At 42.0% G+C, this 50,664-nt stretch overlaps 1 protein-coding gene across 1 annotated transcript; it reads right to left on the reverse strand.

The window, feature by feature from the left end:
- Positions 1–10,892: 10,892 nt before the first annotated feature.
- On the reverse strand, positions 10,893–42,312 carry LOC130073548 (NHL repeat-containing protein 3-like). Its single transcript, XM_056239024.1, has 7 exons — positions 42,139–42,312; positions 31,972–32,122; positions 25,943–26,143; positions 13,062–13,153; positions 12,511–12,623; positions 11,616–11,895; positions 10,893–10,933 (listed from the first exon to the last, which is right to left on the reverse strand). The coding sequence occupies exons 1-6, from the start codon at positions 42,292–42,294 to the stop codon at positions 11,664–11,666; spliced, it is 945 nt and encodes a 314-aa protein (XP_056094999.1). The 5' UTR covers positions 42,295–42,312; the 3' UTR covers positions 10,893–10,933; positions 11,616–11,663.
- Positions 42,313–50,664: the final 8,352 nt, after the last annotated feature.

The raw sequence follows: 50,664 nt of genomic DNA on the forward strand, positions 1-50,664 counted from the left end.
TCTTCATTTATATAGCGCTTTTAACAATGAATTGTTTCAAAGCAGCTTTACAGAGATAAACATATAATTTAAGGTAACAGATTGTTTTGGCGTTATAGCGGTTCTTGAATAATGTTACTTCCAGCTAAAGTTAACTTTGATTGATTCACCTCCGTCGAAATGATCAGACTTTAAACGCGAACCTGTGATTAACGCTGACGGCGTTCACATGCTCATTCAGAATTCTATAGTTATGTGCTTTTTAAAATATGTGCGCAGGTTTGTAATTCATACAACCCAGCCTAAACAAACTACTTTTCTTGGCTATAATTTTGATACAGAATTATGTTTTATTTTATCACTTCGGGGTACGCGAGCCGGAATTCACAGCGCTTTATCTGTAGAGTGGGAAAGGGATCCTCCATAGGGAGAGGATAGTGGATACTTCAGCACTGCATTGTCATCGGGTCCAGGCGAATCTCCTTCGTCAGATCTGGATACGGCCTGGATCCGGCAGGCTGCGGGAAAACCTCGGGATAAACAAAGACACTAATATTAGCGTAGATGCCATTCTTCTTATGATGTAACGAGTACATCTGGATTTAAGGGAAGTGTTCCCAGTTCCGGCTGACCTAATCTATGCAGCCTAACATTGAATTTATAGAAGTCTATAATGTATTATGTGAAGCTAGGTCAAAGAGATGTGTTTTTAGTCTAGCTTTGAACTGACAGAGTGTGTCTGCTTCCCGGACAATGGTAGGAAGACTGTTCCAGAGTTTTGGTGCTAAATAGGAAAAGGATCTCCCACCTGCAGTCGATTTAGATATTCTAGGTATTATCAACTGGCCGGAATTTTGAGATCGCAATAGACGTGAAGGACTATAATGCGTTAAGAGCTCGCTCAAGTACTGCGGAGCTAAACCATTTAGTGCTTTGTAAGTAATCAACAATATTTTAAAATTTATACGATGTATAATAGGGAGCCAATGCAGTGTTGACAGAACCGGGCTAATATGGTCATATTTCCTGGTTCTGGTAAGAACTCGAGCTGCGGCGTTTTGAACTAGCTGTAGTTTGTTTATTAAGCGTGCAGGGCAACCACCCAGTAGAGCATTACAATAATCTAGCCTTGAGGTCATGAACGCATGGACTAATTGTTCCGGGCTGAGAACCAGCACGGCCCACCCTGAGATACCAATCCTCCAACCGAGCCTGAGCAGGACAAGGTGGAGGGTTCCACTCGAGCCCAACAGTTCCAAAATATTTTGTTCCGATGCTTTCATGGACTCTCTATGGGCTTCTCCCTTGACTGTATGCCTCCACTGTGTTGCTCTTCTATGCAACAGAAAGTTGCGTGCTCATGTCGTTGGAGGTCAAGACCACAACAATCGTTTGCCTATTTTTTTACAAAAACATCTGCTGCGGAGTCATAACGTGAGATACAAGGTAATGGAGCTTTTTATGCATTGTCATGTTTCTTTAGAAATAAACAATGGACAAATGGAGTCTTTAAACGCTTCAGATGTAAAGTTATTCGGTGTCAAAGTGACGCCAAAATGAATGGAATGCTAACGGAAGGTGATGCTAACGGAAGGTGATGGCTTGTTAGCCTTAAGGCTCGGTTATACTCCAGTTTGGATGCGTACACGAACAGCTGCAGACAGTGCAAGACTACTTGTATTTATACTGTCTGCTGAGGTCCGCTCAGTGAACGCGTTCCACACATGCGCAGTAGATCGGCTTGGACAGTAGCAAACAAGTGTTTTTTTCCAGCGCATGCGCTGTTAGCCTAGTGACTGCACGTACTTGTTCGCGCATTCATAAAAAATGGGAGGCAAGGAGCCTCAGCGCACACCCTCCCTTTAGAATTTTGCACACAAAATATTATGTTGCCATGGAGAAGATCAGTTAGCCATGGGTTACACCTGAGCTGGGGTTCTGTTTTCCCTTTTGTTAAAGGGATAGTTCACTTTGAAATAAATTTTTGATATGTTTTAGCTTACCTCAAGGGCATCCAAGATGTAGGTGCCTTTGTTTCCGCAGTAGTTTCAATTTTGATATTTTTAGGTCAAACCGTTCTTGTCTGTCAGTCATATAATGCAGGTCTATGGTCACCACCTCAAAGAGCATGCACAGAGAAGTCCAAATTAAACATGATTTAATGACTCGTAAATGTAAGTACACATTGATGGCCTAAGACACGAAACGAGCGGTTTGTGTGAGAAAACGAACAGTATTTATATCGTTTTTACCTCTTGTAAACACAGCCACGTCCAAGTGATCTGAGGGCGCCGGCGCTTCGGTCTGTGCGTTACAAACCGTTCTGGAAATCTCTTCAACTCTCGTCTCAGGCCCACAAGTAATGGAATAGTCGAATAAAGTCGTTATTTATGGGTTTTTTCGCACAAAAAGTAGTCTCGTCGCTTGATAAACTTATAGTTGAGCCACTGTAGTCACATGGAATATTTAAACATTTTCTTTAATGACTTTCTGGGCCGTCAAGTTTCATTCCCGTAGGCAGCCTATGTAGCAGTGATCCAGCTCTCAGATTTAATAAAAAATATCTTCATTTGTGTTCCGAAGATGAACGAAGGTCTTACGGGGTTGGTACAGAATGGGGGTGAGTAATTAATGACTTAATTTTCATTTTTGGGTGAACTAACCCTTTAAGGACACAGACCGCATTAGGTTTATTACGCACTGTCACTTTAAGACGTCGGATCATGTCTAATGACATGCGGATACAATCACACTGATGCACATCCGATACACTGGGTGCTTCTCATTTCTTATTTGTGCATCCTCGTTTCCTTTCCTCGCTTCCTTTCCTCGCGTCTCAGCTCCACCCCCTGTAGGACGCGAGGGAAGGCTGCAAGGAAAAAAAACGAGGACGGAGGAATTGAATGAAAGCTTTTTTATACATTGGAATACTTGATCACTCGAACGTCACTTCACTGCGTCATCAGCAGTGCTCAAAGGATCTGCCCTTATGTTGTTAAAGTTTGTTTATTTAAGAAATTAATAATAAATAATAATAAAGCAAGATACCTTGTTGAAATATGTGAGTTGTGTGGTTTATGTAAACTACAAAAGTAAAGTATAAATTCAAATGATTGTGACAGATGTGAAGGGGGAGGAGAATTGATACGTGCGTCATGTTTAGTCGATAAGACTCTTCCGCAAAGGGTACACCTGTGCATCCTCGCTCATGACTCCTCTGGAAGCTCCTCACTCCTCGATCCTCGCCTCCTCGCGGTGCAATTAGAGAATTGAGATGTCCTTCAAGATGGCTGAGCTCGATCGGTTTCCGGGTCATAGGATGGAGGACGGAGGAGCGAGGAGACGAGGAGGGATATTGAGAAGCACCCACTCACAACTGTTTAAGACATAGGTCAGTGGCGGTCTTAACATAGAGGCATAGGTAGGCGGCTGCTTGGGGCCCCCTACCAGCGGTCGTAGTAGGGGGGCCCCCAACCAACCTCAAAAAAATATATATAAAAGAAAAGAAAAAGCCCCTTATCATCATGAACGCTTCAAACGCATAGTAAATGTTATTAATATTCTTAAGAAATACGTTGAAATGTTGAAGTAGTAGTTAAAATGTCCAGTTCATGGTTATCTGTCCCTACACATAACACCCCCTACTTTCGCAATAAAATGAACTAGTCAGATCGGCGCGCGGCGCGAAACCGCGAAAGATAAACATGACAGGAGGACTGGGAAGTACACAACGAAGCAAGACGAGTCTAAACGCGAAAATGAAACGAAGTTACCCAAGCGGCTCAAATAAAAGAAAAAAAAAGAAAAAAGACGCCGATATGTATTTGGCAACACTGCCAAAAATGACTAACTTTTTTACGCCTGCTGTTGGGGACACATGCCGCTACAGCAGCAGCTGTCTGTGAAGTGACGCTAGTTGAGGATAACGTGTAAGTTATACTGTTATACTGAAAGGGCAAAAGTAAATATGACATTTATTATGGGTTTATCTGATGATTGTTTTAAGTTCACGTAAATTAAAAGTTGTTAAATATTTTTTGAAGCCTAATAAATGTAAATTTTTTGGCTTTCAATTACACTGTAATGTTGGATGGCTGGCTATAATTAATGTTTAAAATTAGGGGATAAAATTTATCCAGACATCATTAGCTGTATTAGTATCAGTGATACTGACCTTCATTCATAAAAAGATGCCATTAAACAAGTATTTAAAATATACTGTCTTTATGTTATCTCTACATTCATTTGTAGATTAACTGTGAAATTATTACATTATAAAATATATAAACTAATACAAACCTATAAAAACGTTTGTTTTGAAATGTTAATCTCTTGTGCAATGCCAATTGCAACCTCACTCATACAAAGTCAATTATTCATCTTGGCAATATTTGCTAAGTATATGGCTGTTTGTGGGGGTTTACCCTAACTACTTGTCTTGCTGGTTATATTGATATTGATTTGATCTTAAAAAAAGAATAAACAGTGCTGGGTTTCCTGGCATTTTGGCAAAGACAGGTGTTATCTGAAACCTTTATTCTCTGTTGGGAAGGTTTTTTTTTCTCCTCTCCAACTTTTACTTCCCCGTAGATTAGCTTTTCCTACCATTCAGTCAGTAATTTTTTTTTTTTCGTTCTCATAAAGATGGGATGCGGGGGCCCCCATACGTACCTTCGTTTTGGGCCCCCAATTTGCTAAATCCGCCACTGGACATAGTTTAAATGAATACTCTCCAAAACGGACATTTAGACATAATGTTGTGTTTATTTTTTCCATTCAGACACGAAAGAGAGCTCAGTTCAGTACTCGCGCGCTGTAGGCTATATGTGTCTATGTGGCTGCACGCTTCGGGTTAGGTGTGTGCGCACAGAAAACCGCACCGAATAGAGCTCTTTTTTGCGTCGTCACTCTTATTCAGATCTATATGTCTGCTCTACTCATTCTCCCAGACGTTTACATTTTTTAACGTTTTATGAGACCGCGGGTATCACGTTACAGTACAAATGTGCGCATCTACCACACACTCGCAGGACATCAGTTCTGACTGGATCGCTAATGTTGACCAGTTGCCAGATCTTGTATTAAATGCTTTATATTCACACAATCGACACACCATATACAATTTCAACCCGTTTGTCATCTCAACCTGGCAACCTAGTTGCGCAGTCGCGGAAAGCTTAACCCGAAATAGAGTGCGGCGCGGGACCAGATTTGATGGGCGGGCGGTAATGCACTCACTGTGTGTGTGTGTGAGAGAATAAAACGATTCGCGGGACTCCCGCAAACTAGAAATATTTATGAATAAAACACAAAAAACTAATACATTTTTATTCATCTGTTGCAGAAAAGCAACAATAACAACAAAAACGATTTACAGGCCAGAGTTTATATTTATAACATGTTTGCAGCGTTGAGCGATGTACATGCAGCAAAGGGTCAAAGGTCGGGGTCAAACCCAGGCCCGGTGCATTGAAGAGTACACCTCTACACATGAGCGCACACTCCAGCATCAGCGATCCCTTATCAACACCACATATCTACACTAGCCTTCAGCTGACGGCACAGTGAATGAACCACGCTCATGGATTCGAGAGTTGAGATTGTTCTTGATATTTGAAAAATAACTCTTTAAACCTTTGATCGGTTCATACTTTGAGCAAACGAGCTCCATAAAAGCCGCCATAACTTCTTTTCCATAATCACACGGGGAAAGATAATTTGAATACACATCAATACTACATCCTTCAATTTCATCATTATACATTTTACATGGCGTATAGTCTATAGGCGCGTCATGACCAGCAAGAAAATTCAGCCACAAAGAATCCTTTATAAACACATTTGAATTGATCTTGTAGGTCTTGTATTTCTCCAGCAAATTATCTAGGTACCGTGAATACACTTCGATTGCAGATTTGACTTTATGAACACAGTCTGATGCAGGTTTTCCAGCCTGAATATCCAGGCGAGCGCCATGGATCAGCATCTGCACATGGAAGGCGGCTCCGTTGACCCAGATCTTGAACCCGCGGCTGCTCATCTGTCCGTCCTTCAAGGAGTTCCTGAGGATGGTGAGATGGTGGCTCAGCTCCTGTTCCAGTCTCCTTATTTCCTCCCGTAATTCTTGGGTATTGTTCATGCAGATTTCATGGCGTTTCACATACTCTGCCATTGTGTCGCGGACACCCGAAGCTTTCTCTTCCGCAAACACTCGTCGTAACAGGCTGTATGTGTCATCATCACTTGTCTCAGTGTTGCTCTTGATGATGATCTCTATGATCATGGAAATCACCAGAGCTCCAAGACCGACAGCATTCGGGACTGAAGTCAGTGCACCAAAGGCAGACCCGAAACTGCTGACGTAACCCGGCACCGTGTCGAGCATCTCCTCAGAGTAAGCCTGTAGCGCAGCGTTAGAGTCGGAGCCAGAATATTTCAGCAGAGACTCATCTATGCCTATATCTGGTAAGTGGCATGGTTGATATTGTAAAACGTTTTTATACACCAAAAGAGCAGACCTCTCATAGTCCGCTTGTGAGTATGAGGAGCCCATGATTATTCCTCCCGATCTTTGATCGCTCACACAGAGTTCAGATGTCCAGCAGACTGACCACTATAAGCAGAATACTGAGATTAAATCCTGCCAGCTCCCTGGGGGTTGTTCAAACAAGCCGTTTTATTGGTTGCGGCGCCTAGCCAATGAAAATGGGACTTCTATTGTACATGATGTACATAACGTTCTGAAACGCTATCATGGCTTAATGCAAGACTGATATTAAAATGAATAAATGATATGAACTCAGTGATCGAAAACTCTGTAAACACCATAATAATAATAATGCATACTACACAGAATAACAGATGAGCACAGCACATGAACGCAACGAGTTTAAAGACTCGAGTTTTAAAAGATCAAACTCAGGAAACATAACAATAAAGCGTACAGAAACGCAAATGAGCACAGCATATGAACGCAACGCGTTTAATTGTACGTTATGCATTTTCCTCCCATAGAAAACCAAGAAAACACTTATTTTACATTTATTCATTTAGCAGCCGCTTTTATCCAAAGCGATTACACATGAGAACAGAAGCAGTGAAAATACAGTAGGACAACAACATGCAAGTGCTATGACCCTCGTTTGAATATCTCCCTCACACATAACCAGGATGACAACAGCCAATCAGAGCTCTGGAAAATGGTTAGGCGTATTTGTTGACTTGTCTCTAAAGTCCAATGTGTTCAAGGTCCAGAAAAACACATTGTGTCGCATGAATCTACATTTATAGTTTGCTATTCAAACACAACCCTAATGCAGTGATTAGAGATCGTTCCTTCATGAGCATAAGTGTTTTATGAGCTACTTAAATAAAGAAAACCTTCACAGAATCCTCCTCAGAAACAAGACAAATCCCAAAACAATATTTAGTGATAAACCAACGGGATTCTTTGACTTTTATTCAGGTCTTATAAAGGCATGTGTTTTAACTGGATCTGTGCAACCGAGGATTTTTTTCACGTGAATAGTTATTTTTGTTTTAAACAAGTTTATTAAACAACAATATATATAAAAACAAACACACACAAAACACGCACACACACGCACACACAGACACACAGAGCTGTAATCAACCAAAGAAAATCTTGCTCGACTGAAGTCCTGAAATTTTCGACTAAAAGTCATCAAAAATGACGTTAGGAAAAAGAACGTTAAATTAATTAGCTGTGCACTGTGCACACAGTACTTGGTAGCCTTGTTGTCCGCCTAAATGAATTATAAATAAACATAAAAAACTAGTAGGCTATTTGCAGAATATTAAATCGTTTTTGACGTAATTATTTTGCACTGAAATGAGTCTGACACACGAGTCTGTCGGCTCTGATAGCCTATGATTTCCGAAAATAGTACTATGTTGTCAACTAGTGATATCATCACAAGAACTTTTGAGGAATATGCAACATAATTTAGACAATTGTTTTTGTCATATGTGTAAGGGTTAATGCCCGACGAGGTGTCCATTGTCAGGTATTAATGGACGACGGCGAGGTGTGCGCGGAGGACGGTTGCCTTCATTAATATGGACACCAATGGACACCTCGTCGGGCATTAACCTGCTTATACCATGGTCACTTGCCAAATAACACATTTTTAAAACATTAGTTTATATTTTAATTGGTTTTACAATCGAAATCTAAAGTTTTTACAAACAATAACTCCATTTCCCTGGTTACGCCTGACGGTTTGACTAATACTTGGAACAATCATTCCCATCCATCAGGTTCTTATGCAATGCAAATGTTGTTCAATCCTCCAGGAAATAGGAAGGACCTTAGATACGACTTGCTACCCTTAGCAACCGGAGATATATAGTCCGCTCAGCTCGTAGAACCCTTCAGATTAGCTATGAGCCAGAAAGCTAACGCTACTGTCGGTCGAAGGCTAATTAGCAAGCTAGTTACTAACGTAACCTCGGTTCCCTGAGAAGAGGGAACGACTTTGCGTAAGTAGCTTACGCTATGGGAAAACTCCTTTTCTCGAGAAATATTGAAGTCTTTATGTAAAACGCATCGCAGCTGCACAGCATACAGCAATGAGCGAGGCAGCTCGGTCATTGGCTGTGCTGGGGCAACTGCACGAACCTATGACGGGGCGACTCTGAACCCGCTTCCAATGAGCGTGCTTCGAGCCCGCCAAGATGGGCGTGGCCAAGGGCTATATATTGGGCGCCCCGTCATCTGAGTTCTTTAGATTTAATCTCCTTCAGCAAAGACCTTCTCTTCGCTGGATACTCCGGATTTTTGGAGTCTTTTTCGCCGGGGACGCCGGCGCCTTCAGCCGCCTTCGATCGCCTTCTGCTAAGCCATCCGGCGCGCATCACCTATATCCTTTCAAAGCTACCAGTGTTCGCCCCCGCGACACTTTTCTAAAAGAGCAAATTAACTGGGCGTTGTTTCAAATGCCTTCCTGCGCCTCGTGTCGAGGCCCTCTTCAGGACGGGGATCGTCACATCAGTTGCACCCGCTGCCTGGGACCGGACCACGCAGAGGCTGCTCTTACTCGAGGCGGATGCCCCGAGTGTGACGCCCTGGGCCTCACCGAGCTGCGAGCCCACCTCCACCGTGCTACCATCCCCTCTGGTCGAGCCGCGCAAGAAGAAGCGCCGCTCACAGAGGCCGCCAGAGCACGCGGTCTGCAGTGACGTCACGCCGGGCCAATCCCCACGTGCTTCACCACCACCCGAAGACTCCAGTTCACACAGGCGGACCAGCACCCCTCCAGCAGAGCGATGGGTCTCGTCTCGTTTGGCACGTCAGGGGATGACGACGAAAAGGATGACAGCCTTTCCTTTGATGCTGCATCCGACGACTGGCCGGGCTCGTCCTTCGACCCAGATATCCTCGATGGGTATTCCACTCAACCAAGCCCAAGACGAGGCCATGCCTCTTGTGGAATGAGCTCTGATGCCTATGGGGCAGTGAAGGCCCTTAGACTCATAAGCCAGCAACTATCCAGCGCGATACTCTCTGCTTTAAGACGGCAAGACCTTGGTGTGGCCGCCAAAGCACACAAAAAGCTGTTCTGACTGTCTGAATGAGGCAGAAAGCTCCAGATACACTCTGAGAGCCCTGACGGGACAGAGTAAATTCACGTCTCTTTCGTCCTCTGGTGAGGAGAGCTGTCAGGGAAATAACCTGTGCTCTGACGGGGGTAGAGAGCACTTTAGGAATATACCCATGTCTAGACTTAAGGACAGCTCTGCAGTCGTTAGGTCCAAACTCAAGACAGGACGCGCTCGAAGACAGCCCATGCAGATCGCCCACTCTTTTAATGGAGGCGAGCGCCAGTAAAAGAGCGGTTTTGAGCGAGAGGTGCTTCAGGTCGGCAGACTGAAGTGGGTCAAACGGGGCACCCTTTAGTGCTTCCAGGACCGTGGAGAGGTCCCAGATAGGCACAGAGGGGTGACGCGGACGGTTTAGCCTCTTTGCCCCTTTAAGGAAGCGGAGGACCAGGTCGTTTCTTCCTAGTGATTGTCTGGCCACGGGAGCGTGAAATGTTGCTATGGCCGCCACATATACTTTAAGCGTGGAGGGGGTGCGACCCGCGTCCAGAAGCTCTTGTAAAAGGGCGAGTACACTCGGTATCTCGCACGAGTGTGGGTTCAGGTTTCTAGCGGCGCACCAGCTTAGAGAACACTCTCCATTTCTGAATTTTATTAAATGTCAATCACCACAAAATATACATCTGCAGGCGAACAGGCACTATTTTGGGCATCAATCAGAAGATGCGCGCCGCCATTGTTGACATTCTTTTGTGCGCTGGAGAGACGCGCGTTCATGTGCGCGTTATTGTTTTGTTGCATTTTGTCATATAATATTTATTGGAAAATATGTATAAATATGTAGTATCGTTTAGTTTTGGGTGACGTGAGTGCCAATAAAACACATTAAAACTGCAAAATTCCCAGTTACAAAAAACTTTATTTACACTAAATACACATACGGTTTGATGCAAATATTATTACACATCAGCACAAATTATACTCCAGCCCAATGTATTGAATTTAAACAGAACCTTTTCATTTGTTTCAGATTTCAATAACACGACAATCACATCTCAAACACAGATGATCACCTGAGAACTAAATCACAACCTTCACCACAACGAGTTCAAGAAGTATCAAAATATCATCATCTGAGGACATGAATATGAATACTATTCTTAGATCGCTTTAAAATGTCAAAAACTGTCAAGATATTTAAACACAGGAGAGTGGCTGAGATGACAAAAACACACACGAAGCTTAAATTATCATATACGATCACATGAAGATTATAACAGGATTAAACATGTACCATAAGCACAATAACACATACGAAACAAGTGGATTTCCACAGATGTGCATAATTCTTCCCAGATCACCAACACTCCCTTTATTCCTCTATGAGAATCACCTGAAATCATATTATATTTCTGATTTGATTTAAGACCTCAGAGTTTTATTTGATTATAAACTTGTTTCTGCCACAGAGTAAAAAAACAAAAAAGGAAACCGTGACTTTTTCCTCGCAATTCTGAGAAAAGAGCCTGAATTGTGAACTCAACTTTACAAAAAATTAAGTCAGAATTTAGATATAAACTCAAAATTGGGAGAAATAAAGTTTTGAAAAACTCGTAATTATGAAAAATCAGAAGTTTGTGAAATAAACTCAAAACTGCGAGAAATAAAGTCAGAATTGCGAGAAAATCTCGTAATTAAAAAAAAAAATGAATTGTGAACTAAACTTTACGAAAAATTAAGTCAGAGTTTAGATATAAACTCGTAACTACGAAAAAAGTCGGAATTGCGAGAAAAAGTCAGAATTGTGAGATATAAACTCGCAATTGCGAAAAAGTGTGAATTTTGAGATAGAAACTCAAAACTGTGAGAAATAAAGTCAAAATTGTGAGAAAATCTCGTAATTTCGAAAAGTTAGAATTGCGAGATATAATGTCTGAATTGTGAGAAAATCTCGTAATTACGAAAAATATCAATTGCGAGAAACTCAAAATTCCCTTTTTCTTATTTTGTTATTCCGTGTTGGAAACAAGCTTCTGTAGATTGTAACTGAAAGATTAGTCAGGTGAGTCGCTCACGGTTTGATTGACAGGCGTCAGCTATAATCGCTATAATCAGCGACACCTCTAAACACTCAGCGGGACGAACCGCTGGGCCTGACCGGCTCCGATCTCGGCCACGTACAGGTCAGAACTCTTCAGGTCCAGGTCCACCAGGTGTGGCTTCACATCTTCAGCCAGCTCAATGGTGCTGATCACCTGACACTGGCCGATGATGCCGATGGGCGGAGCCTCCAGCAGAGCGATCTGATTGGTGTTTAACTGGGCCACCACTATGTACTTCTGGTCAGGAGTGAATCTGCGGGTCATAAACACAGAACATCTACATCTTCAACCCTTTAAATACACAGAAACACAAATACCGTCGTCCGACAATTCAAAAGGCAATTATATATTGTCATCAATAAAGACCGGATTTAATTTTATACTGCTCTGTAAAGTATTATTTGAAAAATATTTTAAGTTATTACACACTAAATGTATTAAATGTATTATTTATGTAAATACATTTTTATTGTTTATTTATTTTTATGTAATTTTATTATTTTTAAAAGATTTTAACTTTTTATTGTTTTTGTTTATTTTAATATATTTCAACATTTAGTTGTTTACTTATTATTTTAAAATTATTTTATATATATATTTTTTTTTTTATTGTTTACAATTTTATTTTCATGTAATTTGTTTAATAATTATTTATTTAAACACATTTTTCATTATACTTCTTTATTTTAATGTAACTTTCATAGTTATTATTTATTTCAAACACATTTGTATCGTTTAATTACTGATCTAATCTATATTAATCTAATTTTTATTTTTAATTTTAATATTTTTTTATTTTAATTAACTGTAAATGTATTTATGTAAGTATTAGCATTAATGTTTTTATTGATTGTATGATGTGTGTCACCTGACGGAGTACGGCGCGTCGTCTTTAAAGCAGCTTCCCCACGACCCGAGCCAGTCGCCCGTCACCGAGTTAAACACCTGAATACGCTTGTTCCCCCGGTCTGCGACCCACACCTGAACACACACACACACACACACACACACACACACACACACACACACACACACACACACACACTGACCCTTAGATCTGAAGACTGAAGGAGAGACCGGAAATCTTTTGATTGCAAGACAAACATTTGCAGAAGGTTTTCAGTAAGAGCAGAACATGAACTAAAGCTCCCGGTGAAACAGGAACACACACATGAACACACACACACACACACACACATGAACACACCCTCTGATGAACACACCCTCTGAAGAACACACACAGGAACACACACATGAACACACCCTCTGATGAACACACCCTCTAAAGAACACACACAGGAACACACACATGAACACACACATGAACACACCCTTTGATGAACACACCCTCTGAAGAACACACACAGGAACACACACACACATAAACACACACATATGAACACACACATGAACACACACCCTCTGATAGCTGTCGACCGCCACACTGTGAGGGATGTAGAACTGAGCCAGTCCTGGACCTCTCTCTCCGTGCATCCAGAGAACCTGCAGATCTGACACACACACACACACACACACACACACACACACACACACACACACACGTCTATATTACTGACACAGGGGACTATCGCTCTACACTGCCCAAGAGGGGACTAGTGTTTCTGGTCATTTTGAAGAAACAAAAATGACATTCAAAATTTAATTTTAATTTAATTTTTATTTTTATTTCTTTTTAAAATATAACTTAAAATATGGATTTTTAATAATAAAAAAAAAATAATAAAAAACATGCCAAGAGGGATCTGCAACTCTGAGCGATGTCTACCTATCCAACAGGGGACTCCTATAGCCTGCAATGGAACTCTCTGTGTGTGTGTGTGTGTGTGTGCGTGCGTGCGTGCGTGCGTGTGTGTGTGTGTGTGTGTGCGTGCGTGCGTGTGTGTGAACAGTGAAGTGAACGTCCTGGTTGTGTATGAAACGAAATTTTAACATTTAGTGGCCATTTCGCTGATGGTCGAAAAAGTAAATTTCAAACCCTGAAAGAAAGTCATTAAAAATATTTTAAAAATGAAAACAGAATAAAATATATAAAATAAAAATAGACAGAAATATAGAGTGCAGTTGCCCCAAATTCAATAAAAGGAATTAAAATTCCACAAAGAAATTAATTTAATGGCACAGCAGAAGCTGTATAGTATATTGGCAACACTTTAAGTTAAAATACACAGACACGTGGAACAATAACACACATGATCCTTTATTGTTAAAGAGAACATCACAAAAGCAAACGTTAAGAACAAACTTTACAGTGAAGTAGGAGACATCTCGTGTTCAGCACTTACACTTTTATGAACAACATTTACTTACTCAAAGATTCAGAAGTCTTCAACGAGGAAGGAGGAGCAGATGTAACTTTAAGGATTTTTAAACCGGAAACAGGACTAAAATATTTCAGATGCTAGACATTCAAAGCAGCAGATTATATAATGTCTCAAACGTGTAACATGCAGGAGAGCATCATGACATCATCACTGTGCAGCAAAACACAGATCAGATACACATGTAGATCACAAGATGAGAGTAAATACGTCAAAATATTACAATGGAAGTTTTATCAACACTTTTTTTACTTGAAGTTACTATATGTTAAATTAAAAGATTATAATTATTATTATTTTTAAAGATTATTTTTGGCCATTTTTAGGCCTTTATTGACAGGACAGCTGAAGATATGAGAGGGAGAGAGAAGGATGACATGCAAAGGGTCAAAGCTTGGGGTCAAACCCAGTCCCGGTAGATCCAAGAGTACACCTCTACATCTGATCTACATCTGATCTACACATTACCTCTACATCTGATCTACATCTGATCTACATATCAACTCTACATCTGATCTACACATCACCTCTACATCTGATCTACATCTGATCTACACATCACCTCTACATCTGATCTACATCTGATCTACAAATCACCTCTACATCTGATCTACATCTGATCTACATCTGATCTATATCTGATCTACAAATCACCTCTACATCTGATCTACATCTGATCTACACATCACCTCTACATCTGATCTACACATCACCTCTACATCTGATCTACATCTGATCTACAAATCACCTCTACATCTGATCTACATCTGTTCTACATCTGATCTACAAATCACCTCTACATCTGATCTACATCTGATCTACATCTGATCTACATATCAACTCTACATCTGATCTACGCATCACCTCTACATCTGATCTACATCTGATCTACACATCACCTCTACATCTGATCTACATCTGATCTACACATCACCTCTACATCTGATCTAGATCTGATCTACACATCACCTCTACATCTGATCTACACATCACCTCTACATCTGATCTACATCTGATCTACAAATCACCTCTACATCTGATCTACATCTGATCTACATCTGATCTACAAATCACCTCTACATCTGATCTACATCTGATCTACATCTGATCTACATATCAACTCTTCATCTGATCTACGCATCACCTCTACATCTGATCTACATCTGATCTACACATCACCTCTACATCTGATCTACATCTGATCTACATCTGATCTACATCTGATCTACATATCAACTCTACATCTGATCTACACATCACCTCTACATCTGATCTACATCTGATCTACACATCACCTCTACATCTGATCTACATCTGATCTACATCTGATCTACACATCACCTCTACATCTGATCTACATCTGATCTACACATCACCTCTACATCTGATCTACATCTGATCTACATCTGATCTACACATCAACTCTACATCTGATCTACACATCAACTCTACATCTGATCTACACATCACCTCTACATCTGATCTACATCTGATCTACAAATCACCTCTACATCTTATCTATATCTGATCTACATATCACCTCTACATCTGATCTACATCTGATCTACACATCAACTCTACATCTGATCTACATATCACCTCTACATCTGATCTACATCTGATCTACAAATCACCTCTACATCTGATCTATATCTGATCTACACATCAACTCTACATCTGATCTACACATCACCTCTACATCTGATCTACATCTGATCTACACATCACCTCTACATCTGATCTACATCTGATCTACAAATCACCTCTACATCTGATCTACATCTGATCTACACATCAACTCTACATCTGATCTACATATCACCTCTACATCTGATCTACATCTGATCTACACATCAACTCTACATCTGATCTACATCTGATCTACACATCACCTCTACATCTGATCTACATCTGATCTACAAATCACCTCTACATCTGATCTACATCTGATCTACACATCACCTCTACATCTGATCTACATCTGATCTACATATCACCTCTACATCTGATCTACACATCACCTCTACATCTGATCTACATCTGATCTACATATCACCTCTACATCTGATCTACATCTGATCTACACATCAACTCTACATCTGATCTACATCTGATCTACACATCACCTCTACATCTGATCTACAAATCACCTCTACATCTGATCTACATCTGATCTATATCTGATCTACACATCACCTCTACATCTGATCTACATCTGATCTACATATCACCTCTACATCTGATCTACATCTGATCTACATATCACCTCTACATCTGAACTACACATCACCTCTACATCTGATCTACACATCACCTCTACATCTGATCTACATCTAAACTCCATATCACCTCTACATCTGATCTACATCTGATCTACATCTGATCTACACATCACCTCTACATCTGATCTACATCTGATCTACACATCACCTCTACATCTGATCTACATCTGATCTACACATCACCTCTACATCTGATCTACATCTGATCTACATATCACCTCTACATCTGATCTACACATCACCTCTACATCTGATCTACATCTGATCTACACATCACCTCTACATCTGATCTACATCTGATCTACATATCACCTCTACATCTGATCTACATCTGATCTACAAATCACATCTACATCTGATCTACATCTGATCTACACATCAACTCTACATCTGATCTACATCTGATCTACACATCACCTCTACATCTGATCTACAAATCACCTCTACATCTGATCTACATCTGATCTACACATCACCTCTACATCTGATCTACATCTGGTCTACATCTGATCTACACATCACCTCTACATCTGATCTACAAATCACCTCTACATCTGATCTACATCTGATCTACACATCACCTCTACATCTGATCTACATCTGATCTACATATCACCTCTACATCTGATCTACACATCACCTCTACATCTGATCTACACATCACCTCTACATCTGATCTACATCTGATCTACAAATCACCTCTACATCTGATCTACATCTGATCTACACATCACCTCTACATCTGATCTAAATCTGATCTACAAATCACCTCTACATCTGATCTAAATCTGATCTACAAATCACCTCTACATCTGATCTACATCTGATCTACACATCACCTCTACATCTGATCTACATCTGATCTACACATCTGATCTAAATCTGATCTACAAATCACCTCTACATCTGATCTAAATCTGATCTACAAATCACCTCTACATCTGATCTACATCTGATCTACACATCACCTCTACATCTGATCTACATCTGATCTACACATCACCTCTACATCTGATCTACATCTGATCTACATATCACCTCTACATCTGATCTACATCTGATCTACATCTGATCTACACATCACCTCTACATCTGATCTACATCTGATCTACATATGATCTCTCCAGGCGCCCTTATCAACACCACATATCTACACTAGCCTGCGGCTGACGGCACAGTGAATGAACCACGCTCACGGATTAGAGAGTAGAGATTGTTCTTGATATTTAAAAAATAACTCTTTAAACCTTTGATCGGTTCATACTTTGAGAAAACAATATCCATAAAAGGCACCATATATTCTTTTCCATAACTACAGGGCCAAGGCCATCCATGCAGACTAATCCAACACCCTTCAATATCATTATTAACCATTTTACAATAGCTGGTGTCTGGGGCTTCATTAAAGACGGACCACCAATAATAACTTATAAACACATCTGAATTGATCTTGTAAGTCTTGTATTTCTCCAGCAAAGGATCCAGGTACCGTAAATACACATTGATTGCAGCTTCGATCTCACGAACACAGTCTGATGCGGGTTTATCAGCCTGAATATCCAGGCGAGCCTCGTGGATCAGCATCTGGACGTGGAAGGCGGCTCCGTTGACCCAGATCTTGAACCCATTTCTTTAACCAATTCATTCGATTGTACTATCCTGTTCAATTTCACTATTTCTCAAATAACAGTAGGCTACATCACTTGAAAGTCGATGCCGATCGTGACATATTTAGTTGTAAACATATTTGAATTGATCATGTAGGTCTTGTATTCCTTCAGCAAATGATCCAGGAACAGTAAATACTCATCGATTGCAGCTTGGATTACATGAACACAGTCTGATGCGGGTTTTCCAGCCTGGATCTCCAGCCGGGCCTCGTGGATCAGCATCTGCACGTGGAAGGCGGCTCCGTTGACCCAGATCTTGAACCCGCGGCTGCTCATCTGTCCGTCATGCAGAAGGGAGTTTCTAAGGATGGTGAGATGGTCGCTCAGCTCCTGTTCCAGTCTCCTTATTTCCTCCCGTAATCGTTGGTTATTGTTCATGTACATTTGATGACGTTTCAGATACTTTGACATTGTGTCTCGGACACTCGAAGCTTTCTCTTCCCCAAACACTCGTCGTAACAGACTGTATGTGTCATCATCTCTTGTCTGAGTGCCGCTCTTGATGGCGATCTCTATGATCATGGAAATCACCAGAGCTCCAAGACCGACAGCATTCGGGACTGAAATCAGTGCACCAAAGGCAGATCCTAAGTCGTGGACGTAACCCGGCACCTTGGTGAGCATCTCATCAGAGTAAGCCTGTAGCGCAGCGTTAGAGTCGGAGCCAGAATATTTCAGCAGAGACTCATCTATGCCTACATCTGGTAATTGGCATGGTACATTCTCTAAAACGTCTTCATAAAGTGAAAGAGCACCCCTCTCAAAGTCCTCTTGTGACCATGTGTGGCCCATGATTATTCCTCTCGATCTGTGATCGCTCACACACAGTTCAGATGTCCAGCAGACTGACCACTATAAGCAGAATACTGAGATCAGATCCAGCATCTCCCTCACATATGACCAGTGTGACAACAGCCAATCAGAGCTCTGGAAGATGGTTAGGCGTATTTGTTGACTTCTCTCTAAAGTCCAACGTGTTCAAGGACCAGAAAAACTAATTGTGACACATGAATCTACATTTACAGTTTGCTATTCAAACACAACCCTAATGCAGTGATTAGAGATCGTTCCTTCATGAGCATTATAAGTGTTTTATGAGCTACTTAAATAAAGAAAACCTTCACAGAATCCTCCTCAGAAACAGAAACATAATCAGGATATTGACTTAACCTCGTCAATATTGTGTGATAAACGTGATTCTTTGACTTTTATTCAGGTCTTATAACAGCATCATGTTTTTAAACGGGATCTGTGCAACTGAGGATTTTTTTCACGTGAATAGTTATTTTTGTTTTAAACAAGTTTATTAAACAACAATATATAACAAACATATACACAAACACACAAAACACACACACATACACACACAAACAAACACAAAAAACACACACAGACACACACTTTAAGCTGTACATTATCGCTAATCCGTGTTTTCCGAAACGCTCTTAGTTAAGTATATCTTCTGTAAGTCATACGTTCGGAAGGATGGTCTGGACCACTCTTAGCTTTACCTTATCACTGTTAAAGGTTTATATGAATATAATTCTGAAGTTTTAATACACCCAGACAGTGTTCAATTAGGCTAATTCAAGTGTTTTCATGCAAAGAATAAAATTGTCACTACACTGATTGTTGTTAGAATTTTAATTATATTATTATATATAATAAAATTTTATAAATGTATTCTAATTAAAGAGTGCTTTTAAAGGCCAGTGAAAGCATAGGCTACAGTCAGTTAAGTCCTATTCGGACGCTAATATTGTTTATCATGGGCTCGTACGGTATTTTAAACATTTACAGGGGTAAGTCGGTTATTTTAGTGCCGTCCGAATCCATAATATCAGTGTTTTTTCTCACCCAACCCGCGTAAAAATCTCTGTCCAAATTAGTACCTACTGATTTTTGACAAACAGGTCGTGTGGTAATTTAATTGCCGTCTGAATCCACATCTCTGAGTTTACAAGAAGAGATTCAAAATTCACTGTTTAAATCCTTTTTGATCACTGCCGAGCACCGTAGCTACGTGACGTACACTTTTATTACTGAAATGCTTGAAAGTATTTACAAGAACAATATTTCATCGCAGCTCACCTCAGCGAACAAAAATGGGAAAGAGAAGAAAGCACATAAAAAATTTAAATGGTTATTATGGCAGCAATATATGATACAATTTTAAAATATGTAGGCTAGGCTGTTATAGTTTGGATTATTTTTTATAATATCCCATGAGTCCAAGTAAATGCAATTTCAACTATTTCTGAAGTGCTTCTTTTATAAAGAAGAGCTCTTTCTCACATAAACAGCCCCTGCACGAGAGAATAATTGATTCTCGAGTCATCGATATCAACAGATTCAGCACCATCGCCACGGACAGCACCCGGTAACGGCGCATGTAAGAAGGTATATCTTAAAGGAACACTCCACCGTTTTTTGAAATAGGGCTTATTCACATTCTTTCCTACATTTAGATATGTGTGCAAATGCATTTTTGTCTCAGTGCATGCATTGTTTAGGTTTGACAGGGTCGGCGCTAGCTTAGCTTAGCACAATGAATGGAATCCTTTGTTGCCAGCTAGCATGTCCTGAGTTAAAGTGATAAAAAAAAAAAAAAAAAAAACCCACGTAATTACTTCTTGTGGCCTGCGCATTCACAACGAGTACAAATAGCGATGCAGATTAACACTAGGCGATTTCCTAGGCAGATATTGACTTGGGACTATATTAGGGGGAAGCACAGGCGAAGCACTGCTACTTGGGATTTCATGTGTTGCGTGATATCTCTGCGCCCAAGTAGCAGTGCTTCGCCTGTGCTTCCCCCTAATATAGTCCCAAGTCAATATCTGCCTAGGAAATCGCCTAGTGCCACAAGAAGTAATTACGTGTTTAAAAAAAAAATGTATCACTTTTACTCAGGACATGCTAGCTGGCAACAAAGGATTCCATTCATTGTGCTAAGCTAAGCTAGCGCCGACCCTGTCAAACTAAAACAATGCATGCACTGACACAAAAAAGCATTTGCACACATATCTAAATGTAGGAAAGAATGTGAATAAGCCCTATTTCAAAAAACGGTGGAGTGTTCCTTTAAGCAGCTTTCTAAGGTATAGTTCGGGGAACACGCCTAGAAATGGTATACCTTCAGTTAAGTTATACCTTAAGAGTCTTCGTAGCGAGCTAAGAGACAACGTTATCGGGAAACTCAGCCCAGGTCTTTATTGCCAAACTCTCTACTTTTAATTTCTCCTCTTCAGCAATCAAATGGATTGAATCATATTTAACAGGTAGAACTCAATATGTTTCTGTGAACAACCATCGTTCATTAGTTCTTAATTTACGCACAGGGGGTACCACAAGGATCGATACTTGGCCCGCTTTTGTTTAGTCTATATATCAATGATCTGCCATCAGTTTGCCCTGATATCAATAAACTAATGTATGCGGATGACACTGTAATTTATGTGCATGCCAAGACAAAACATCTGGCCGATGCCAAACTGACCACAGCTATGGATCAGATCACCGACTGGCTAAATCCTTCGTGCCTTCAACTAAATGTTGATAAAACTGTGGGAATGTTTTTTTACAAAGAGACAATGTAACATTGTGTCAAATATAAAGATTTCAGGTCAAAACATTAGTATTGTGCCACAATTTAAGTATTTGTGCGTCATTATTGACTCTAATTTTTCTTTTAAACACATATTAAGAAAGTGTGCAATAGGGTCAAGTTTAGCTTAGCTAATTTTAGATATATTAGAAATACCATGATTGTGTCACATCTAACATATTGTCTGACAAGCTGGGGACAAATTAACAGTTTATCACTAAAGCCACAAGCAACTCTTTATATAAAAACTCTCAAAGTTCTGGACCAGAAGCCTAACAGTTCACATCTTTGTATCATCCTTAATAATCATAAACTGCTAAGCTGGGAAGATGTAATCAAATACAAAAACATCTGTTTGGTCTACAAAATTCTGCATAATAGCGCACCTGCTCCTTTTAATTCATTCACGTAATAATAGCAGTCAGATTACCAGAAGCACCACACGAGGTGATCTTCTAATCCCATTTAGGAAAAGCATATTTGGTCAATTATCATTTTCTGTTACAGCAATACAAAACTGGACCTCACTGCCCACTACAATCAAAGACATACATACGCATTCCACCTTTACTATACACCTTAAAAACTGGCTGTCCGACAATTACAACTGCACACATTAGTTTGACAGATGTGATGTGTATCTGAAGTGACATGGTCATCTCAGTGTCGTGTCCTGTATGTGCTTCAGTGTGGCCTCTGTGTGATTATTCTTTGTGTCGATTTGTACTGTTTTATTGCATGAACTGTTTTTATGCCCTTGCAATCTATGCTTTTTTGTTTGTACTTGTCACAATTGTGTGCCACACGTTTAGTATGTCTACTCCTTCTTGCTCCTGCTACACTTACAAAGTTCTCAATGCTTCGTTTTGCATGTAGGGACCCTCATTATGTTACTGTGTTCGTGTGGGGCTATTTTGAGTCTTGTTAGTGGTATAAACTAGCGATTTCTTTTTACTTAATAGATTACTTAATAAAACCCCCATTACTAGCGTTATACACTAAACAGTTTTTAGAGATAAAACTCTTTACATTCGATTATCATGAAAACAAATCTCAGAGAACGGTTGACTAGGTACCAATGTTTTATTAGACCAAAGGTTCATTTTGCGCCGGAGTTCTCCTTTAAAGCTTAAGCGTCAATAGGCAAAGGTCTAACGGAAATAAAATCATAGTTTTTTGGTTCGTTCCCACGGTCAGACATTTATTTATTATTGAGTCCAGAGAAATCATTTTTAAATTTTTTTAAACATTCTTCCTAGTTCAGATTTCGTGTGAACAGATACGCAGCACAAAAGTCTGGCATCATCCATGAATTTGAAGTACAGGCGGAGATAGCAGCGTTAAGCCCCGTACACACCGGGACGAATATCGGCGCGCGTTATTCGACAGCGTTTTTCAACGCGTTTTTTGTGTTCACACCCAAGCGATTTTCGCTGACGTTGAGCCGAGTGAACATGCAAATTCATTCCCTGACATTAGATGGCGCTTAATGTAAAACAGAAATAGTCCTATTTTGTAGTCGCTGTCGCGCTTGTCATATAGTTCTTTATGTTCCGACACCAACGAGACCAGCAGCTCTACATTCATCTTGCCTTGCATCTTCCTCGTCTTATTTCTTCCCGGCAGTGTAGACCATAGATATCCATAATAAAGGCCATTGGCCAGCAGCGCGGACGAGACATCTAGCCTTTATTATGGATATCTATGGTGTGTAGACGCTACTTGGCGTATATCTTCTTCGCGGTTACGTATGTGTGCTCGGCAAGACCGTTTTGTGTGTGAGCGCCCCCAAGTTGTGTTTTACTGTAACTTCAGAAGCTCCAGACATGTGAGCAAAAGCGCCAATCTCATTGGTCGGATAGTTTTTGACGCGGCGCGTCAAACCAAAAAAACAAACCCGAGGCGTTTTTTAAAAAATGACGCTTTTACGCGTGGCGTTTTTCGCGTCGGTGTGCACACTCACATAGGCGCCCTTTGTTTAGTCACGAGGCGTTAAACGTCGGCGAATATCGCGCGCGAAATTCGTCCCGGTGTGAACAGGCCTTTACCTAGATACTTCCTATGACAAGACCCCTGTTCCAAGATGGCGGCGGTTTTGACGCATGCTGAGAACCCCAAGGTGACTTCTAGTGTATATATCTATGGGGCCACTGAGCTGCAAGTGCACAAGTCAGTTTTGCATGTAATATATCGCGAAAAGAGTAGCAAAAGTCAAGGCGTGAAATTTGATATTGCAGTGACAGATTTGAGTAGTTGCAAGTGCCTAATTGAGGTTGTACTCCGAATGCGAATGTAAGAATAAGTGCAAATATATATTTAAAGTTTGTGTCTGTCATTGTATTTCTGTAAATGGCGTTTTACACATGTGTGACTGCTTGTCTGCAGCTTCACATCCAGAACACAGGTGTGTGACTGTTGTCTGCGAGTGCAAATCTTATCAGGTTTTCACATTGGAGCTGTCACTGTAGATTTTAGCGCACACGTACGAATATTTATTGTTTATCTCTGTAAAGCTGCTTTGAAGCAATCTACTTTGTTGACAGCACTATATAAATGAGGATGACTTGACTTGACTTATTGTACAAGCTCTCAAATTCACATCTACGTACTCTCGAGTTTTGCTACTCTTTTACCTTCATATCTTCCTCACATATAACCAGGGGTGCATTTCCCAAAGCCAACTATGGTCGCAAGTTCCGTCGTTACCTATACATAGTTCCCACATGACGTCACAACATACGGGCATTTGCCGACCCGGCGCCATTTCTGAGGGCATGTTTCGGGCAGAATATTAGAAGAAGAAGCTGAAACGAGTTAATTTCGTGATTAAAAAGTGAAAATGGTCATCTCCTGCTGGGTCAATGGATGTTCAAATCGTGCCGGAGGTTCAGTTAAATTTGGATTTTACAGTATACTCGTCTTTAGACTTCATGAATGTGAGAAGACTAAGCTTTTGTCAGAACAACGACGGCTGGCGAGGATAATAAACAAGTTAACACTTTGCAGTTTGAATGATGTCCTGTATGAAAATAATGACGAGGTATTAAAAACAACATTGTTTCCACTGTTCGATCGCGCCCGCGCCGCTCTCTCTCACTCACTCACTCACTCACTCACTCACTCACTCACTCACTCACTCACTCATTCCAGCATTGCAATCTCAGATGATGTCCCTAAAGAACCCGCGTATAAAGTAGTTCCCCATTACATTAATTAATTTGCACGCGAGTTTTATTTACTTTTACACTGTGTATATTCATGCACTGAACCGTACAATACATGTACCGTTCCAACCCTATTCTACACTGTACAAATAAGTACATGCATATTACAGAAAGCACCGATGACTGTTATAAGGGGAACAGGAATTAAGTTGTGCAAGCTATGGCTTTTTAATAGACAGATAGTCTAGCATCACGCTACATACATTCGCTATGATGACTACTTTTCCATTGATTGCACTTGAGCAAACTTCACCAACCCAACCCTCGACAAACTGATTGTACGCCTCCAGTGATTTCCAGGCTCGGAATTGCTCACATGTGTATAAAATACCAGATAATGGTAACGTTACACATGATAATACTGTATAAGGCAAAGCTGCATAATCAGTGCTTCCTACGGATCCACACCATTTATGACTGAAATTTTCACATTGTACCTCTCTCTGTCTTGTGTTAATAGAAACTCTTTATAATCTCTGTCACTTTGTCTCTTCATGATTTTCGTAACATTATAAAAAGAAAGAAATATTCGAAATTTGCTTGTAAAACGTTGTAAACAGAGCAGCTTATGCCCTCAAAGATGGCGTCTCCAGGGAGGTCACGTGACATTAATTGGCCTGTGGGAACTATGTATAGAGTTCAATGGAAATTGCGATCATAGTTGGCCAACGATGCTTTTGGGAAATCACCCCAGGACGACAACTCCAGCAGCCAATCAGAGCTCTGGAAAATGGTTAGGCGTATTTGTTGACTTCTCTCTAAAGTCCAACGTGTTCAAGGACCAGAAAAACGAATTGTGCCGCATGAATCTACATTTACAGTTTGCTATTCAAACACAACCCTAATGCAGTGATTTGAGATTGTTCCTTCATGTGCATTATAAGTGTTTTATTAGATACTTAAATAAAGAAAACCTTCACAGAATCCACATCAGAAACAGGACAAAGCCCAAAACATAAACAGGATATTGCCTTAACCTCGTCAGTATTTATACTGTACAATATTGTGTGATAAACGGGATTCTTTGACTTTTATTCAGGTCTTATAACAGCATCATGTTTTATTAACTGGATCTGTGCAACTGAGGATTTTTTTCACCTGAATAGTTATTTTTGTTTTAAACAAGTTTATTAAACAACAATATATAACAAACACACACAAAACACACACACACACACCTGGAGAGAGTTTGATCAGCCGGTTGTTCACGCCACCGTCTCCGTCCACGATGTAGATTTCTCCGGAGCTGTGGATGAAGATCTCTGCCGGCTGGTCGAACTGCAGCGGACTGAGAGAAGATCCGGCTTTCCCGGGGGATCCCAGAACCCGCAGGAGCTTCCCGTCCGGAGAATACTGCTTCACCGTGTGTCCGAACGGCCCTGCACACAAGAGAGTCCGTCAACTTCACTCACACACACACACACACACACACACACACACACACACGTGTGCCCGAACGGCCCTGCACACAAGAGAGTCAGCTGCATTTACAGCGCTTTTACTATACGTTTATATTCTAATAAATAGTAATATTAGTAGTGGATGCGCTGCTTTTGAACACTTTTCCTGTGTCATGCAGTGTTAATGTTTGTTTAGCGCATGATAATAGCAGAACTCCTGATCTGAGAGGAATATGCTCTATAAGGCCTTTCTGTTTCCATTAAAAATATAAAGCAATTAAAAATACTATTTGGCCAGTGGAAAAGATTGAGAAAAACTTTCTCTGAAATGTATTTTATACTATTTTATTTTTTAATATTAATATTTATTAGAAAAAAATATGTATTATATCTCTCAGAGAAGTGGCGACAGTGGAGAGCGAGAGAGGAACAGGTCTGGACGTGTGTTGTGTGTGTTAGTTTTATTATACACTCACCTAAAGGATTATTAGGAACACCTGTTCAATTTCTCATTAATGCAATTATCTAATCAACCAATCACATGGCAGTTGCTTCAATGCATTTAGGGGTGTGGTCCTGGTCAAGACAATCTCCTGAACGTAAGTTATGAATATAACTATGGATCTGTGAGACCGAAGGATGACCGTCACTACGGTCTAATAGGATGATAACCTTCGTTCCGCCTTCTCTCGAGACCTTATGTAAACAAAGTCATGCCCATGACCCCGGATCCGGAACGTCACGCACTATAAAAGGCGAGTTAAACTTCCGGCTCGTTCTCTTACCTTGAACGCCCTAGTGTTCCGAGCGACAAGGATAGTGACGGTCATCCTTCGGTCTCACAGATCCATAGTTATATTCATAACTTACGATCTGTTTCGACCTCACTCTGACCGTCACTACGGTCTAATAGGATGACTCATGTCAACAGGGTCGCGAGGAACTACAGACTCTGAACTATTCAAACCTCGCTGGGCTACAGACATCAAAACTGCAGTGCTGACAGGCGTTGTGCTAGTTACGTCAACTCTGTAAAATTTAGCAAATGTACATGGTGTAGACCATGATGCTGCAGCACAAATCTCCCCCACTGAAACCCCTTTTAGTGCAGCCCAAGAAGTAGCTACACTTCTGGTTGAGTGGGCCCGTATTCCCATTGGAACTGGCAACCCACTTCCTGCATAAGCCTGGGAAATAACCTCAACCAACCAATGTGACAAACGTTGCTTAGAAAGTGGCCACCCTAGTCTGGCCTTCCCATAGCAAACAAAAAGCTGAGAATGAGACTTCCTCAAGGTCTGAGTAAAATTAACATAAGTGCGTAAAGCCCTTACTGGACAAAGGGTGAGCAAATTCTGCTGATCTGCCTGTGAGGGGGGTTGAAATTGAACTACCTCCAGAACTTGATTCCTGAACTGAGAATTAAGTACTTTTGGTAAAAAGGCAGGGTTGGGCCAGAGCGTCACCCCTGTGCCATCCGGCCTCCAACGTAAACAATCCTCACTAACAGATAGCGCACATAATTCTCCTACCCTTTTAGCAGAGCATATAGCCAAGAGAAAAGCTGTCTTGAGAGACAAAGATTTAAAATCTGCATCTGCCATAGGCTCATACGGATGCTTAGTGAGAGAGTCTAGTACATAAGGCAAATCCCAATTGGGTACCCGCAAAGTGCGATTTGGACATAAGCGACCAGCTCCCTTCAGGAACTGACCTACCAAGGGATGTCGGCCTAATGGCTGGCCATCCACTCCCCGATGAGATGCTAAAATAGATGAAGCATAAACCCTGATTGTACTGGCTGCTTTGCCCTGATCCAGTTGAGCCTGCAGGAATCTAAGGACAAGTGGCACAGAGCAGGTTATTGGATCAACATTGAAGTCTAAACACCACTCTGAAAAAATTCTCCACTTTATGGCGTAATTAGCCCGAGTAGATGGAGCTCTGGCATTATTCAGTGTCTCGCGTACCGTTTCATCTAGCTGTTGAGGGACGGACTCTGCAGAGGCCATACCCACAATCGTAGTGCCATCGGGTTTGGATGCCAAATCTGCCCGTCTATTTGGGATAGGAGATCTGCCCGTGATGGAAGTTGCCACGGAGGACCCTGAACCAGCTGAACTAGGTCCGGGAACCATGGTCTTCCCGGCCAGCGTGGAGCAACAAGCAGAACTGTGCAATGACCCTCCCTGATCCTCTGAAGGACCTGGGAAATCAGAGGAAAGGGGGGAAAAGCATATAATAAGCCTCTCGGCCACTCTTGTGACAGAGCATCCAGGCCTAAACTGCCCTCTTGTACCGTGAGGGAGTACCACCCCAGGCAATGGGTTGTCTCCCTGGAAGCAAAGAGATCGACACGAGCTGTCCCATATCGGGTCCAAATTTGGGCTATTACCTCCGTGTGCAACCGCCATTCCCCTGGGAGAGGCCCTGTTCTGGACAAAATGTCGGCTGCTCTGTTTGTCACACCCGGGATGTGGATTGCTCTCAGTGAGGACAGCCGAGGCCATGTCCACGTCAGCAAGTTCGTTGCCACCTGGAGACAGCGTGGTGATTTCGTCCCTCCTTGGTGATTGATGTGGTAAATATCCGTTCTCACTAGCACATGCTTGTGGCGAAAAAATGGTAACAGACCCTTGAGAGCAAGATGAACAGCCCTCAGTTCGAGCACATTTATGTGTTCTGATGACCAAGGGGGATCCCATTTGCCCCTTACTGATCTGCCTTCCCAAACAGCTCCCCAACCTGTCAGTGATGCGTCTGTTGTTATCACTGATCTTCTGTGAGGAAGATTGCCCAGTGGAGTTCCCCTGCGGAGAAAGTCCTTGTCCCTCCAATGGAGTAAGGCCTGCATGCAGGCCTTTGTCACCAACAGCCTCGTTCTTCTGTCCTTTTTTGGATGAAGACGAAAAGAATTGAACCATCTCTGTATCGGCCGTGTCCTCAGTAGGCCTAAGGGAATCACCATTGATGCTGCCGCCATCAGTCCTACCAGCTTCTGAACCCTGTGGGCTGTCACAAGCTTCCCCTTCTGGAAGTGACTCAACGCCTTCTCCAGGCTGTCTATTCTCTGGGGAGTGAGACATGCTTCCATTGTTATGGAGTTGAAATATAGCCCCAGGAATTTCACCTGCTGTTGAGGCTGGAGACTGCTCTTCTTCCAGTTCACCGTGAACCCCAGGGACTGAATGTGAGCTAGTACCTCCACTGTGTTCCTGATCACCTGCTCTTGAGAGGGAGCACAAATTAACCAATCGTCCAGATATGGCAGGATTTTGATACCGCGCAGCTGAAGGGGAGCTAGGGCGGCTGAGACCACCCGAGTAAAAACTCTCGGGGCCAAAGACAGGCCGAATGGTAGAACCTGGAACTGAATGGCCTGGCCTTGAAAAGCAAAGCGGAGAAAAGGCCTGTGCTCTGGACAAATTGGAACATGGAAATATGCGTCCTTTAAATCCAGGGACGTGAACCATTCCCCTGCACGTATGGATTGCATTACCATCTTTGTATGGATCATTTTGAATGGAAGAATTTTTAAAGGAGAACTCCGGCGCAAAATGAACCTTTGGTCTAATTACACATTGTTACCTAGTCAACCGTTATCTGAGATTTGTTTTCATGAATATCGAATGTAAATAGTTTTATCTCTAAAAACAGTTTAGCCTATAAAGCTAGTATAATGCTAGTATATTGGGCATCGAGTAATGACAAAAAAAAATCGCTTGTTAATACCACTAACAAGGCTCAAAATAGCCCCACACTAGCACGGTAGCATAATGAGGGTCCCTACCTTCAAACCGAAGCATTGAGAACTTTGTCAGTGTCCAGACAGTTTAATAAGAAGATATTTAATACATACAGTCAACTTCGCGTATACAGGCAGAAGCCATCTTTGAAAAGCAGTCTCTACCCGTCGATCTACGAACGCCGAACCAAGCCTGCTGTTCGCGTTCACCTTATCACAACTTATAGCTCGTTCACATCTCACCAGCGCACTTGGATCGGCGTTCGTAGATCAACTGGTAGAGACTCTTTTTCAAGGATGGCTTCTGCCTGTATACGCGAGAAAAAAAGTACTCTGAAAAAATAAACAGAAATAACCCATAATATTGAATGGCTAGTATGTTTAGAAACTAGTCTCAGGATATCTGAATAGTACAATAAAATAATTCTCAATTCATAAGCACAAGGCTATAGCATGAATTGAGTGATTGCATTGAAATATTGAATGGCTAGTATGTATAAACTAGCCTCAAATATCAATAATAAACTAATCACAATTCAAGCACATATACAGCAAGAAATAAGTGATTGCACAGATAATACAAAAATTATACAAAATAAAACACCACAATTCACAGGGGCACAAGGCACCTGCACCACTTGGGTGATGAATTGAATGGTGAATAATAATATTAATTTGGTTTCCTACCTGTACCGGGTCTCTATAGGCGAGAAAGGTAAAGAGAACGAGCCGGAAGTTTGACTCGCCTTTTATAGTGCGTGACGTTCCGCTTCCGGGGTCATGGGCATGACTTTGTTTACATAAGGTCTCGAGAGAAGGCGGAACGAAGGTTATCATCCTATTAGACTGTAGTGACGGTCAGAGTGAGGTCGAAACAGATCTCCAAACTGAATGTCAGAATGGGAAAGAAAGGTGATTTAAGCTATTTTGAGCGTGGCATGGTTGTTGGTGCCAGATGGGCCGGTCTGAGTATTTCACAATCTGCTCAGTTACTGGAATTTTCACGCACAACCATTTCTAGGGTTTACAAAGAATGGTGTGAAAAGGGAAAAACATCCAGTATGCGGCAGTCCTGTGGGCGAAAATGCCTTGTTGATGCTAGAGGTCAGAGGAGAATGGGCCGACTGATTCAAGCTGATAGAAGACTGTGCAGGCTGGTGGTGGTGGTGTAATGGTGTGGGGGATGTTTTCTTGGCACACTTTAAGCTCCTTAGTGCCAATTGGGCATCGTTTAAATGCCACGGCCGACCTGAGCATTGTTTCTGACCATGTCCATCCCTTTATGGCCACCATGTACCCATCCTCTGATGGCTACTTCCAGCAGGATAATGCACCATGTCACAAAGCTCGAATCATTTCAAATTGGTTTCTTGAACATGACAATGAGTTCACTGTACTAAAATGGCCCCCACAGTCACCAGATCTCAACCCAATAGAGCATCTTTGGGATGCGGTGGAACGGGAGCTTCGTGCCCTGGATGTGCATCCCACAAATCTCCATCAACTGCAAGATGCTATCCTATCAATATGGGCCAACATTTCTAAAGAATGCTTTCAGCACCTTTCAGCGCCCATGCCACGTAGAATTAAGGCAGTTCTGAAGGCGAAAGGGGGTCAAACACAGTATTAGTATGGTGTTCATAATAATCCTTTAGGTGAGTGTAAGTGACCACAGTCGTCCGTGAGCGGCTGTCCTTTACTTTCGTTTTGTGTTTGTTTATTTTATTATTAAATTGTGTGTCGAATGTTCGCCGGTTCCGGCTTCTTCCCACAACATCTAACCTTGCTACAGATCGGCTACTAAATGATTTCTAACAATGTAATGTGACGCACATCTGTATCTCATATTTTCCTAATGTCTCGTACCATTAAACATGGAGTCACTTTGATATGCAGATGAGGATATAGTAAAATGAGGGTCATATATGGTTATTTCGGGGAGGAATCTTCCTCTGACTGGGGTTTATAAAGAGAAATTTGGATTCCAGGCACATGTACACTTTTAGTAAGAATCCTACACAGTTTTATGAATGAGACCCCTGGAGAGGATCCCAAAACCCACCGTTCCCGACATCCGTGATCCACAGGGACGGGTCGGCCGAGGCGTTGGCCAGGAACATCCCGTGAGGCATCTCCAGTGTGCTGGTGTTCCAGGCCTGCAGGAACTCTCCATCCGTGCTGAACACCAGCACCTTCGGGATGTTCTCGCCTCTCTGCCCGGAGACACACACACAGCTCAGGGGATCCAGCCTCGCCACCGACGCACTCAAACTAACACAGGGGATTCTGACTGTATCTCACGACTATGACTTTTTTTCTCATAATGTCAAGTTATAAACTCATAATTGCAAGTTTGCATCTTCCAAATGTGACTTGCTGTCTAACCATTGGGCGTTAACACATAACACCATAACACATTCACAGTGGAGAATACGCTTAACACACACACATACAGAAACCAAAGGGTTCAATTATAATACTTAATACACTCTAAGCATGCTTACACACACACATTTTGTTGAAGATACAGATATTTGAACTAAATGATAGGTAATAAAATGCTTAGCGCTTTATAACATCATTTTTAGGTTTCACATTAATCATAATGAGGCACAACTGTCAAAACTGCTAGTGATATTATAATGTCTATATATGAACTATACAGCTGCATTAGAGAGTAGAAGGACACATGTGCTATGATAACCGCAGATGGCAGCAGAGGACCACTCACTGGCTCACTTTCATTCTTAAAAGTGTCTGGTTTTGGTTTTCCACCAGTAATCTCTACTAAAGCAAGGCACATTTTCCATGTCAACTCCATTAAATGTGCTTACAGACACGCACACTTTCATGTTTTAAATAATAACTATGGAATAAACGATAGATAAGAAAATGCTTAATCCATTGGCCTGTTGCACAAAGCTAGCTGAACAAACTCAGAGTTTCAGAGCAGGGTTAGGGTTGATAAATCCAATCTGCATTATATCAGGTTCAGCGGTCTCAAAGTTCTGTATAAATATGAAACCAAAAGCAAAACCTGTGAAAAGAACTATATTAGTGAGCAGAAAGAGCCCAAGTGGTCCTCTGCTGCCATCCGGTGGGTATAATGGTTTCAGTGAATTTATCATATGACATTTTTCACCTTTAACTGTTATAGAGGCACATATTGCCAGATCTCTGTAAAATTGTGTCTTGTTTAGAGTCATATGTCAAATTTACTTTTTCGAGCATGTCTTGAGGAGTTACAGGCTTTCGGGGACACCTGGTCAAGCCACATATTGAGATGACCCTATTATAACCATGTAAATGCAAAAGTTCAACTTTATTTGAAAATGATTGACCTAGACTAGAGTCCTCAGCACACCTGAACCCCTAAATATGATTTACCCCTTATTTTATTTCAGCTAGCTGCCAAGGCAACATTTCTCAATTTCAAAATATAACCAGAATGTCAAGCAGTCACATCCAATCAAGTATGGCGCTGCGTGAGTGGTAGCCTGTTGCCGCAGCTCCGAGCTTTTTTTTCTGTGAATAATTAGTGTATTTCATCTATTTGTATTTCTTTTCGCGTTAAAACTTTCTTCAACGTACGTGCACAGGGACGTAATATTGTGTTTACAACTTTGCCATGGGAGAACCATTCGGCCGCAGCTCCATTGTTTACACACGGGAACAGCTGCTAGCATTGAGGCACACTAGGTTTTTCTCTACTGAAAGACAGGAGATCCCGGAGGAATTATTTAGAAGAAGAAGGAGGGGATGCAGAGCTGGAGCTAAACGTCGAGAAAGGAAACGAAGGTACAAACCGTGCATCCCGGCTGTTATTATGGGGAACGTGAGATCTCTCACCAATAAGATGGAAGAGCAAACGGCGCTAACCGGGCTGCAGAGGGAATACAGGGAGTGCAGCGTCATGTGCTTCACGGAGACTTGGCTGAATGAACTCACTACGGACTCACTGGTTACACTGGATGGTTTTCAACTTGTGAGAGCGGACAGGAGAGCAAAGGAGAGCGGTAAGAGGAAGGGTGGGGGAATTGTGATGTTTGTGAATAACAGATGGTGTAACCCTGGGCACATTAGTGTTAAGGAGCAGCTCTGTGCTAAAGACATTGAGTTGCTAGCGGTTAGCATGCGGCCTTATTACATTCCGAGGGAGCTTTTACATCCCCCCCTCAGCTGATGCTTCAGCTGCATGTGAGCTCCTTCACAGAGTCGTGTCACAGCTGCAGACATCGCACCCACAGTCCTTCTTTCTTATCTCTGGAGACTTTAATCATGCTCTCCTGTCCCCAACGCTTCCAACCTTCACCCAGTATGTTAAATGCCACACAAGGGACAATAAAACACTGGATCTACTGTATGCCAACATTAAAGAGGCATATAGCTCCTCACCCCTCCCTCCGCTGGGCCGCTCGGATCACAACCTGGTCCATCTCCTGTCTGCTTACATACCCTTGGTGAGTAAACAGCCCCCCACCACTAGGTATGTGAGGGACTGGTCTGAGGAGGCCAGTGAAGCACTGAGAGACTGCTTTGAGACAAAAGACTGGGAAATGATCTGTAATTCCCATGGGGAGGACATTGACACTCTCACTCACTGTGTTACTGACTACATTAATTTCTGTGTGGAGAACACCATACCTAAGAAGAAGGTTCGGTGTTTTTCCAACAACAAACCTTGGGTGACTTCTGAACTTAAAGCCCTGCTGAATGAGAAGAAAAGACTTTTTAAATCTGGGGAAAAAGAAGAGTTGAGGAGGGTTCAAAACAGCTAAGATGGGAGATTAGGAAAGGAAAGGACAGTTATAGGAAGAAGTTAGAGTCACGCCTCCAACAAAACAACACAAGGGAGGTTTGGAGGGGTCTGAAAACCATCTCTGGTCAGAAAAAAGTCAGTGGCAAAGGCTTTGTTTCTGGTGACTGTGACAAGGCAAATGAATTAAATATTTTTTTTCAATAGATTTGATTCTACCCCCTCTCCTCTCACCTCCAACCAGACTTCAGACCTGTCGGTAAATCAACCTCTCCCTCTCTGGCCACTGCGGATCAACTCATCCCCCCTTAGGGATTCAGAGACATCAGCATCCCCAAGTTCACAACTGTACACTGACTCCTCATTTATGGATGTTTCACGCTCCTCCTTCCATTCTTCTCTCCAGGGAGCTTATATACCACCCTCTAGCAGTCTCTCTCTCTGACAGTTAATCAGGTGAAGAAGGAGCTAAAAAAGATCAAGGCAAGAAAGGCACCGGGCCCGGTGCTCCAGAATGCTTAGAGATTGTGCAGATCAGCTCAGTGAGGTCATCCAGTACATCTTCAACCTGAGTCTGAGTCTGGAGCGGGTTCCAGTCCTGTGGAAGACATCGTGTGTTGTTCCAGTTCCAAAAAATGTACATCCCAGGGAGCCCAGCCACTTCAGACCGGTGGCCTTAACTTCTCACCTGATGAAAACTTTGGAGAGGATTGTATTACGACACCTGAGAACCGTGGTGAGCTCAGAATTGGACCCCCTACAGTTCGCTTACCAACCAGGCATAGGGGTGGAGGATGCCATCATCTATCTTTCACACAGAGCACTGTCACATCTGGAGAACACTGGGAGCACTGTGAGGGTCATGTTTTTTGATTTCTCCAGTGCTTTCAATACAATTCAACCATCGCTGCTCTGGGGGAAGCTATTGGGAGCTGGTGTTGAACACCACCTGTCTGCATGGATCATCAGTTACCTCACTGACAGACCACAGTATGTGAGGCTCCAGGACTGTGTGTCTGATGTGGTGATGAGCAGCACAGGAGCACCACAGGGGACAGTGCTCGCTCCTTTTCTCTACACCCTGTACACAGCGGACTTCAGGCATAACACAAGCAGCTGTCACATGCAGAAGTTATCTGATGATACTGCCATTGTTGGGCGGGTATCAGAGGAGAATGACCAGGAGTACCGGGAGGTCATCGGGGATTTTGTCAACTGGTGTGAGTTAAACCATCTTCACATCAACGCCAGCAAGACAAAGGAGATGGTGGTTGACTTTCGCCGGAGGCGGCCGGGTACTACACCGGTGAACATCCAGGGTGTCGACATTGAGAGGGTGGAGACTTACAAATACCTGGGTGTTCACCTTAACAAGAAACTTGACTGGTCCACAAACACAGACGTCCTGTACAAAAAGGGCCAAAGCCGTCTCCATTTGCTGAGGAGGCTGAGTTCCTTCGGAGTGTGCAGGTCTCTGTTAAAAACTTTTTATGACTCTGTGGTGGCGTCTGCAATCTTTTATGCAGTGGCCTGCTGGGGAGCTGGGAGCACAGAAAGGGATAGGAAAAGACTCAACAAACTAGTGATGAAGGCTAGCTCTGTTCTGGTTTGCCCTCTGGACACCATAGAGGAGGTGGGGGAGAGGAGGATGTTAGCCAGGCTGGCACCCATTATGGGCAACACCTAGGGGTGTGCGATATCACGGTTTTTGATCGTGGACGATTAAAATGTCTCCACGATCTGCTTTTGAAGAAATATCGTAGTATCGTGCATTTTATCAGTTGCAGTTCTGGCGTCGAGCTCCGTCTCAACATACAACAAATGTTAACGCAGAGGAACGGGACACTGCAGTTCACAGAAGTTCATTATTTGCATGTGCTTTAAAGCCTTGCTGGTTAAACATGTAATTCACTGCTGATGCGCTGTTCTGACGTATGCTTTCTGAGCACATACACCCGAAGCACACGGGCACTAAAAGCCTGTCTAACAGCGTCTGTTTACTGGACTACGTTATAAGTTATCTTTTGAGTCTTATTGCGCTAATATTGTCAAATACACACAAGGTTTACATAAACAAAGTTGGTTATGTCTAAAGTGAAAGCAAACAGAAAAAAAAGGAGAGAAAATCGGCTTGTCAAATGCGTGTATATTAGACGCGTCGCGTGCAGCTCTTAAAGCGACAGTAGCCAGTTAGTAAACAAGCTGCCTCTTGTCCTTAAAGAGATAGTTCACCCAAAAATAAAAATTCTGTCATTATTTACTCTCTAATAGGGGTGTAACGATATTTGAACCGAACCGAAAAACCGCGATACACCACCCACGATACGTATCGCGATACTCTCATGGCGAACCGAACATGCCCCGCCCCCTGCTGCCCCGCCCAGCCCCGGCTCATTGCACCTCATGTGTTATGTGTACACAACGAATACAGGGCTGTTGCCTAACCACCATTAACCACATATAATCGCAATAAGCTCAGTGTTTTGTTACTTTTTATAATAAGCAAGGTGTAATCTTTCAAATTATGTCTATTTGATCACGAAATGCAAACAATAAATGCCGTTTTGGCGCTCTTAGATGTGGTGTGACAGATATCACTGTATGCATGCGGCAGCGCGGAGCGCGAACGGCCGCATTAACAATAGGGCTAGGCGGGGCTAAAGCCCCGGGGCCCGAGCAAGGAGGGGGCCCGTGATTGGCTGTGGTGCAGATTGACTACTAGCCATCTGATTTCCAAAGCCTTACCACGCCCCCCACAAATTAGCCCTGTTATTTAGTGGGGCGTATATTCCATGCATTATCATGGAATCATTATCATTAATATTATAGTGACCGTTCGCAAAGAAAGACCCGCCTTTTTTAGTTACTGTGTGACAAGCCAGGCGGCTCTCACGAGTCACGCACATCATGTTCTCACTCACGCAGTGAAAAATACATCGCGGGGCAAAGACTAACGTTACACTGAGTGACTAAGCACCGACATATAAGAGAGGGCTCAGAGCAGCTTACTGTTGATATGAAACAAAGTCTCAACTTTCAAATATTGTCATTTAAGTCATTTAAACAATACCGTTTTTTCACGTTCAAGTCCACCGACGTTAATCTACTGACAGCTTTGTTGTCGGACAAAATTGCGTATTCGGCGTTATGATTGGTCAGGTCGCCTGTCAATCAAACCCCGTGGGCAGCAGGGCATGGTGAATTGAAACGTCACGTTTTGATTTGATCTACCAATCATGGCTGCCTGCGCAATTTTCGGTAAGTTTGATTATTAACTTGATGGATATTGCTTTTTGTGTGTTTGATCAAACTCTATATTCGCCTAAAGGGCTGGCGATAATACACTCACCGGCCACTTTATTAGGTACACCTGTCCAACTGCTCGTTAACACTTAATTTCTAAGCAGCCAATCACATGGCGGCAACTCAGTGCATTTAGGCATGTAGACATGGTCAAGACAATCTCCTCTAGTTCAAACCGAGCATCAGTATGGGGAAGAAAGGTGATTTGAGTGACTTTGAACGTGGCATGATTGTTGGTGCCAGAAGGGCTGGTCTGAGTATTTCAGAAACTGCTAATCTACTGGGATTTTCACGCACAACCATCTCTAGGGTTTACAGAGAATGGTCCGAAAAAGAAAAAACATCCAGTGAGCGGCAGTTCTGTGGGCGGAAATGCCTTGTTGATGCCAGAGGTCAGAGGAGAATGGCCAGACTGGTTCGAGCTGATAGAAGGGCAACAGTGACAGAAATAACCACTCGTTACAACCGAGGTATGCAGCAAAGCATTTGTGAAGCCACAACACGCACAACCTTGAGGCGGATGGGCTACAACAGCAGAAGACTCCACCGGGTACCACTCATCTCCACTACAAATAGGAAAAAGAGGCTACAATTTGCAAGAGCTCACCAAAATTGAACAGTTGAAGACTGGAAAAATGTTGCCTGGTCTGATGAGTCTCGATTTCTGTTGAGACATTCAGATGTTAGAGTCAGAATTTGGCGTAAACAGAATGAGAACATGGAACCATCATGCCTTGTTACCACTGTGCAGGCTGGTGGTGGTGGTGTAATGGTGTGGGGGATGTTTTCCTGGCACACTTTAGGCCCCTTAGTGCCAATTGGGCATCGTTTAAATGCCACGGCCTACCTGAGCATTGTTTCTGACCATGTCCATCCCTTTATGGCCACCATGTACCCATCCTCTGATGGCTACTTCCACCATGTCACAAAGCTCTAATCATTTCAAATTTGTTTCTTGAACATGACAATGAGTTCACTGTACTAAAATGGCCTCCACAGTCACCAGATCTCAACCCAATAGAGCATCTTTGGGATGTGGTGGAACGGGAGATTCGCATCATGGATGTGCAGCCGACAAATCTGCGGCAACTGTGTGATGCCATCATGTCAATATGGACCAAACTCCCTGAGGAATGCTTCCAGCACCTTGTTGAATCTATGCCACGAAGAATTGAGGCAGTTCTGAAGGCAAAAGGGGGTCCAACCCGTTACTAGCATGGGGTACCTAATAAAGTGGCCGGTGAGTGTATATCTGGTAGAAATATGTCAATTTTGCTGCGCCATCATAAGTTTATAATTTAAACGCGTTTTTAATTGTGGTTTAGATACAAATTATTTTAATCTGCTCAGGCACAGTAAGCAGCGGGAGAGAATTAATTTAGTAAATGCTCGTTTTGAGACCATGGTGAACTTAAAGCGGTTTTGCACAGCGCACTTGAGTTCCGACCCTGAGGTCTTAAAGTGACAGTAGCTGCTAATAAAGCTGCTGTCGCCATTTGTGTCAATAATGTTAATCAAACATCAGAAAGAAAGTAATTTACTGCTCTTGACTGAATCACTTTTGTAAAATAAATAACAATGAATGTTGAATTTATAGTGAAAACTATGTATTGTATATTTGATTACTTTTTACAATATAATATTATTCAGTGCTTTAAGTTTTTCAAGTAGGTCGATTTCTTATGTGCCTTTGTTTGTTCTATTGTTATTTGTGACTCTTGTCATCAGTAAGCTTGAGATTCTTTTCTTTAACTACTATTATTTATTGTGATATTAAAAAATTGGTCACAAGAATTATGAAATTGTGGCATTCAATTTTTATATAATAAAAATCATATTAAAAGTAATATAACTTGACTGTGAAGTAGGCTATATCATAGATAGATAAAATGACTCGTATAATGATATAACATTTAGCTCATGTAGTTGGTGACCTAAAGTGGTGGGGGGCCCTGCAGTAACTCATAGCCCCGGGGCCCAGTGAACTCTTAATGCGGCCCTGCTGCGATCATCTCTTCCTCAGTTACAGAATAAACATGAATGGACACCCAAAGGTATGTTGAAAGATACAGTATACTTACTGAAAGGCATCATAACTCGTGTAATCACTCAATCAGTGTTTCAACAGCGGAAATACGTCAATAAAACGCTTAGTTTTTCACATAGCTTTATATTTACCTCAGGCAAGTCATTCAGTGTCCACAGCTTGCTGGTTTGCTAACTCTTTCACTAAATAAATGCTATATATTAGCCTATATATTATATTTTACTTAACCTGTTTATGATATCTTGATTATTTAATGTATGTTTAAAATAGTTGTCATGAAAATAACAGCTTCTGTGTAAATTATTATATAACAAATTAGAGTAAAAACATGTTAATGCAAAAATTGCCTTATCTGTTGTTAAGCTTTAATGTTATAGTAATGTGCAAGTAAGGGCTGTAGTTTACAGCATTAGCAGATAATTTTGTTATCCTTGAGAAACGTTTACTTGTAATTGAATTAATTTAAAGACAAGGACACAATGTGTTCATTAAAGCACTGTTTAATAAAAAATAAAAGCAATTTTAGCTTTCTAAACCCCCCCACCCCACCCCACCCCACTCCACCCCACTGAAATGAACCGAACCGAACCGAGACCTCAAAACCGTGGGACGAACCGAACCGTCAGGTTTGTGTATCGTTACACCCCTACTCTCTAATGTTGTTCCAAACCTGTATTAATTTCTTTCTTCTGTTGAAAATAAAAGTTATTTGGAAGAATGTGGCTAACCAAACAGTTGCTGGTCCCCATTGACTTCCATAGTAGGAAAACATATACTATGGTAGTCACTGGAGTACAGCAACTGTTTGGTTAGCCACATTCTTCCAAATAACTTTTATTTTCAACAGAAACTTATTCGGGTTTAAAACAACTTGAGAGAGTACATGATGACAATTAAAATGTTTGGGGGAACTATCCCTTTAATGTTAATAAAACAACAAAACACAGAGAGGAAATCACTCACTGCTCTTGACTGAGAACTTTAGTAGTAGCTTTAATAATAATCAATGTATAATTTATACAGTGAAGTCTATGTTGTGTTTTATTTTCGTGTTTGTTCATTTAGCCTAATTACTTTCTTCAATGCTACTGTTAAATACCCCTACTGTAGCTGAAAAATAAAGCACTGTTTATTTCATTTGTATATTAAGTTGTGTATGCTTAATGTGTATCTTTGTTCCTAATTCTTAATAACAAAGAAAATAATGATAAAGATTTTTATCTTCGTCACTTTGGCCTAAATGTCTGCCATTCTTTTTTCTTTTGTTACCTATAAGGCTTTTTTTTAAATAGGGACATTAGTTTGGCTGTAATGCTCAGTCACTTGCAAAATAGTAAAACCAACATGAAAAAGAATCGTGATAAAATCGTTAATCGTGATTTTCCTGAAAAAAATCGTGATATGATATTTTTGCCATATCGCCCACCCCTAGCAACACCACTCACCCCCTACATGAGACTGTGAGCTCCCTGAGCAGCTCCTTCTGTGGCAGACTGCTGCACCCGCAGTGCAAGAAGGAGCGCTTCCGTAGGTCCTTCATCCCAGTAGCAGTTAGACTTTTTAATGCAACATCACAATGTAGGACTGTTAGCTGTTGTTGAACTAGCACTGTTAGCTGCGGCTGAGTAGCACTGGACAATATTTTGCATTATGTATATTTCTTATCTATTTATTACTTTGTGTCACCTCCAACTGTGCAATATGTTACCTCTATTTATTAGCATATTTATTTGTATATTTGTGTTTATAGATTGTCTGTTTACATAAGGTTGGTTATTATGTAAATACAGTTCTATTCTTATTTGTATTCTATTTTACTTTTATATTTTACTGGAGCTGCTGTAACACAGGAATTTCCCCAGTGTGGGATTAATAAAGTCAATCAAATCAAATCAAATCAAATCAAATAAAAGTTAATTAAAATATATAGAATTAATTAAAATGTACAAAATTAATAATAAAACATATAGACATTTCCAAAAACAAAATATTATTACTAAAACTAACGAAATTAACGTGAAATAACAATTGAAAATATAAACATGAAATCTAAAATAATGATACTAAAATAACTGAATCTTATCTCATAATTCGGTCATGATGAGTGTGTGTGTGCTCCTCACCTGCGCCACATAGACACGCCCCCTCAGGTGATTGACAGCCACTGCGAACACCTGACCGCTGAACAGCTCGGGGTTTCTGGGCCACGAAATGTCCAGTTTGTAAAGCGCGCGCCCGGAAACCCGGAAGTCCGCGTGAGATCGCGACGCGACGCTCATCTGGAAACACAGCAACTTGAATTTTTTCCTCACAAAAAAAATATTTTGAGTGAATTATAAATTATACATATTGTCACTATCCACGATACATATTGATGCATTTTTGTATTGCGATAGGGTAGAGTGGGGGAAAATGCCCCCCTGGGGTAAAATGCCCCCCACCCGTTTTCCCCAAAATAACCACTAGAATGAATCAAGATACATTTTTACTATTGCTATGCACTACGTTGACAACGGGGATATACAAATCTCCATGGAGAAGCAGACACCAGCGACGTATTTGAAGAGAAGGGGATTACATGGAAAATGCTATAATGTTCAGATATTAGTAAACAAGTGTTTAATAGAATATTGTTCACAGTGATATCACAGTAATGTATGATAGATGAATAGTGAAGTCTGTAGTTTGAGAGCATATGTTATTTATAAGGAATATAATTATATTTTTAAAAATAAACAATTTAAAAAAAAAAACATAGCTTGTGGGGTAAAACGCCCCCTATGCTGAGGGGTAAAACGCCCCCCAAGGGGCATAGTTTCTCTTTATCATAATTACTATAGTAACATATTTCTGTTTATCAAAGTCTTTATTTTACACTTTAATGCAGTATAACTAGGCGATAAAATCAAAATATTTTAACAAAACATGATAAAATTACCTCAAGTGAGCATTAGCTAGCTAGCTTGGTGGATGCAATGATGGAAGGTGGTTAGGTGACCCAATGATAAAATATAGTGACTTTTAGAGCATTTATTGAATATATTTCACTTTAAATATACTAATTTATGTTTAATATTTATTTAGGGTTTTCTGTTTTTCTTGATGATAGTGGTGAACAAATACTACATCAATTATCAACCCCATATAGGCCTAGTGTAGAAATCAAAATATTAAAATGTTAGAAATTTGGCTATTTTGTACATTCCTGAAATAAATATTAATAGGTATATATACATGTTGTTGCATTACTTGCCTTTTACTTTTAGAGATAAAAAACTATATTTATTTTGCTGTTGATCTATGAAGCAAACTGGTTGGTAAGAAAGGGGGCGTTTTACCCCACCTTGGGGGGCGTTTTACCCCACCGCTGGGGCAAAACGCCCCCTTTGTAAAAAAATATTTTCAGTCAATAATATGTATAATTATGCAGGTTGAGCAATTTTAATATTTAGTAATATTCTCCTGCCATAGTCACTCAAAACTGGGATGGCAATTCTAGTCACATTTATGTTTTGTTTCACAGTAATGTCACATTTTCCTTAAGGGGGGCGTTTTCCCCCACTCTACCCTATATTGTTATGTAAGCTGCGCATCCCAAATAAGGGGAGTGGCAACGCTATTAGCGTCCACAGTGTTTTACTCATGATGTGCCGGGGAAGAGAAACACCTGTGGTGCATTAGCAATCAGGAATCAAAGTTATAAAGGTATGATGTATTTGTTGTTGTGCTGGGGGGTTTTTCTGTGGCTGCTGCTGAGTTCCTCGCCGAGGCTACCGTGCCGGGACGTGGGTTGGAGATAGACGCGTGCGAATAGCGACTGGGAGGGATATTGTGCTGGGGTTTTCCCCTCTTAAGTTTGGCGGCCGCCGTTGATTTCCTTGAATGCGGGAACCCACGTCCGGTAGCGGGTAAGGAAGCCAGCAGTACACTCTCATTTGATTGTGGTTGATGTCTGTGTTGGTATTGTGTTTTTTCGCCGGGGAGGCCCTAATTTATGTGTGCAACTATTGGTCCCCCGGCGCCATTTGTGTGTAAAGTGAGCGTGTGTGTGAGTAAGGGGGTAGGAGAGCAGGTTGTTATCTTCCACATGCCTTTTATACTGTATATTGACGACGGCTATGTATTTAGCGTGAGTGGTATTGATGGGATGTCCTGATACTTGGTGTGTATTTATTGGTGTGGTATTTACGTGATTTATATGACTTTGAGGGTTGCAGTGCAATGAAATTATGCATGCTTGGTTATCACATGAATTGATTTAATGCATGTATTTAACAACCTTTGAGACCCGTGCTGAATATATTGTCCTGTTTGTTGATGCTTTATTCTTCGCTAAGTTTATTGATTAAATGTTAGCATTCATTACAAATACATGATTAGAATTGCTCCTGTCTTTGCATTAACCTGTTATCCCCCCCTTGGGTTTTAACCCCACGATTGTCTAAAAATAAAATTGTTATATTTATATCTAATGCATTGTGCACGTGAGTTTTCCTTGGTTATTGAGCCACAGAAAATTATTGGTCCAGTAGAGAACCTGTAAATCACCCTTATTACGAGTTGGGGTGGTTACAACTTGGCGTAGTTTTGGCAGTCTGGACTGTGGGCAATAACCAGGAAAATGTCAACTGCACAACCATCAGTGCAGTTACCTTCTACATCAAGTGAGGGGCAGCAGAGAGTAGATGGTTCACCGGATATGGCTCAGAATCAAGCAACAAATGCAAATATGTTTATGTTTCCAATGATGATGGGGACACCTTGGTGTCAAAAATTTAATGGAGATCAAATTGCACAGGGGAATAATTTTCAGGATTGGTATAATATGCAGACATCAACGTTCAATATATACCCTTTTTCTGAGGTGCAAAAGGTCTCTGCTGTAATAAGTAATCTTGATGGGGAAGCAAAGAGGGAAGTATTGGCCTTGCCAACAGCACAGCGTACGACAGCTGATCAGATATTGTCATTTTTGAAAAGCATTTATGGAGATATTGTCCCCCTTGCAACCCTTCGTGCCCAATTTTTTACTCGCAAACAGAGGACAGATGAGAATGTTAGGCAGTTTGCCTTGGCACTTCAAGAATTGAGTAATCGGTTGGAGAATAGGGGCGATGGCACCATTATGGGTAATGTTTTACGTGACCAATTTATTTTGGGACTCTGTGATGCAGGATTGCGTAGGGAACTACGGGGTATGGTCAGGGCAGCTCCTGATAGTTCTTTTGTAGAAGTTAAACAAGAAGCAATCCTGCGAGCAGAGGAATTTGGGGAGGTAAGGCAAGCAGTAGCTGCAACAGTGCAGTTAAAACCAGCCCCTGATACAACAAAATTGGTGGAGGAGATTAAACAGGAGGTCTTTTTGCAGTTAAAAGGAGAAATAAAGGAAATGGTTGCTGGAATGATTAAGGAAGTCCGTGAAGGAGTACAGCACTTATTGCCAAGTAGTGATGATGCAAGATCTAGGTATGAGTTAAGGAGGGGTCGGAGAAGCTCAGATCAATTTGACCATCAGGGAAGACCTATCTGCCGACGTTGTAAACAAGTTGGGCATATCGAAAGACGTTGTAGGGTTGTAGAGGGAGCACAGGGGCCTTTAAACTTTTAGAACCCACTGTACAGGCCCAATCAGTGGGTACATTTGGTAGTGGCCAATCAGAAAAGGATCATTTAATAGGACAATGTCCATCTGTGGAAGTGGTGATACAGGGGGTTAAAACGCCTTGCTTGATTGATACGGGTTCACAAGTGACTACATTGACCGAAAGTTATTTCAAAAAATATTTTGAGACCAGAGGACCAACAATGTATCCACCAATTCAAAAGTTCAATTTGGTAGCTGCTAATGGGTTAACGATTCCGTACATTGGATATATTGAGGTAGATTTGAATATATGTGGGAAAGTTATACCAAAAAGAGGAGTGTTGATTGTTAAAGACTCAAATGGATCATTGTACCCAGGACTAATTGGCATGAATGTGATTAAGGAGTGTAGAGATTTCCTGATGACACAGACTGGGGTTAGTTGTGTAGGGGCAGAAGGCGAAATGCAGGTTAAGGTGTGGCATCAGATGTTTTCGGTGTGTGAAGATCTGTTCAAGTTTGCTGATGAGTCAGGACAGATAAGTTCAATTTACTGGCCGCAGGGAAGACGGAAGACAATACCAGCTCAGTCAGAGGTAGTGATAGAGGCATGTGCACGTTTACGACCTGATAGGAAGGATTATGTGGGTTTAGTAGAACCTTGTCAAGATGTATTGCCGGGGCAGTTATTGGTAGCTAGATCACTGAGCACGGTTTCAAAGGGTAGAGTTATGGTCAGAATTCTAAATCTTTCTACAGCCCCAGTGACTCTTTTTCAGCGCTGTCGAATAGGGCAGATTTTTGACGTTGAGTTGTGTCCAAGTCGGCAAGGAGATGTAGAGTTAAGACAGTTGGATGATGAGACAGTGGAGGTGGGGGTGAGGCAGAATAGAGTGCAGGATGTAGAACAAGAACAGGTGTTTCGGCCGGTGACTGTCCCATTAGACCCATTACAATTTAGCACTGAACAACAAGAGATGATTGCCAAATTGTTATCCAAGCATCAGAAGGTCTTCTCAGAACATGAGGAGGATTATGGGTACACTGATAGGGTGTTGCATGTGATACCAACAGGCGATTCAGCTCCAATTAGAGAACGGTATAATAGGATTCCACCAAAATTATATCAAGAAGTGAGGGGACTTTTGAGTAATATGCTTGAAAATGGTATTATTAGGGAGAGCTATAGCCCCTGGGCAGCGCCTGTAGTGCTTGTCAGAAAGAAGGACGGCACCCTTCGTTTCTGTGTAGACTACAGGAGGTTGAATGGTGTTACCCATAAAGATTCGTACCCCCTCCCCAGAATTGAAGAATCATTGGCTTCATTGAAGCAATCTAGAGTTTTTTCAACATTGGATCTAGCACATGGGTACTGGCAGGTGGGGGTGCATCCAGCTGATAAGGAGAAGACTGCCTTTGTGACCCCTATGGGGTTATATGAATTTAATCGGATGCCGATGGGGCTATGCAATGCTCCGGGAACATTTCAGAGACTGGTTGAAAGTTGCCTGGGTGACCAAAATTTCGAAACATTGTTGCTTTACTTGGATGATATAATTGTTTTCTCCCCTTCTTTTGAGGCCCACATTGCCCATCTGGACTTGGTTTTCAGCCGCCTGGAGAACTTTGGCCTGAAAGTTAAACCTACAAAGTGCTTTCTCTTCCAGCATGAAGTGCATTATTTAGGCCATGTGATTGCAGAAGGAGGGGTGTCACCAGACCCAGAGAAGTTGCGAGCAGTGGAGGCCTGGGCAACTCCTCAGAATATCACCCAGCTGCGCGCTTTCCTGGGCTTGGCAGGGTATTATAGACGTTTTATAAAGAACTTTGCCCACATCGCAGCACCCCTGAATTCTATGATGTGGGGGACATCAAAACGACGCATCCGACCGGCTAAAGGTAAACAAGACTGCTGGGCATGGGGAGAGGAACAGGACATGGCATTTAAGAAATTAAAGGAGTCTCTCCTACAAGCACCCATACTGGCTTATGCAGACTTTCAAGTGCCATTTTTGTTGTATACTGATGCCAGTCAGACAGGCTTGGGGGCAGTACTGGCACAGATACAAGATGGAAGGGAGAGAGTGATTTCCTATGCAAGCAGAAGCCTCCGTCCAACAGAAAGAAATGATAAAAACTACAGTTCATTCAAATTAGAACTGTTGGCGTTGAAATGGGCTATAGTAGAAAAGTTTCGGGAATATCTTGCTGTGTCTCCCTTTACTGTGTTCACAGATAACAATCCACTGGCTCATTTGAATACGGCAAATCTGGGTGCAGTGGAGCAACGATGGGCGGCCCAGCTCGCAGGATTCCAGTTTGAGGTGCGGTATAGACCGGGGCGGACAAATGGTAACGCTGATGCCCTCTCCAGGTGGCCTGTGAATGAGACTTCTGTCAGGACTACAGAAGATGGGATAGCCCCAGGTGGTGAGGGTGGATATGTAGCATCTGAAGTGGTCCGTGCCTGTGTCCAGGCTTTTGTTCCAGTGGTTGATGTCGTACTGGAGGAGGGTCAGAAGATGGAGGCAGGGGCACAAACAAATAAAGACAGAGTTGGCCCCAGTTTGCTGGCTGAGTGGGTAAGGGCACAGCGGAATTGTCCCGTGGTGTCACGACTGTGGGTCTATATGGACAGAGGAAGAGGGCCAGTTCCAAGAGAGCGAGCAGCTGAAGACCGGCCCACTCAAGTGCTGCTGCGACAGTGGGCCCGCCTCTGTGTGGATCAGGGGCTGCTGTGCAGGGAGGTATGTGATCCAAAGACATTCGATAAATGCAAACAAGTGGTTGTACCTCAGTGTCTGCAGAATCAAGTCCTGGGATGGGTGCATGACCACGCAGGACACCTGGGAATGGAAAAGACCCTGGGCTTGGCCCGTCGACGTTTCTTCTGGCCAGGGCTGGCGCGAGGAGTGGAGAAGTGGTGTCTCCAATGTGCTCGTTGCAATCTGCACAAGACCCCAGCCAATAAAGTGAGTGCCCCCCTGGTATCTATACAATCAGAATACCCTCTGCAGATTGTTTCTGTCGACTTTCTGTCACTGGAGACTTCACGCAGTGGAATGTGCAATATTTTAGTAATGATGGATCACTTCACTCGTTATGCAGTTGCAGTGCCAACTTTGGACCAAACAGCAGTGACTACCGCAAGGGTGTTGTGGGGACACTTTATACAGCCTTTTGGGGGGTTTGATCAGCTGCACTCTGACCAGGGGCCCAATTTTGAATCAAAAGTCATCAAAGAATTGTGTTCATTGTACAACATCAGTAAGTCTCACACTACGCCCTATCACCCAGCAGGAAATGGACAATGTGAGCGCTTTAATCGGACATTGCTGAGCATGCTGGGTACATTAAGGGACGATCAGAAGGAGAACTGGGATCAGTATGTGGCAGAGTTGGTACAGGCCTACAATAATTCACCCCATTCCTCTACAGGGTATACCCCCTATTTTCTAATGTTTGGCCGTCATGCGAAATTACCCATTGATGTGATGCTGGGTCGGGGAGATGAGTTCTCAGGCACAGCTGGTAGCTGGGTGCACCACCACCATGAAAGACTAGTGACTGCCTATAATCAAGCCAGAAAACAGGTTCAGAAGGCTCAAGTTCATCAAAAGAAGGGGTTTGACCGTAGGGTCAAGGGGGAACCCTTGTTGGTGGGTCAGAGAGTCATGGTACTGAATAAGAGGGCCAGGGGACAGGGTAAATTGGATGATAAATGGGAACGGGATACATATATAGTTACGTCACAACCTAATCACGATATACCCGTCTATGTGGTTAAGAAGGAAAGGGGTGATGGTGGCGAGAGAGTGTTGCATCGCAATATGTTAAGCCCATGTAAGTTTGAAATTTCCTTGCCCTCAGAGGAGGAAGTAGAGGTCATGCATCCTAATTCTAATGTCAATCCTATGAACAGTAATTGGTGTATGTATCCTTGGGTGGGGGGCTGTCTTACAGGTCTGCCAGTACCCAAACAGAAGGATGGAGAGACTGCCCTTAATATGGACATTGATGAAGCGACATTACAGACTGCACAGGGGGAAAATCCCCCTTGTTCACCTGCTTCACAGGTCGAATGTTCAAGACGGTCAACCCGGGCCACGAAGGGCCTGTTGCCTCAACGTTATAGAATGTGAAGTATTCGAGTGGGAATGTGCGGACACATTTAGAGTAGGGGGGGTGGATGTAAGCTGCGCATCCCAAATAAGGGGAGTGGCAACGCTATTAGCGTCCACAGTGTTTTACTCATGATGTGCCGGGGAAGAGAAACACCTGTGGTGCATTAGCAATCAGGAATCAAAGTTATAAAGGTATGATGTATTTGTTGTTGTGCTGGGGGGTTTTTCTGTGGCTGCTGCTGAGTTCCTCGCCGAGGCTACCGTGCCGGGACGTGGGTTGGAGATAGACGCGTGCGAATAGCGACTGGGAGGGATATTGTGCTGGGGTTTTCCCCTCTTAAGTTTGGCGGCCGCCGTTGATTTCCTTGAATGCGGGAACCCACGTCCGGTAGCGGGTAAGGAAGCCAGCAGTACACTCTCATTTGATTGTGGTTGATGTCTGTGTTGGTATTGTGTTTTTTCGCCGGGGAGGCCCTAATTTATGTGTGCAACTATTGGTCCCCCGGCGCCATTTGTGTGTAAAGTGAGCGTGTGTGTGAGTAAGGGGGTAGGAGAGCAGGTTGTTATCTTCCACATGCCTTTTATACTGTATATTGACGACGGCTATGTATTTAGCGTGAGTGGTATTGATGGGATGTCCTGATACTTGGTGTGTATTTATTGGTGTGGTATTTACGTGATTTATATGACTTTGAGGGTTGCAGTGCAATGAAATTATGCATGCTTGGTTATCACATGAATTGATTTAATGCATGTATTTAACAACCTTTGAGACCCGTGCTGAATATATTGTCCTGTTTGTTGATGCTTTATTCTTCGCTAAGTTTATTGATTAAATGTTAGCATTCATTACAAATACATGATTAGAATTGCTCCTGTCTTTGCATTAACCTGTTATCCCCCCCTTGGGTTTTAACCCCACGATTGTCTAAAAATAAAAT

The sequence above is a fragment of the Rhinichthys klamathensis genome, unplaced genomic scaffold, assembly GCF_029890125.1.
Source record: "Rhinichthys klamathensis goyatoka isolate OS25496 unplaced genomic scaffold, OSU_Roscu_1.1 h1tg000550l_1, whole genome shotgun sequence".
NCBI lineage: Eukaryota > Metazoa > Chordata > Actinopteri > Cypriniformes > Leuciscidae > Rhinichthys > Rhinichthys klamathensis.

What these genes read in the sequence shown, in the direction of transcription:
- LOC130073548 (XM_056239024.1), bottom strand. Translation starts at nt 42,294, where the DNA reads ATGAGCGTCGCGTCGCGATCTCACGCGGACTTCCGGGTTTCCGGGCGC. An exon ending in GATCACGGATGTCGGGAACG is followed by an intron (nt 26,144 to 31,971) that starts GTGGGTTTTGGG and finishes TCTTGTGTGCAG; the next exon opens with GGCCGTTCGGACACACGGTG. An exon ending in GCTGATCAAACTCTCTCCAG is followed by an intron (nt 13,154 to 25,942) that starts GTGTGTGTGTGT and finishes TGTGTGTGTCAG; the next exon opens with ATCTGCAGGTTCTCTGGATG.